The 57022-nt window shown below is 37.2% G+C and overlaps 1 protein-coding gene across 1 annotated transcript; it reads right to left on the bottom strand.

Annotated features, from left to right (window-relative positions):
* Positions 1 to 3665: 3665 nt before the first annotated feature.
* On the bottom strand, positions 3666 to 47188 carry ERAP2 (endoplasmic reticulum aminopeptidase 2). The gene is made up of 18 exons (XM_063086836.1): positions 46513 to 47188; positions 42189 to 42327; positions 38519 to 38653; positions 35700 to 35820; positions 34456 to 34610; positions 31401 to 31514; positions 30295 to 30426; positions 29928 to 30059; positions 27118 to 27183; positions 25948 to 26123; positions 17365 to 17444; positions 16150 to 16333; positions 12138 to 12294; positions 11480 to 11664; positions 8808 to 8969; positions 8149 to 8289; positions 6113 to 6194; positions 3666 to 5373 (listed from the first exon to the last, which is right to left on the bottom strand). Exons 1-18 carry the CDS (start codon positions 47067 to 47069, stop codon positions 5230 to 5232), a joined length of 2862 nt encoding a protein of 953 aa, XP_062942906.1. The 5' UTR covers positions 47070 to 47188; the 3' UTR covers positions 3666 to 5229.
* Between the last annotated feature and the right edge of the window lie 9834 nt (positions 47189 to 57022).

The raw sequence follows: 57022 nt of genomic DNA, 5'->3' as shown, positions 1-57022 counted from the left end.
TTTTAAGGTGCTTACAATCTATTGGGCCAATTAGGATGTGCACGCAGGATATATACATAATGTATAATACATGACACAGACATATATGACCAGACCATGTTCTAGCAGAATCAGCCAGAGGCAAAACTGCTTGGTAAGCTTGTCTCTGAGTTCTCCTTGGTCCCAAGTTCTATTTTCCTTTCTCACTTTCAGGTACTGCTTTACAGTCAACAAATATTTAACAACTGACATCTGTCTATAACATCTTGAGTAAGTGAAAGATACTGCCCTTCCAACCTTCCTAACCAATCAGTACTTTCTGCGCTATTGCCCACATTCCAGAATCCAACCCCCAAGCCACTCTTCCAGTTTCAGGGTTCTCTTTTTCTCCTCAGCATTCTTTTCTCAGTTAGTTGTAAAGAAATAAGGATTAACAAACAAACAAACACACACACACACAAAAAGGCACTAAAGCATGACTAATAGGTTATAATTCAATATTTTTACTTTTATTAGCCTAAAGGAGTGAAACCATAATGGTGAAATTATAAAAGAAAAGGCAACTGGATAAGGGGAAATGTATTTTGACAAAAGTCTATGAGGTTTCCTTTTTTTAGACAGTATTTTTTAGGTTCAGATTTGTAAGGCAAGCTCTGCTGGTATTATTTCTTTCTAGATCCTCACTGGCAGTGAGGAGCCAACAGTTGGTCTATTTTCCTTGGCCTTAAAATCCAAGCAGCTAGGCTTCCCAGAGGCACTGGAAGAATAATATGCTTTTCCTACCTGATAGTGACTTCTCTATAAGATAGACCATTTTTTTAAAAAACTGTGCTTTCATTAGTTGTGTTGTACCTATTATCTGTAGACACAATTTAAAACAATAATAAACAAATACAAATCTTTAAATGCTATCTGACCTCGCTCATTCACCGACAACTTATTTATTGTTGCTTAAGTAACCCTAATTCAGTACCTAAGTGTGAGTTGAATTAACTCGTCCAGGACTGAAGGTCTGACTGTGTGTTCTGTCTGGTTCAGATACATTGTGCACAGTTGTTTCAGACCAGACCTTTTCTTCTATCCCTTTGAGCTCAGTCTTATTACCTGTTTACCCATAACAGCTAAAAAGCCTTTTTAAAAAGATTCCTGCTTTTAGTCTTTGGCTCTACATCTGGAGGGATGAATAGGAAAAAAATAAAATTATATGCCAGCAGCTTTATGCCATGGAGACAATTGTTTACCATTTAGAAAAAGTTTCCCCACCCCCATCCTGGCCTCTTTTCACTTTTAAATTTTAAAAGAGCATTCTATTTATTCTTTTCCCACCTCCAACTGAAAATATTAGAGATGTTAGAATTTCAAAATTCAGTTTATTAGAAAACAGTTTTTAAAGGGGAATACAGTTTTAAAACTGATAAATAATGTCCTGTGTATCTTTTAAGTCTTTTCTTAGACAATTTATTCTGCCTACTTTAAAATGAGATTTGTAATTTTAACCAAGGTATTGTTTGAATGAGTAGAGGGACATTCCAGGTGGCATTAATATGGGAATTCCTTGCAGAGGAATGAACCTGAAATGTCGTATTGAATAAAGTATGGCATAGTTTAACAGAAAACAGCACGAACTTCAAAGTGTGGAAAACCATGTGTATAAATTACTAAAGATGACAATTACTGAATCATGTACTGAGAATAGAAAACCAGACCTTATCTGCGAGCATAGTAGAAGTTTAGGACTTTTGGGAAAAAAAGAATGAAATAGCAAAAGATCTTGAACTTATGGTTGGGAAATAAACTTTGCAGAAGTGAGAAATAGAAACGTTTTTCTGTATTGATAGTTAAGTCTGCATTTCTCAGACTTTCTAACTATATCTCCCCATAAATATTAGAAAATTTCCTGATTGAAATCCTTAACAAATGATGTGTTTATATTGCCAGCTTCCTAAGTATGATACAGTATTAGGCATCCCACAACCTTATTTATGAGAAATCAACACTACATATTCAAGACTACAAACCAATCTCCATCCTAAGGATCCTCTTATATAAAAGTGTTAGGTATTTGCATATTGGAAAATAAATCATTATGGTTTCCGGGAATATTCTAGACTAGGTAGCCTTCTTGCTAAAAATAACTGTAGAATAAAATTATTTAAAAATTGTTTTAATGCATTGACAACCTGGAAAGTTAGCAAGAAGTACTCATGTATAAAAAATTAAGTGAAGGCAGGGACCCCGAAGGATAAGACAAAGGCTGAGGCCAACTTTCATGTTGAAGGCATCTGAAACTTCTGCTTTTTATGCCTTTGAGAATGCTGGGGTCCGATGACAAATCCCAGAGCCTACCCAAATTGAGGAGCATAATAGGAAAAACAAAATTCAGGTATAGTCTGTTTACAAAAGGCTCATCTAAAACTAAAAGATACAGAAAGATTCAAAGAAACTACAGACGTGGCATAGCTATGTAAATCTCAGGAGAAACGGTACTTTATAGTGGTAAGTATTACTAGGGATAGATTAACATCTGATACTGACAAGTACAGAATATAGGGGTAAGAAGAAAGTGAATTAACCACCTGTCTCAGGAAAATAATCCAGCACGAACTATTAAAATATAAGATTATATAAATACACATACACTTTCATCCAGCAAAGCCACTTCTTTCACATCCTTTTCATCCTTTCTTCCTTATGATTTGGAGACATAGTTTTGCTGAGATTAAGATTCTGGAAGCAGACAGCCTAATACATGATTGGTTTAAGGTCTGTAAACCTAAAAGTTGTAAACCATTATACACTGAAATGAGAAACAGTTATACATGGTTAAATGGAAGAAAGAGGGTTAATAATGAATACAAGACAAGGAAAGTTGCAGAGTAAAAATGTGGCCATTTTAAACCCGCTTGTGTTTGGTAGACAGTGTTCAGGTGGAAAACTAGCCCCCATGCAGTTTGAGGGGTGGAATAAAACACAAAATAGAAAATAAAAAACCAAAAAATCCCAGGAACTTTCCTCAGAAAATCAGGATCCCTTGTAGTAGTTTCTGGCCAGATTTGCTGCTGCTTCTCTGGAACTTCCAAAAGTCTCAATGACACAGCAAAGAATGAAATGCAGAAGTATGTATATGACGTAGGACAAGAAATTCCTTATCATGGTGGTAAGTTGGACTCTTAGCTGACGTGCCCTCTGCCCCACACAAAGCCTGCAAGAGAGCAAGGCATTGGTTCTGGGCTCCCATGATCTGGAAGATTTGTCAGTCTCAGTGGGCTCCTGAAACCTCAAAATTCTCACTGAGTCTTGTGAAGAGTGAGAAAGGACTGGAGGAGTCGTTTCTGCTCACCCCATATATTTCATGATCATATGTAACATTCACACCTTATTTGTTCATTCCAGGTAAAAGAAAGTAAAACTCACTTTATCCAAGTATGAGTTGGCGTTGGTGGCCTGACATCGACCAAAAATCTTCTGAAATTCCACACTAATAAATACAATATATTTATTTTTTAAAAACGATTTATTCGTCAAGACATTATTGGCACAGTAATTTTCATATTCTCATCAAATTAAAAAATTGCTATTTTGTGTATTCAGTTTTTAAGAAGCCTAGAAATTGCAAATGTATTCAATATTGTATTACATAAGAACCTAAAAAGAAGGGAATTAAAAACCTGAAAATTTATGGTAGGTATGTTACTATACAAAATAAAGAACTTTGCGCATTTATGAAAACATTGTTGATGGCACAGTTCTACCAAAACTCATACACATTTTACTCCTTAATTTACGTATTGTCTTAGTGGAAAAAAAACAGTATTCTTTACTCTTTCAACTCTCTTATGCTAAAATACATATAACTCTGAAGGGATATCACTTAGGTGTTATAAAAACCAAGGTGGGTACATGACCAGGTCAAATTCAGAGTCAAAGATGCTTCAGAGATTTCAAGAAAAGATTTGGAAACAAACTTAAACCATGTATGGAGCACGCTCATAGACCACCAAACTGTATCTTTTCTCTGTGGTACCAGAGAAAGGCCTATGGAAGCTATAATTGACCTTCATGATATCACTACAAAGGAATTGGATAACACCCCCTTCTCCACCCCTGTATCCCCAGCTTTCCTTAATAATCCAAATAGATCAGTCATCTATGTACTAATTCAAGTCTTTCTAAAACTTATTTATATTTTTGTACTGACTATTATGTGGGATCACAAATTAAGTTTACTACTTGCGTGTAGAGTGTGTTTTCTTCCTTTATTGCAAATTACTGTACTCAAATAATTAACAGAAGCATCTAGCAGGGTATTTCAGAGATTAAGAGGTTCCCTTAAAATACAAAGAAATGCTAAAACTGGGTTACAAAATGTGGTGATATATTTACATATTTACATTAAGCCATGATTAAACCCAAAATATACAATGCAACCTAATTCTGCAACTTTCAAAAGATTTATTAAAGATATGATGGTGTATGGATTAAAGTGGTATGGTGAGTATCTTCTTTCTCTCCTGTACATCTGTGACTATAGATTCAACTTCAGTTGGGGATTAGCTCAAAAGTCTACCCTTAAGTCTCTTCATGAATGTGAAGCTCAAGCCAAAAGGCCCTCCTGGCTTCCTTGATAAACCCTGACATCTAGTTTCTAATAATCGGAGATTTGGTGACAAAGTTTCTGGTTGCCTGATTTTTACCCTTCATAATTTGTATCATATTTTCCATGAATGGTAAAAATTAAATAAACTCTTTAGTTCAGGTTGAGTTGAAGGTGGGGGAGAATGAAGACTTGGAAGAATGCAAATGAAAGATAGATTTTTTGTTTTTATGGACTGGCTATTTTTCCTTGGAGGTAAACTGGTTGGGCAAACTCCAGGATACTAAGCAAGGTTAAAAAAGAGCATTAATGAAGCAAAACAGCAGCACAGTATGAGGCAATGGAGAAGACAGCATTGAGGATAAAAGATTACAGCTATATCTATATATCTACGTCTGTATCTTCATATGTATCCATAATTCAAGAAGTATACTTTTAAATAGGCTACGGAACTGAACTTTCCCCCCTGCCCCAGCATCGTATATTTGTCAGCTAGAGATGATAGCTGAGAGCAGGCCGCTGCACTGGCTGGTTCCTGGAGGCTTCACACTAGTTAGACAAAATATCCAGAACCCTGCCATGAGCTTTGCTATCGTTACTCTCCTTGATCGTATGCAGACATAGCCCATGTCTGATGCATTCTTTCTGTTGACCATTTAAATATTAGCCAGTAGCCAAGTCCTCAGAGAGGGAAGATTCTTCTCCAGCCACTTAATATTTTTGGTTATGGTTTCCAGAACAATTTGAAAAATATCCAGATGTAATCCTTGGGCCTTAAGAGATTCAAAGAATAATTTCACCTGAAAAATACGCAAGAAAAAAATTACTGACATGGTTCATAAAATGTTTTCTCTTCCAAAGGATTTCAAAACAGCTTGCAAATTACACACACAGGTGCAAGAATCTCTTGGCCAACCTCTAAAAGGTTATTTTCTTCTTTTTGCATAATTGTTATTTCACTTTATCTTCAAACAATAGATAATGTAAGACAGGAATTACGAATCCTCATCTTCCAAGTGAGCACGCTGTGGGTAAAGAAGTTAAGTGGTTTACCTAAGTCGTAGAGTAAAGGGTGAGCCGGGATTTAAGTTTAGGAATTCCGAATTTGCTTAAAGGGTAAATAAATACAAGATTTATCATGAAAAAAGATGTAAATCACTAGAACATGAAAAGATATAAAATATTAGAATGCTTAAAAAAAAGACAACTAGAATTACCAACAATAGTAGTTTTGTTAAAAAGACCTTTAAGTACACTTCCAAACTTTAATATAATCACTCTTGAGTCATGATAAAATATGAATGAAATAACACAAAGGACCCATCTCGCAAGTGTATTTTCATTTTGAATGCTGTGAACACATGTATTTTTGAGTCAGGTTATAACTCTGGCCCTTCCATTTACTTCCTATGTGACATTGGACAAATAACTTTTTTTTCCCCTCATAAAATGAGAACTTCAAACCGCCTTGCAAGCTTACTTTCAATTCTACAACTTGAACATTTATTTTGAAATTGGTAGCAATAGAAAATTACAAACCTCTTGCAACTCATCCTTGGAAGAAAAGTGAGATGTTGTGCCAGAGATGATGGTTCTCATAGCAAATGAACCCAAGTCAAATCTGAAAATAAAAAGGAATGCCACAGATTTAAGTAATACAAATACTGGCCTTATGTTTATTATATCATATATTTTAAATATATAATGTCAAAAACTATATTATAAGCTAGTACATTATAATAGATACTACAAGGGCACTTCAAAAAGTTTGTGGAAAAATAGAATTAAAAGATAATACAAATCTTTCCATAAACTTTTTGAAGTACCCTTGTATTAGTTACCATAAGAATAATTCATATGTATCTAGCACAATTCTGAAGCTATGAAATTTTTCAAATTTGATCATAAAATTTAAATGTAGATAAAGCTGCTCTGGGAAATATGGTTAGGTTATTCAGCAATACTTATGTTTAAATTTATGTTTATGTCTAAAGCAGTGTTCTCTATATTTTTAAAAATTATGTACCCCTATTAGTAAAGTTTTTTGAGCAGGAACTTCCCAATATACATATTTTTATTTATGAATTATATGCATTTATTATGGTATAGTAAAAAAAATTTAAAGCATGAGATAAGAGAGAATATGAACAATATAATTTTTATATATTATGTATTATTTATGTTTATAAATTTATAATAATATAAAATTTAAAACATGAGATAAGAAATATATGTAGTAGCATTTTCTTCTTGCACTGTAATACATTGTCTTGCACACTTCCCAATCCCATTTTGGACACCACTGTTTTTAAACATTGTGTTTATTGGGACAATGTTACTTGGTGGAACTCTCATTCACAGCCACAGAATGTATCCTTCACCCCAATGTTTTATATGTAGAGAACTTGTACACAAGTCAAAGGATTCATGCTGAGAAAGCAGAACACAGATACAGCTATGAAAATGGTTCTAATTAGGCCCTGCACATAATTGAAGAGGAGCATAATTTCTAGTTACAAAGGAAATCCATAGCACTGTAAAAAAGTCTGATCATTTCAAGAGGAAATTGACAATCATACAAATAGCCAAATCAATGGTTGCACTAGGGTGTTAAAGAAAATACAAATTTTTTAAGAAAAGCTGTTTCTAACTCTTTGGTCTCATATGGACGTTAACTTCTTGAAGGTGTGGAAGAGGAGTGGAAATGTTCTTTTTGCTTTCACGAAGCTATCTATAAGGACTGTGAATCTTCCATAGCTAAGAAATAAGAGGGAAGGAACTGAGAATGATTGACACTAAGATAAACAAAGCAAATCACACAGCTCTCTGATTCAGAATATTGCCCATATAGCTCATAAGTGACATTGTGGATTTGGATGAGGAATGGCTGAATGCCTTCATAGGGATTTTTGTTTTGTTTTGTTTGTGAGAGAAAGCAATACCATTCTGTACATTCCAATGAAATCTAATCATTATTGGTTCTTTCCGAGGGATATTTTATGCCCAGGAATGTGCTGGAGTGAGCTCTAGTTCTCCCCAAAGTTGAAATCCCCCAAAAGACTCAGAACCAACCCAACTTTAGAGGGGGTTTCCAAAAACACTTCCGACTGGGTTTCTTTCAGCTGCTCCAAGGTCTCCACTGTAGCACCTCCAAAGGAGAACTGGTGTTGGGGATTAGTTCTCATCAAAATTCCTGAGGTCTTTTCCCCCAGATTAAAATTGCATTAACAAAGCACGCCAAATATGTTTGATGCACTACATAAGGCTTCATTGGATTCTTCTGGGCTGAGAAGAGAGGCAGGAGGAGGTGGTGGGATGGGGCTGATGACTAGATTTAATTCAACTCATATTTGCTCCTAGCAATTCTTTGCCTGGGCTGGATGAGAGAAGTCAGTTTTTCATTCCCTTACTCCTATTCTCTCTCCCTTACACCTGGAGAGGATAATTTGGGCTTGAACTCTTTGTGTAAAAATAGCATTATTTATACGCTATAAGGGACACTTGATTACTCTTGGTTTTAAGCAACTCAGATATCTTTGTGGAAGAACACACATTGGAAGTAAACAAATACTAACCTTTTTAGGAGACGGTTCCAATTTTCTTTTACGAAATTCCAGGCCAATTGCTGCCCCTTTGGATTTCTGGCAATCGCATGAAGAAGAGCTGCCAAGTCCTGTGTTTTGATAACCTCTCCTTCCATTCCTAGTTCAATTAATCTGAAGAGATGAAAACCATTTGTTTTTCATAGTAAATATATACATGGAAATTAACTCAGGCTACCACTATATTGAAAGAGTAGGACAGAAAGATGGATGATAAAAGTATAATTTACCAAAAACAATAATATCCTACTGGCTAATATTTTTAATGTTCCCGTTGAACTTTTACTTTTTTCTAGCAGTAATTTTATTTGCTTTTATTATTTCAAAGAACTTTGACTGGCATCATACACACATACTAATACAGAAGAATGTGTTTTTATAACAACAATTTTTCTCCAAGGTTCTAAAAGTAAAATATAGCTATTTGTCTAGTATCAATCACATGATTAATAACTAGGGAATATCTGTTTTCATATCTACATTTTGTTAATATATTTTTTCTGAAAGTAAAGTTAAAGCCACACAAATTTTGATTCAATCATTTTATACATTTAAAATTGGTAGCTGAAATTTTAGTGACTTCACTGAATTTTAGCTTACTTTTAACAATTTAGTTAAATTAATGAACTTACTTCACCAAATTTTCTTGATGCTTGCTTGTTGACAATGCATACAGAATTTTGTTTTTTTCAGCACCTGACACTGACCGTTCATATTGCTCTAAAAGATAATTCCATCCTGCTGTTCTCTGAGCACCCACAGTACAAACAATCTTTAAAACATCGGTTGGAATACTGTAATATTAAGCACAAACACGAAGAAAAAAGTGTCATAAAAGAAAAAAAAAACTATTTTCTCTTATTATAATTTTAGGTTGCCATAACAGAATCACCCCTGAATTATTTTCAGTACTCAGTGTATTAAACCTTTTTCACTGCCAAACTTTTATGAAAATATTCCATGTAATTTTATGTTGCAAATTGTGTTTTTTCTCCTACAACGATGATAAAATGTTAGCAAGCAGAACATGTATAACATTTTTAACCTACTCTGAGATGAAGATAGAAAGTTGATTAAATTAATAAATAAAAGAGATGATTTCTAAAACATAAAAGTACTCATTTATACAAATTCTATCATTAAATAATCTCCACTGGCATGCTATATGATTTTTAAAAAAATTATTACTTGATACTTTAATCTCATGACAAGAGCATTTTCCAAGGCCTATCTAAGGGTCATCTGACTCCCTAGGTCTAGAGAATTATAATTTAGCACAATTGATTAAGGTCCAGTCATTTTACAATTCTGTAAAACTGATAAGATGCAATGATACTATTTTCTGTCCTAAGCAAAACACCATGATTTTGGTTTTTTGTTTTTGTTTTTTTCTTTTGCTTTGTAGGACACTAACCAGTTTTTATTCTAAATTGGTATATAATTTTTAATCCCAAATATTGATAGATCAACAATAACTGATATTCACATTGATGGCTCAGGAAAACTACAACATAGAACAGTAGGGAGGGGGTCAGGAAATTAGCATTTGTCATGAAGTGACTATATGGTAGGGATTGTACTAGTCTCTCTACATCTTATTTAACTGTTCAGTTATCCTTATTTTTAAAAAGTGAAAATAAATCTCAGAAAGGTTAAGTAACTTGCATGAGGTGACATGCCATTCTGGAGAGGGATTTAAACCTATAATTCCAATGCTTGTGCTATTTCTATGATACTACATGTACTTAAATATCCCAAGTATACCACATGTACTTAAATATTTGGATCATAAAATAAAGATTAAGTAATTAAAATATAATCCATATTGTTTTGATTTTTAGTAGATTTTACTGTACAAATTCATGGAAACTGCTAACAAATACATTGTAAGTTCCTTGAAGGCAGGCCACATAGTTCTTTTGTTCACTGCTTTATCCTTACCTCCTACAACAGTGCCTAGCTCGCACAGAGGAGACATGCAAATCATTGTATTTTGAATTCATGAATGAGTGAAGTAATCAATTAACTCATTAAAATTTATACTAGCAGTCTTGGAGTTTGGGGGGAAATCTACAATATTTTATTATGTATTCTTGACTACAAGCATTAAGTGAGCTTTACCAGAATATTTTCATAGGTATATTCAACATGCAGATGGGTTACTGCAGGTTAAGATCACCCCTCTTATAACCAGCATAAAGACGGAATGATAATATTCTATTGTGTGATAGGGTAGCAGGATGTTTACATTTTAGCCTCACTCACACAACCATTCAGTCTGGCTGGTTAGCTCAATTGGTTAGAGCACAGTGTTAATAACAACAAGATAAAAGATATAAGGACTTTTTTCCAAAACTGATTTCAAGCTTAAATCCCAATGAGTACAAAAAGAAGAAAAATTACTTTTCTTTAAAAGAATTCAAGAAAGGATTTCAATAAGTTCATTGAGATTTAATTAAGGACAGAGAAGTTATGACAGCATATCACAGCAACTTGGCACAGGAAAAATCAACACCATTACATTCAATGATACCAAAACTATAAAATTTTTTCTTCTATTTTAAAAAACAAATTTTCCTTAATTCATATATGAGTTTGATTTCCAAAAACTTCCAAGTCTAGAGTCATATGTTTTAAAATAACAATATAAAATCATGTTGAATGGAAATCAAGGCATATACTGAATGATCATGGGGTCTATTAGTATTTATTGGTTGCAGTTGCTAAACTGAACTGGAACATAATCCATTTGATCACTGGCATCTTCCTGATTACATTCACCACTGGAATCAATTTTGCCACTGTACACATTCTTTAGATGGCCAAAATCATCAGTTTCCCATCAAAGATAAAACTTGGGGCCAAGGCTTGTCCTTTGGTAGTGGTTGATGAGGGAGAAAACACTTTTTTTTTAAAAAAGCACCCCCTTTTTATGAGCTTCATCAAATGATTACTAGTGTTTTAATTGTATGTATATTTCACATTGCTCTTCTAGTATCTTATATCTTTAAAAGGTATGCCTTTTGGAGATTGGGTTCCCCCTGCTTCTACTCCCTGGCTACCTTTCTATTACTATGCCAATGTTTACTAGCTCCCACAGGTACCTAAACCTTGCTTTCCACAAAATCTATTGAACACTTTCTGTGAGGAAGCACGAAATGGGGTATGTAATTCCTTGTGTGTGTATGTGCGTATGCGTGTGCCCTTCTATCTTCACTAAAAGGTTTTAGATCTATCTTGCTTGATCAAAGACCTTTACATCAAAGTGAAAAGAAGAAAGAATAGGACAGAAGTTTAGATCTACTTTAATTTTCCACCAGATTCCATCCACTGATTGAAGAGTTCAGCTGCCTTCTGTATGCAAGGACGATGGTTGAGGTCACAGGCCAGCTTCAAGAAAGTCGAGCGAAGCATCCTGTCCCAGACAGAGCCCTCGTCACTCCAGCTTTGTGTGTCAATCACTGGCTTAAAATACTGGAGAAGGTAATGCTGCAGAAAACACGAGGTAGTTTACAGAGAGGCTAAATTTAGTTCTTAACCCAGTTCTTATTCACCTATCTAAATGGATTAACTCTAAAGTTTCTACATGAGTCTTTCCCCAAATACAGAACTACTTCATATTTCTTTTCTCTTTTTCTGGTCCCCACCCACCACACTTAAGAAACAGAGTTTTTGCATCAAAAATGTGATTTAATTTCCTATCTGAGGGGAATATCAATTGATATCAGATAAAATCATCTTTAGAGATGCTGTGCTTATGATCCTGGGATCTAGCTCTCAGGATTGGTGCTCACAAAGAACAAGAGGCATTGAGCAGTAGGTACTGTAGTGCTGGCTGTGCTGTCAGCCAGTCTCCTCAGCTACTCTGTGATTTAACCTCAAGAAGTTCACACAAAACAGACCGAGCCTCATTGATCCTCCAGATACATTTACTTAATTAATTTTCTGAAAGTAACACAAACCTTGAGGCTGTCAGAGACATCTGAAATATTCCTTCTGTCCATCAGGCGATAAAACAGTTCTAAGTAAGTCAGACCTTTGAGAAGTGCAGGGCTGCTTGTTTCATGTCGGAGATAGCGAGTCAGGTCGAGGGCTTTGTCCAGGGTCAACCGTCCTGCGCTGAGGTATAAAAGAAATGTTGGTGGTTTGTGCATGTCTCACCATTCTCAATATTCTGAATGTTCAAACAAATATGAAATAGAAAGCCATACGGAAGTAGTTCATTATAACCAGACCATTTGGTTTAAATTCTAGCTTTGTCACTGACTAACTGTGATCTTGGACAAATTATCTAACCTCTCTGGATCTCAGTTGCCTTCCCTATATAATGAGGATAATAATAGTATCTTCCTCACAGTCTTGTTTTAAGGATTAAATAAGTTAGCTAACCTTTCTTTAAAAAGCACTTAGAATAATCCTAGCATGTAGTAAGAGATTAATAAGTGAAATATATATTAGCTGATATTAACATTTAGTGCCAAACAATATCAAAGTTTTTAAATAGCGTATCATTTTCTAATTGTTTCATGTGTGGATTTGACATATTCCTCCAAGTACATTTGACCTTTGAAGACAGGTGCCATGTCTTTTCTTGATGTTTGTCCTTAATCCTAGCAAAGAAGCAGTGATCTTGTGAATAGAACTAGACAAGTATTTTCATCTTGTTTAGATTCTAAGGTTATATGCATTCTTTACATTTTCTTTTTAATGAGAAGACCAAACAACAGAACTATTATTCTGAGTACCAAAATGCTCAGGTATCTTTTGCAGAGGAAATAAACCATTGTAGCCTCACTTGTATAAAGTGGTTCTCATAGGTGTATCTGGGAGGCTGTGTTTACACAGGGTCTATAAGGCATTCTTGCAAGCATCCAACTCCCAGACTAAGCACAACTATGTGACGTGAAAACAGATTTCAGAGCCAAGGATGTCTGTTGAATTTTTTATTAACAATGCCCTACCTCTTTTGAGTCTTTAAAACTTTTAATTCTTATCTAAAAAGAGGGAACTGAAACTGGAAGGAAGTAAAAAGAAAAAGAACCCATTGTGTTATGCCTTTACTATTCTAGATCATAATCATATCTTACTTTAAAACAGACTTAAGGAAATTTTTCCAAAAATTTCATCTGAAGACAGAGGGCTGAACCATATGTTCTATAATTTTGTGGTCTGCTGTATTTTTTAAGAAACAATTCCACAAAATGTCACTACTCCTTCCCACATGTGTATGTATTATAATATAAGGAGCAGTTGATATCTTAGTATGAGCAACAGGAGAAAATGGTATTCTATGGTCCCAATTTTAAAAAGAACGTTTAACATATTAGAAACTACTTTATATTTTCTTTTCAGCCTGGCCTAATTGATTTCTTACTAAAATCAATGTCATTATCAGAAATCTTTACTGTCACAATTGCCTACTTTATTTTAAAATTTTTATTTATATTTATTTTTGTGGGGTACAGTGTACTGTTTCAATACATGCATACAGTGCACAATGATTCACTTAGGGTAGATAGCATAGTTTCTTACCTGTTAGTCCACCGCTTCTCCACCTTCTCCACCCTCTCCTTAATATTTATTCGTAAGGGACCCCTTTTCTTTTTATACAGTTACCGTATTGTTTAATAAAAATCCAGGTTCCTATCACCTGCCCTATGCTTCAATCAATGCACAGAAAGTTATCTGAATGTTTGTTTAGCTTAAAGAATAAATACACATATAAGCATATACTTCAGCCCAATAGCAAAAATCTACATTTACTTATTTGTATATAATTTCAGCTAGATGGTACCTTTGTGAAATAAAACCATATTCTTGAAGAGCCAATTTGGGGTTCCTTTTAAAAGTGTGGGACTAAGAAAAACAAATACAGCTTTTCTGTAAGAAATTAAAGTTGTCACTTTAATTCCACTGAACTCAGTCAAAGCCCATCTTTAAATTACATTTAGAAAGTATGAAAACCTAACTAAAATAAGTATCGATTCCTGGGTCTAACTCTGTCTCCAAACTAAATGTGATCACTAGTTACTTCCTTTAACTCCTAAATATATGTTTCATAAAGCAGGGAGGGAGAGGCACATGAGTATAATACTGAGGGAGAATAGCAAGTAAAAATATTTAAAACTTATTATGAGAGTTTTAAATTGTTTTCTTATATGATTACTTTTATAATAAAAGTAATAAAACAAACTATAATATAAATGGAAATTGGAGAAGGGGGAAGACACAATTTTACTTCCCTATACATTCACTAAGAGCATTTTGGAATAATTCCTTTGGGCTTTTGTTTCCTTTTTTTCACTTATATTTCTCCTATGTAGTTGCAAACATAATAGTACACAAATTTACATTCTACTTTTTTCAAATTCACATTATTTGAAATATACATTTCTATGTTGTCACCTACTCTTCCTACTCAACACATGATGTTTTAATCACATGATGTTAACAGCTGATATTTATCGAGAAGGGACTCTTATCCTCAAAACAACCCTGTATCTTAGGTATTATTATTACTAGAGTTTGAAAGACTAGAAAATTTAGGCTTCAAAATGTTGAATAACTTGTCCAAGCTCAAACAATTAATAAGTGAAGAGGTGGTACTTAAACTCTCCTGTTTTAATTCAAAACTCATACTCAACTTCATTAATCTGTCTACCTAGTGAAGAAAAGATTGTTTTTCCACTGATGCATCAGTAATTGTATGGCCCCTCCTGATAAATTTAGACTACCCACAAATTTATAGGCTAGAAACAGCAAAAACACTATCCAACTACTTGGAAGATTGGATTTCATTTGCTGAGTTGTCAGTATTCATCATTGTTCCTAGTCTTAAATTTTTAATCTACCTTCTCTGCAGTGTGTTCAGAGCTTCTTTGAACAGATAAACCTTCTTCAGCTAACAATAGCCAACTTCTTAGCTAGCTTATTATGCATCTGTTCATATGTAGGATGGCGGTTTTCCTAATCTTGGCCTCCAACGTGCTATCCCACCATGATGTTCCTGAGACCTACACGGCTTGTCCTCTCTGATTCTAACTAAGGAATTCTGTTGTACTGAGAAGCATTGCCTGAGAGATGTCCTGCTGGTTACTTTCACTCAACTTGACCTAAATAAGCACCTGAAAGGAAGTAATATGTCACACTGCATAAAGTGAGTACACTGCAATAATTCTCAGAACAGAAAAAGCTTACAATGCCCAATACTTCACCTGATTCTCAATTTTTTTCCCCATTGGCGATCTTGTGACCTGATTTATTCTACATATTACTCTGTTGATGATAAATGGAAAAGGAAAGAAAATACTTTGTCTTTCCAGGAAAGTCTGAAGAGGAATAAATATAAACAGTCAATTCTTACTTCATTTTCCCACCAATTTCATATTGATTTCTCAATGTCAGTAAAGTAGTGAACAGATTGTGTACTAGGCTAATAACTTATTTAAAATCGTAAAGGTTAAGACTACATTTACACTTTTTGTTTAAGAGATTACACAAGTATTTGCTATAACAGCTACTAGCATAAATAGATTTCAAACCTGGGGTCAAAAGCTCAAATCTCTAGAAAGTCTAGCGTAAGTGAGTGAAACAAGCCTTACGTGCCACTCGGGGCTTCGGTGCATAGGAGACTGCAGACTGGTCTAAAGGGGAACCAGCCCATTGCACCCTCCTCTACAGTTGTCCTGTGAGAATGAAGGCCCATGGTTGCCTCATCTCATTTTTTAAAAAGGTTCCAGAAGTCAGGATTTTTATATGAAATTCTCCACATTTAAAAATGTTGGATTAAATTTATAAACACTGTGTGGTCAAAATACCTTACAACTGTGTAGGTTTGGGCCTAGTGGCAAGTGTTTGACCTTCATTCAGATCCATATCATATGAATGATCAATACTGAACATTTGATTTTGAAATCTAGCATATCTGGTTCTGGATCAGTTATTTCTGTGAAATCAGATGAAATGTGGTATTACCTAACCAGCTGAAATGCATCGTGAATCAGACCTATTCTGTCCTTAGGTCTGAGAAGAGTGTGGTTCTGATTCAGCTGTGCAATGAGTTGGTCCCATCCATTCCCCTCATAGTGAACGATGTAGTAGCCATTTGAGTCCATATTGAATTTCACCCAGCTGGTCTTTTCAGGCAAATCCAGAGTATCTAAGAGGAGAAAATTGGCATAGGCATTTCATTATCAACGTACACATCAGAAATATCTCCAAAACTATTAATTTTAATACTATTACTAATAAATCAATGGGAAGACAAAGTTTTGGAAGAGTCATGATAATATTGATTTTCATAGACAGACAGTGGTTACTCTTGGGGAAGATGTTGTACTCAACTAATAAATAAGTTAATTCATAGGAATAGAACTGCTGAATTTGTTCTCAAAATAATCTATGCAGGTCTAAGAGGCATGCAGTGGCCCAGTGAGCCAGCTGATGAGCATAACTAAAATTTGGCTTAATTTACTGTTGCCCTTGTTTCAAGGTTTAGTTACTGGTCATTAAAATATGTATATATAAATAGGTGACTGATTTGTCTACTCCTTATTTCAATGAAAAGAGGACTCCAGGTTGAACACGACTTCATGATGGAAAAGCTCTCAAATTTTAGTGTAGCATTTAGAGGAAAATTAAAATTATTTTATGTATTCTTAATATGGTATACATTATACTCAGTGGTAAAATTACAATATTCTCTCAACCACTCTGTGAGGACTAGCCCTTATGCAAAATAAGATGAGAAAATTGAAGCTCAGGAGGAGTTGAGAAATTTTCTTAAGGTCACACATCTAATAAGTGACAGAGTGAGGATTTGAAGCCAGGACCAATTAATTTCAAAGTGTATGCTTTTTCCCACTAAACATTTTTGCCTCATATATAAACCATAAAAATAAATTAGTAGGTATAAAAGGACATCAGACAGGATTCCATCATTTCTTCATACAAATACAAACCTATCCTTAAATGTTAAAAGCACAAGAGAATTTCCCACTGACTGAAAAATTCAGACTTTCTAGGTGAAGAGTTCTTTTAGTTAGCAATATATGAATAAATGAGAACTTCCCCCAAACATCAATATTTTATTCTAAGATTTACTAATAGTATCTTTCCTCCAAGTAGCTAAAAAGATATTTAATTTCAGCATTGAAATTAATTAGCCTGTTTGGTTAATTAATTCATTACCTGTCTTTGATTTTAGAATGTGTCTGTAAGTTGCATTAGAGGAGCTTGTGGAGTAGGTCAATGGGATATGCCACAGGTACCTATGTTAGAAAGTAAAAATGGTTACAGACTGAATGAATGGTCATTTCAAATTTCACAATGTCAGACTCAGATAGGTTGTAAAAGGCATCTAAATAGTCATCCTTCACACTATAAATGACCTTATAAATGTTATGGGCTAGGGAGAGGAGGCAGGGTAAGATGGTGGACTAGAGGTGCTCAACACAGAAAGGGAACAGAGCAAGGAATAGACAGCTACATATGGGGGATTGTTTCAGTGGGAGAGCATGGGAGAACAGAGGAAACCCTGGTGACGATCTTGTGCTTTTCCTCTTGAGAAGGAAAAGGCACACAGCTTCAGCTGCCTGTGCATCTCCCAAACCAGGGTTGGCCAGGAGGAATTCTCCCTTGCCATGGAAAGAATCTTTCTGCTGTGAGCACTTCCCAGTGGTAACTCTCCTCCTGTTCCTGCCCCAGCCTGACCCCACCATCACTTCAGTTGCCTATGCCATTGTCTAGTCCTAGAGCTGTGGCCCTTCCTCCCCCACACACAAGAGTTCATTTGCACAGAGCACCCCACCAGGTGGTTCACAGCTCCAGTGATCCAGCCGCTTGTGCGACTCCAGCTTTTCAGCCCCATGCATGGCTCCAGATTTTCAACTCCCTGCACAGCTCCAGCCTCCTAAACACCTAAGCAGCCCCAGCTGCCCACGTGACCCCAACCTCTGGCCACCAGCCCAGCCCTACACACCCTCTTGGGCACAGCCATCCAGCCACACATGTGGCCCCATCCACCTGTGTGGGCTCAGTCATCTAGCTGCCCTTGTAGCCCCAACCACTTGGCCACCCATGTGGCTCCACCCACCCATGTGACCCCAACTGCCCAGCAGCCCATGTGCCCCACCCTCCCATGTGGGCCTTGCCTTCTGGCCTCCTGTGAAGCCCCATCCACCCACTTAGGCCCAGCCATCAAGCCACCTGCATGATCCCAGCTGCCCCAGCCACCTGTGTGGCCCCAGACATCCAGTCACCTGCGTGGTTCCAGCCACCAGTGTGGCCCCACCCACACACCTGGGTCCAGCCATCCAGCTTCCTGCACAGCCCCAAACACCCCTGCTGCCCCTATGGCCCCTGCCCACCTGCATAGGCCCAGCCATGTGTGCATCCCCAGATACAGATGTAGCTGCTGGCATCCCCTGGAAATACTGAGTCTACCCAGAACTACTGAGTCTGCCTGGAACAACTGAGTCTGCCTGGAACTACTGAAACTACTGAGTCTACCTAGAACCAAAACTAAAACACCCCATTCAATGGGCAATATATAATGAATCTATGGGGGAGAGTCTGTCTCCTCAAAAGCCACCACAGAGTAACAGAAGAAGCAACCACTAGATGACTAAGCATCAACATAGACATACTAGAAATATGAAAAAAATAAGAATATATGACACCACCAAAAGAATACTATAATTCTTAAATACCAGACCTCATACAACAAGAAACGCTTGATATGTCTGAAAGGGGATTCCAAGTAACAATCTTAAAGAAACTCAGTGAGACATAAAAAGACTCAGCTAGACAACACAACAAAATGAGAAAATCAATCCAGGACATGAAGGAGGAAATTTACAGAGATAAACATCACAAAAAAGAATGTAGGAGAACTCCTTGAACTGAAAGCTTTGTTCAACAAAATAAAAACTACAATTGGGAGTGTAAGCAGCAGGCTAAAACAAGTGGAGGAAAGAATTTCTGATCTTAAAGACAGTCTTTTCAAAATAACCCAAGCAACAATAAAAAAAGAAAAATTAATCTGAAAAAATGAAGAAAATCTAAGACAGCTAGCAGACCACCTTAAATGTACAAACATCCAAATCATGGGAGTTCAGGAAGGAGAGAAAAAAGGAAAAGGCATTGAAAATATATTCAATGAAATAATAGAAGACAACTTCCCAGGTATTCATAGAGACATGAAATTCCAGATCCAAGAGGCTCAAGGGTCCCCAAACAGAATCAATCCAAAAAGGTCCTCTCTGAGACACATTGTAATCAAACTGTCAAAAGTCAAAGACAAAGAGAGAATCCTAAAAGCAGCAACAGAAAAGCATCAGGTCACCTGTACAGTAGTCCACATTAGACTAACAGCAGACTTCACAGCAGAAACCCTATAGGCCAGAAGAGAATGGGATAATATATTCGATGTACTAAAAGAAAAAAACTGTTGGCCAAGAATACTATACCCAGCAAGGCTATCCTTCAGAAATGAAGGGGAAATAGTGTATTTCCCAGACACCCAACAGCTGTGGTAGTTTACCACCACACGACCAGCTCTAGAAGAAATCCTTAAGGGAATCCTGCAACTGGAACCCCCAAAACAATAATCACCACCATAAATACACAAGAACCAACAAACACCACCAGTAGAGCAGAAATGCAAATGAGAAAGAGAAAGACTTACCATACCACCTCAAGAAACCAATGAACACTGAAGACAAACAATAACAGGGAAAAAAAGGAACAAATATATTTAAGTTAACCCTAAAAAAATGAATTAAATGTCAGGAGTGAGACAATACCTTTCAATAGCAACACTAAATGTAAAAGAATTAAATTCCCCTCTCAAAGGACACATTCTAGCTGATCGGATTAAAACACTAGACCCAACTATATGCTGTCTACAAGAGACTCACCTCACCTGTAAAGACACACACAGATAGTGAAGGGATGGAAAAAGATATACTATGCAAATGGAATAAAAAACAAGCAGGAATAGCTATTCCTGTATGGGATAAAATAGTCTTTAAACCAAAAACCATAAAAGAGACAAAGAAGGCCATTATATAATGATAAAGGGGTCTATCCGGCAAGAAGGCATAACAATCATAAATATATATGTACCCAACACCAGAGTACCCAGACATATAAAGCAAATACTATTAGTCATAAAGAAAGAGAGAAACTCCAATACAATAATAGTTGGGGACCTGAACCCCACTCTCTCAACATTAAAGAGACCATTTAGTCAACAAATCAACAGAGAAACACAGGATTTAAACCACACTGTAGACCAATAGTTCTTGCCAGATATATACAGAACACATCATCCAACAACTGCAGAATATACATTCTTCTCATCAGCACATGGAACATTCTCCAGGATAGACCACATGTTAGGTCACACATCAAGTCTCAACAAGTTTTAAACAATTAAATCAGTCCCAGTATCTTTTCAGACCACAATGGATTAAAACTAGAAATCAATAAGAAGCAAAACTCCAGAAATAATACAAACACATGGAAATTAAACAACATGCTCCTGAATGATCTATGGGTCCAAGGAGAAATTAAGCAGGAAATCAAAAAATTTCTTGAGATTAATGAAAATAAAGATTCATCATACTGAAACCTTGAGATACTGCAAAAGCAGTACTAAGAGGGAAGTTTATTGCCATAAATGCTTATATCAAAAGAATAGAAAGATTTCAAATAAATGACCTATTGCTACACCTCAAAGAACTAGAAAATCTAATCCAAAAACTAGTAGACAAAAAGAAATAATTAAGATAATTAAGAAAAAGAGACCCCCAAATGATACAAAAGATCAATGAAACAAAAAGTTGGTTTTTCGAGGAGATAAACAAAATAGACAAATCGTTAGCTAGGGTAACAAAAAAAAGAAGAGAGAAGACCCAAATGACAAAAATCAGAAATGAAGAAGGAGACATTACAGCTGATAACACAGAAATACAAAGAATCATTAGAAACTATTATAAACTATACACCAACAAATTTGAAAACTTGAAGAAATGGATAAATTTCTGGACACATACAAACTACCAAGACTAAACCAGAAAGACACAGAAAATCTGAACAGACCAATAACAAGCAACCAGTTTGAAGCAGGAATCAGCAGTTTACCAATGAAGAAAAGCCCAGGACCAGATGGCTTTACTGGTGAATTTTACCAAACATTTAAAGAGGAATTAGTAAAAATTCTCTTCAAACTATTCCAAAAAATTGAAACAGAAGCCACTCTCCTAAACTCATTCGATGAGGCCAGCATTACCCTGATGCCAAACCTGGACAAAGTACAAGAAAAGAAAACCACAGGCCAATATCTTTGATGAACATAGCTCCAAAAATCCTCAATAAAATATTAGCAAACAGAATACAGCAACACATCAAAAAAATTATACACCACTATCAAGTCGGATTCATCCCAGGGATGCAAGGATGGTTCAACATATGCAAGTAAATGAATGTGATACACCACATCAACAAAATCAAGGACAAAAAAAATCATGATTATCTCAATAGATGCAGCAAAAGTATTTGACAAAATTCAGCATCCCTTATGATAAAGACTCTCAGCAAATTAGGTATAGAAGGATATTACCTCAACACAATAAAAGCCATATATGACAAACCCACCACCAATATCATCCTGAATGGAGAAAAGCTAAAAGTAAGAGCTTTCCCCTTAAGAACGAGAACAAGACAAGGATGCCCACTTTCACCACTCCTATTTAACATAGTATTGGAAGTACTAACTAGAGCAATCAGGCAAGAGAAAGACAAAAAAGGCATCTAGATTAGAAAAGACAAAGTCAAACTGTCCCTGTTTTCAGATGACATGATCCTATAGAGAAACTTAAAGACTCTACCAAAAAACTCTTAGAGCTGATAATTTCAGTGAAGTTGCAGGATACAAGATCAACATGCAAAAATCAGTAGTACATTTATACTCCAACAAGAAGCAGCAGAAAAAGAAATCAAGAAAGCTAACCCATTTACAATAGTCACACACACATAAAAAAAACACAAAGAAAACAAAACACTAGGAATCAATTTAACCAATGAGGTGAAAAATCTCTGCAATGAGAACTACAAATCACTATTGAAAGAAATTAAAGAAGACACAAAAAGATAGAAAAATATTCCATGCTCTTGGACTGGAAGAATTAACATTGTGAAAATGTCCACACTACCCAAAGCAATCTACAGGTTCAGTGCAATCCCATCAAAATACCAATGACATTCTTCACAGAAATGGAAAGAACAATCCTAACATTCATATGGAAAACAAAAGACTCCAAATAGCTAAAGCAATCCTGAGCAAAAAAGTAAAGCCGGAGGCATAACACTACCTGTTTCAAATTATACTACAAAACCGTATAAAAACAGATACTCAGACCAGTGGAACAGAATGGAGAATCCAGAAACCAACCTACACACTTAGCCAAATGATCTTTGACAAAGATACCAAGGACATACATTGCGGAAAGGATGCCTCTTTAATAAATGGTGCTGGGAAAACTGGACACCCACATGTAGAAGAATGATACTAGACTTGTACCTCTTACTATATACCAAAACCAACTGAAGATGGATTAAAGACTTAAATATAAGACCTGAAACTGTAAAAATACTAAAAGAAAACATAGATGAAACACTTCAGGAAGTAGGACTGGGCAAAGACTTTATGAATATGGCCCCCAAAGCACAGGCAAACAAAAGGAAAAATAAACAAATGGGATTATATTAAACTAAAAAGCTTCTGCACAGCAAAAGAAACAATTAACAGAGAGAAACGACAACCTTCAGAGTGGGAGGAAATATTTGCAAACTATGCATCTGACAAAGGATTAATATCTAGAATATACAAGGAACTCAAACAACGGTAAAAAAAACCCCAAATAATCCAATTAAAAAATGGGCAAAGGAGCTGAGAATGCATTTCTCAAAGGAAGGTATACAAATAGCCAATAGGCACAATTAAAAATGTTCAATATCACTCAGCACCAGAGAAATGCAAATCAAAACCACATTGAGATATCATCTCACCCCAGTTAGACTGGCAATTATCAAAAAGACAGTGAAAAACAAATGCTAGCAAGGATGAGGAACCCTACTACACTGTTGGTGGGACCATAAAGTGGTGTGGCCGTTATATGAAACAGTATGGAGATTCCACAAACAACTACACGTAGAAGTGCCATACGATCCAGCAATCTCACTGCCGTGTGTATACCCAAAGGAATGGAAATTGTCATTTTGAAAGGATAACTGCAATCCTATATTTATCCCAGCTCTATTTGTAATAGCCAAGAGTGGGAAACAACAAACTAAATGTCCACTGTTGGATATCTGAATAAGGAAACTGTGGTATATTTATGCAGTAGAATAGTACTCTGCCATTAAAAAGACTGAAATTCTGCCATTCACAGCAACATGCATAAACTTAGAGAAATTTTTTAAGTGAAATAAGCCAGGCACAGAAAGAGAAATACCGCATGTTCTCACTCATAAGTCGGATCTAAAAATAAATAAATAAATAATAAATTTTTTTAAAAAGAAAGAAAAATACAACAATCGCAGGTTACCATAGGGGAGAAACGGGGAGAGGGTGGGCCACGAAACATGGTAACATTGTACAATATCGAACATACTAGTTATCCTGATTTGAGCATCACATATTGCACACAGGAATTGATATGCAACTCTGTACCCCACAGACATGTACAATCAATTATGTTTCAATAAAAAAAATGTGTAGGCTAAGACCAGCATATCCTTGAGTATTCAAAAATTTCTTCCAAGATGAATATAAACAGCAATACACACCCAGTTGAACTCTGCCACAAATACCTGTCATTTGCTGTTAAGATCTCATACCATAACAAATTCTGCTGTTTGTGAGAGAAAAAAAATCCGATCCTCCTTTCTTGTTTCCAAATCCCTATCAGCCTGATGTTGATTCAAATAGCAAAACCAAAGCTGTAGGGAAAGGCTTAAGAGGTAAAGAACTCACTCCAGTATGATATTTTACTTATGCTTTTGTTCAACAGAACTACTCACATCCAACTTCCCAAATGCTGAATGACTATAAGTAAGTAGTTAACAATGCTTCAGCGTAGGATTTGCAGGAGAGCTAAACCTAGAGAGCAGAAAAGCAGAATGGATTGGAGGAAAGGTTTCAGTTACTTTTCAATGGCCCTATTATAGTAAATAACAGAAATTGGCTATATTTTTTTCTAACTTCATAGCAGCTTCTAGAATTCATTTCCTGTACTAACTTAAGCCAACTTAGCTACAGTAGTCCTACACATGTCAAATCATGTACTTGATAACATCAACAGGTGCAAAACAGAAAGAAGAGTAACTGAGGAAACACCCAATAGTCCTTAGAAAAATATGAAACGATAAAGGAAACGACATACGAGTCCATCTAGTAAAGCTTCAGAAGAAATAATCTACATGCTAACCTACAAAGTACAGATAATTGACAAGCAAACTTGAAATCTTTACTCAAAAACACAAAAACACAAAAACGAACACATAGATATTGCCAAAGACTTAATGGACTGGGATTTGTGGGTGGATCTTGGCTCTAGAAGAAATAGGATATTTCCAGATAATCATGTATCATAGTGGTGAGAGGGAGAGTAGCACTTTATGGTTTGGATAGCCATGGGTCAGATGTTAATCATTTTATGAGTTGTCTCAACTCTTCCCCCAAAAGAGGAAAAATATCAATTACTGTAGTAGATGTTTGTTATTTTGGGTCATCCACAGTTTTGGACTCTTTCCTGACATTTTGATAGGTTACAAAATTGTGAGTCCTGCTTTCCCAATAATGAATCAGACATTAAAATTTCCAGACGGTGTTGCCAAGCTACAAGTTGTCCAAGCTCTCTGAAATTCAGATTTCAGAAGAACACACAGAAAAATGGAAAGATGTGTACATGGAGAAGTGTCCCAGAATTGCCACTGGATTGGAAATAGGCAATTGATGAAACCAAAAAGGGAAACAGTATATCCTATGTATTAAAGACCTCGAATTTATTTTCGATTCTCAGAAAAATTCTAGAATTGATTTTAGCCTTAGAAAAAGAAACGATAATCATAAGAGCCAGAACAGGTTCACTTTAGTTATTTCATTTTAAATTAACCTCATACGTCTCATTAATAGGGCTAACGGATCAGAGAAATGTGAACAGTGTTGTGTTTCTTGTTCTCAATAAAGCCTTTAAAAAGTCTTCTCAAGATAGGCTAGTGAACCAGATAACAGTGTGGTTAGTTGGATTTGTTTTCATTATTATGAAGAACATCATATGTTTTTAGACATATTTATAGTCTATTGTTGAAAAGTGAAAGGCAACAGGAGGTCTTAGCATCTAATTTATCACATAGGGAATACCTTTTCTCTGATGACAAGAAGCATAGCTGTCATAATACTTACTAGGTGTAGGCCAGTCACACAATTTATTATGGCACTGAAATTGGTATATTATAATAGAAATATAACCAACCCCCCTCTGCATCAGAACTGAGGTTCTAAAGGCTGCATGGGATTTCTCAGAATGGGGCTGCTGAACAAAGCACTCTGGGCCACCTGAAGCTCTTTAAATGCTAGTTTAGGCCTTTGAATCCTTTGTAGAAATAGCATCCTACAAAGTTGCCAGAGAAGCTGAAAGAAAGCTGATGACAAAGTGAGCAAACTGAGATGAGGTAAATTAGACCAAAAAAAAGAAAAGCAGCTACCCTTCCTGCAGAGCCCTCCATTCAGGGTCTTCTTTGAAAACCCCCTTCAGGAAGCGTTCCTGTTGTAGTCTGAGTGAATGCCCATCTTGTTTAACCACCACGAGGGGAATTCCTTTCTGGAGAGTCCACGTAGTCATCATTTCTTTGATCTCCATGTTTTCCCCCAGAAAGGCAAGCTGAAATGACAAGTGACTTTGGTAACTCAAGAGAGAGGAGAGAATCCAGAGGGAGATCAGAAATTTCCATCTCCTTAAATGCCAGAAAGAAGGCTTGGGGAGTGGAGGACTCATGCTGGTATCTCAGGGCAGAGCAATCCAGGCAATTGGATTGAGACTGGCTACACCATGGCTGCTCTCTGCAAATCGCCTGAATAAGGCAAACATGGGAGTTTGTAGGGTTAACTCACATCAGGAAATGCCAGCGAGTAAGAGGTTGAGACTGGAACCTCCGCCCTGCTCCCTTTCAAAGAAACAAAAACAAAAAAAACCCCTCTATTATAATGGTAAGTCACCAGGAGGGGTGACTTAGGAGGGAAATAGCTGTCTTTAGGGAAGCTATAAATATTTCAACAGAACAATTTTATATCAGTAGAAGTATATTGAATGGAGAACAAACCTCTAGCTTCTGAGCTTCTATAGCATGGATTTTTGATCACTGTCTGAATGCTGAATCTTCCTTTAGAAACTGTAATTTATGGAATTACAATGACTCTTTTTAAAAAAGTTTGCCTTTTTCCTCATGATTACTTTCTTCTCTCCCTCCTGTAGGGCTTCTATACGTTCCCAAAGGTAAGGAAAAATATAAGGCCTCAAGAAGCCGTACACTCTATTTTCAAGCCTAACAACATACTTGTTTGGGCATTTTTTAGAGCCTAAGAGATGCCAATGCAGTAGTAACCTCTCAAAAGAATTTGAGCTCAGATATTTTTAGCTAGCAGTGGGGTTCTGGGAAAGCTGAATTATAACAACAAAAATATAGTAGTAATAGCATCATCTCCCTAAATGCCCCGAATATTCCTCCTTCAGCCAGATTTATTTCAAGGAAAATTGTGGAGTCTCTCTTCCTCTCTGGTTATTTAAAGGGATAGGTGAGCTGCTCTACATGTTATCCTTACTCCAGGTCCCGTGATTGGCCAGATCTCTTCTCCTCTATAACTCTCTTTATACTTACTGTGTTACTTGTCATGGAATCAGAATAACAAACTTCACCAGATGTAAAGTCACCTTCTAAACAACTCTGTAAAACAAGAATAAAAGGACACTGCTATTTAGGCACCAATAGTTGGCTGAATATGCATATTAGACATGAATGTTGACGTTAATTAGCATAGCTATATGAAAATATAATTCATCTAGACACAATGATGAACATGAAAATGAAAAGGCATCTTTGCAGAGACCATAGGACAGAAAAACACAAAAGTTATTTTCTGTGTGTTTTATATGTGTCTGTGTGCATATGAAGTTTCCTAAAGTTCCATGTGGTCGATAACTATTTTAAGGAAGAATCAATTTGTTGAATTTTCCTTTCATTTCTTCCCTTTCTGCTAGGAAAGTTCCTATTTTATTCTTTCCTTGTGCATGTTCCTCATGCCCCTATTTAGCATTTGGGCATCTCTGTCCAGTATTAATTTTCTTATGTCGCATTCCTTGACAGGAGGAGACACACCTTTGCTTACCTGGGTATTCCTACAGTAGCTACAACAGTACCATGTAGTAAGTGCATAATACATTTTGAACTGAATGGGAATGAAATGAGACCTAGGAAAACCACCAACTTGGCAATCAACCCTTGAATAACCAGCAGTTAATGCTTTAAGGGAAACTACAAATAAGAAAAAATAAATATACACTCAGGTTCTCTAAATGCTGTTAAATGCTCTTATGCAATAAAACAGCAGATAATTCCTCTGATTCTCAAGCTACTACTAACATGTATTAGAACTGATTTTATGTGACACATGGTGAGTAAGATATTTTTAGGAATTTATTGCTTTTATACCACATTATCATTTGGCATCAGCAGGGTCAGTTAGAATCTAGGATTTTTAGTGGAAGGTTAATGGGGACTTCTCTAATAACTAGGAAGTAGCTGTGATGTAATTGAAAGAATGAATTTGAGTCAGAAGACAAATTTTAAGTACTGACTCCCTCAGTGAATTGATGGCCTTGGGCAAATCTCTTCCTTAGTATTATTTTATCATTATAAAAATGGGGTAAGAATGCCTACTTTATCTTGAGATGGTTATAAGCATGATGTGACAAAGATTAACACAGTATTGTTCACAGCTGGCCTTAGATAATTCTGTAATTGCTGGCCAAATTTCCCCTTTAATCCCCTCCACCCTTAATATGCACATCAAATGACAGACTCTTCCTTGTTGGAGAGAGGCTAGGTTGATATCTACATGCACACACGCACGCGCACACACAGGCACACACGCACGCACGCACGCACACACACGCGCGCGCACACACGCACATACACACACGCGCACGCACACACGCATAGCAAAGAAGAGGGAGAAGTAGAGGGATGGGAGAGAAAAGCAACATGAGGCTTGGTGTTGAGAAGTTTAGGAGGAATCGGGGAGAAAGAGCATGTGGATCACTGGCAGGGGTGATGGAAATGGACGGCAAAGAACTTTTTAATAAATTTTACGATGGACTGTGTATTTCAACCATTTTATGATTTTCAAGAAATGCAAGTAAAATATTTGAGCTATTTTGAAATAATTTTTGACTGTTGAACTTTGTTTCTTTGACCACATAATCACACTTAAGTTGGACCATAAGGGTGCTTTATTAGGGCACAAAAACATCAAATGAGATAATGCACACGAAAGTGTTTTTTAAACTGTAAAGTGCTATACAAGTACTGAACAATCGAAGGATACATTTTAAAAGTTCATGGAAAAATGGAATTAAAAGATAATATGAATCTTTCCATGAACTTTTTGAAGACCCTTGCATTATTACGATCCCTAGGACAGACGTGCTCATAAAAAAGGGAGGACCTCTCCTGTCTCCAACAACTTAGGGTTCTTGTACCTATCGGTACAAATTCTCCCACTCCAATCATTTTATAAAAGATTATTTTATTTGCAGTTAAAAATTGAAAAATAATTTAATAATTATTTAAATCTTCTGAGTTGACAGTGTTTTCTGTTTTGTCTTTTCTATCATACTACATGAATTTCAAAGACAAAGAGGCTATGGGTTCTTTAACCAATCATTAACTGTTTATTAATCACTATTTTAGTATCAACAGTATGGTAGGTGCCATAGCATTTCATATATATATAAAGAATAGACACAGTTCTTGTTCTTAAGCAAATTATTATTATTATTACTATTGAACCAATAGAAACTAATGAAAGAGAGTATTGTGTGGAGCAGAACATAAGTGGACTTTTAAGCATTTAGCAGAGAGGCAAACCAATGAGGGCTGGAGCCTATAAGCACGAGGTGAAATCTCACCTGGACCTTGAAAGATGAATAGCATTTGAATTGGTGGAAAGAAGAAAGGGCCTTTCAGGTAGCAAGGGCACTAGGGACAAAGGTATGCATGTAGGGACTGAGCAGGATTTCACTGAACAAAACACCCATGTCGGGAAATAACGTTGAGCATGTAGAGTTCAACCTTAAAACTTGGCAAGAAGATTAGGTGTCACATGGTTGGAATCACAAAATTAAAGATTTTTGAATGAAGGAAGATAAAAATGGAGGACTAGCCATAGAAGGGAAACAAAAGACAAGAAGGTCAGATAGTGAACCCCTGTGGCCACCTCAGTGTGGCATCCTGGGGTGGTGTGGTGCCTGAGGAAAAAGAGAGGTGCTGCCTTCTAGAGACCCTGACAACCCAGCAAGTGGAATGAATATTGTTGACTGACAATAGAACTATTCATAAACCTTCCTAATTATCCTGTCACTTTTTAGGCTTAACACACAACAGTCTACTGTTACCAGCTTATGACTTACATTTGACAGACTGCCCCACAAATCATCATTCTTAGCATTTTTATAGCTGAACTTCTTTAAGTAGCGAATTATTCCTTTCTGGAATTTCTCCTCACTCACAAAATCCTTGAGCATATTCAAAATACAAGCTCCCTAAAAAAAATAACAAAGAAAAGGAAAGGAAAAATATACAGGAAAAGGTCATATGATATATTTTTAAATGAAGCTTACATTTTATGGAACATGTGTAAAGTCTGAAAATGAACAGCAAGTAAGAGTTGAAACAGGTAGCAGCAATCTGGCACCAACAACTTAAACTGTTGATTTTACAGTCATCACTGTATTTCTCCTGAAGGCAGAGCTTCCACCTGCACACGGCATTTACTACCTTGTTATAGGAAACTGTATCAAACATTTCCTGTATTTCAGTAGGAGTTTCTGCTGGTTTGGAGATAGGGCGGGATGAATTCAATGAATCTCTTGTAATTACTTCAAAACACACATCCAAAAAGCAGTCATCCTAAATAGGGGAGAAAAAGTTTTAGTTTCTATTTTTGATACTCAAAAAGTAATAGAATTCTTGCTAGGCTTAGTAAGACGTTCTTAGAGGTAAGAATTCAATTAATACTTCTTGCAGGAGGTTTCCTTCTCTTTATATATTTGCCTTTAGCCAATTATCTACTTTAAAAAGGTATGAATCTGACATTCCCTCAGACATTGCCTGAATGTTTGCAATATGCCAAGCCCTTGAGAACAGAAATAAAAATAATGGTTTCCATTTAGTGACTACTTGCTATGTGCTAGGATCCATCATCTGCAATCCTTTCAACACCTCTGCAAGGGAAATGGATTATATCCATTTTACAAGTGAGAATATATGATGCTTTGAAATTAAGCCACAGATCTAACACATAAAATAACAAGAAGATCCTGACTTTGAATCCATGTCTGTATGTACTGTAGTGGACTAAAATGTCTACACCAGAGAACTAATTGACCATTACTAACCACCTCAATAGGCAGGTTTGGGAAATGTTCAGATCACTACAGTCTTAAAAAAAGACCTACTTGAAGAAATCCCTTCACACATTTTGGGAAAGCTGACTGGCCCTTTGGAAATTCTAGAGGCATGTGCCCCCAATCTTGCTCAATTCAGGTTGCATGCCAAGAACTCTGCCAGTTCCTAGCAGCCTTGGGTGTTGCCATCTGAATGTATATGGACAGTGATATTCTTTCCTCTCACCCCATATGCACAGCTGTGTATTTGTGCTAGTTTGCTCTTTCTGTCCACAAACTTTTGAATGAGAAATTTATGTTGATTGCTTTCTAACACCCTCCACCTCGCATCCAGTTGTGTTTTGTATATGAAACAGAACACTATGTTCACAAAACACAATGCTATATAGTTTTCTTATTAACATTCACTCAAAATTTTAATAGCAAATCTATGATTCACTAAGGCATATGGTATGACACACAAAATTGTGAACTTACAAATTGCAGCTCTGGATATGTAGCATTAACAGAGACAAGTTCCATGTAATTTGCAAAACCCTCATTAAGCCAAATATCATTCCACCATTCCATTGTAACCAGGTTGCCAAACCACTAGGAGGTAAAAACTCAATGTTATTAGAAGTTAAACAAATATAAAATATTATTAACTGCAGCAAAAAAGTAATGGTTGATAATTTATTTTTTTAATTAGTTAAGGCCTTCCCTCCATCTTTGCTGTCCTTTTCTCTCCACACAATTTCCTTCTATGGATTTCCCTGCCTTCTCATTCTCGCCACCACATTTTTGCTTGTTGCTCTTTTCTTTCTTTTGTGTCCTTAATGCCCCTAACTGTACAACTTTCATTCTACCAACATTTCCTCACTATTAGATTTAATATTAAGGAAGAAAATAAAACATTTTGTGGGGTAGTTTTTCTTTCTTGCATAATAAAAATAATCTCATCTTGTCCTTGATATATGATAATGACCTAAAGAGAAACAAAACCAAAATGTCTTTAGTAAAGTCACCTTTTTATATTAAATAGTAGGTGCTTAAAAGAATCAGAAGAATTCATTTAGGGCTCTCAGATCATTACATAATATTACTGATGAGTAAATTTAGTTGTTAACCTCTGCTTCTGAGTTACTTGCAAGGACTAACTTAGTCAATTAAATGTATAAAGATCTAAGATTTAAAATATGTACAAATAAAATTAAAAGGATAAATAAGGGTAATTTAAAATAGAGGTTTACCCTTGGCCTATATTTAATCTGCACCACACATTTTAAATATTACTATTCTTTCATGTGCTTTGGCATTATATTTATTTATTTAGCTATATGCCCAATACTGTGCATCTAGTTTATGTATTTTAGGGTTGCAAGCTGCAGAAGGATCAGAAGCTTAAACAACAAGATTCTAAGATTCAGAAGTGCCTCTTTATAGTCATAGAACAGAAAACTCTAGGTCTGTATCTTCTAGAAACTAGTTAAGCACTATTCCTCTTCTGACAACCCTCAGATCATTTTGCAAGCAGGCACCAATTTTCCCAAGGACTTCCATGGGAAGAATAGGAGGTGTTTTCTTAATTTGAAAATTGATGAATATAAGCACTGAAGTTGAACTGATTCTGGTCACGTCACCAGTTAGTGAGAGTGGTTTATTCATTCATTCAATAAATATCTGTTGAGAACCTACTATGTTTCTGGCACCATACTGTGTGTTAGAAATTTTTAACATTTATGTTAAAAATTACAAAGATTTATGTAATATAACCAGTGCTTCAATACAAATGATGGAGGTCAATCAGTTGACAAATAAAAGCAGTATAGCATTATAGGCACTAAGATCAATGTCTCTGCCAGGGGCAGAGGGGATTCCAGGAAGAAATAATCAGTTCTGCTGGGAAAGTGTGTAGGACACTTAGGAAATGATTTATATCGTGAGCCTTACAAGTGGTCCTCAGGTATGCTGAGGTAGCAGGTAGCAGGAGCAAAGGCATAGAGCGGTAACACACTTGACATGTTCAGGAAATGGCAGGTAGTCTGTGATGGCTAAAGCTTAGGGTGGAGGTAAGATATGAAGCTGGAGAGATGGAGAGGGCTGGGTCACAGGGGCCTTGATGCCATGCTGAGGACCCTTGGCTCATCCGCTTGGCATTGAGGAGTCCTTGCCAGAGTTATACACAGAAGAGTACATGGTCACATGGACATCAATTGGGAGATAAACTAGTCAAGGCCAAAATTCCAAAGCTAACTGCTATTTCAGTCTTCAACTCTGTGTCTCCATGGAAGAGAAGCTATTAGAGAAAGCCCCAGAGGGAGCGTGGAGCCTCAGAGGTAGAACTCTCAGATCATTGGGCAGAAGGATTAGGAATCCCCAGACTCAGTTAAGTGCTTTAGAGCTCCTGGTGACTAATGATCTAAACACCTAAAATGGGTCAGTGGGGAGATTCTGAAGCAGAGGAAGCAGCCCATCTGGTCTCAAAGTACAGTGCCGAGCATGGCTCCCTATGTAATTGAGTACTCAGTTCACTACTTCAAACAAAAATAAGCCAACTTATTATTATGGTGATGATAAAGGATAAAGTTAAAAAATTTAAAATTAGAGATTTTACTAACTTCTGCAATGGAATGCTATTTGCCCGCATGGTGAAAGGGAAATTTCCAGTGCCTTTAATAATTTGCTACATTACTTAGAGTTTTCAGAAATGAAATAGAGTGGAAATAGTCTCTGATTATCTGTAGACCTAGTTTTACAGTTCCATATTTGTATGCAGTTTGTATATTTTTGGTTTTGTTTGTATATTTATATTTTTGTATATTTGTTAACATAGTGTTCATAAATGGCCATTGGATATCTTATTCTGCAGAAAATGGTAGCAGTAGTAGAAGTGACCACTGTTGTCATCATTAGTAACTAACACTTATCAAGTGCTTACTACTCGTATATGGCAGGCACAGACACTTTCCTTACATGTAATCCTCACAACAGTTTTATGAAGCAGAAACTATTATTAACTTCATTTTATAGATGGGGACACTAAACTTCTGAGACTTGGTAATTTGCCCAGAGTCAGCAGACCATGAGTATAGCACTCGATTTGCAATACTTCAGTATGGCCATGTAATCACAGGCTCCGAATGAAGGGAGACTGATTTTGCCCCAGATTGGAATGCCAGGGTACTGGGAGGTGGGGAGACGGGGAAAGTGGTATAGAAATCTCAATTTGTAAGGTTTCCAATTCTGTGCTCGACAGTTCTGCATAGTCCCCACCCTCCTTTTCCAAAAGATGTTTGAAGGCTTTGCTTTGAAGGGTTTTAGAGGATAAATTTAGCAGCCATTTCTCTTGTGATAAAATTCCATTATGAGTCCTATAGTCTAGAGACTGAGTCCTCTGCTACTTGACATATTATTATGCTAGGTTTAATAATCCCTAAATTCCTCTCTAGAGGTCAAATGATATGATGTTATGTTGTTTAAGGAAGACTCATAATGTTCTGTATAATGCTCTTTTGGACTGATATCAAACAATGTCATGAGCGTCACATACCTGATGTGCTAGTTCATGGGCTATGACTTTGGTGACCCACAGTTTATCAGAAGCAGAAGAGGTTTGGGGGTCAAAGAGCAGTGACGTCTCTCTATATGTAATGAGGCCCCAATTTTCCATGGCCCCCGGCTCAAAGTCAGGAATAGCAATTAGATCTAAGAAATTTAAAAAAAACACACTTAATTATTATGGCTTCCAGACCAGAAGTAGGATTTGCTCCCTGCTTGAATATGTTGTTATCATTTCCATATGTATAACCAGACTTTCTGAAAACATCAAGAATATCTTGGTAGGTAGAAGGGCTGTAAATTGAACTAAATCACCCATAACAGCCAATGATTTAATTAATCTTGCCTATGTAATGAAACCTTTATTAAAACACCCTAAGCTATGGGGCTTGATGAGCTTCTGAGCTGGTGAATACATCCATGTGGTAGGAGGGTGATACACCCCAACTCCACAGGGACAGGGGCTTCTGCACTCAGGACCCTTCTGGACCTTGCCCTATGTACCTCTTCATTTGGCTGTTCTTTTGTATCCTTTATATTAAACTATAACAGTGAGTTTAACAACAACAAAAAATATCTTAACATTGACATAGTGTCTTGTAGTTGCACTGAAAATAATCAGTCACTGTCAGAAACTCTAAGAACTAATCTATATAAATTATGAAACTTAAGTCACAGTTTTTATATGCTCTGCAACATTATAAAACTTACCTTTTATTTTTTAAGATACAAAATTAAAACCAAGATAGACTGTATCATTTCATATAAAGGCCTACTACCACACCCAAATTAAATGATCTGTTTCCTCCACATTTTTTTTTTTTAAATCTGTGCCACAGTAATATCTTCCAACCTGAATAGCCAATATAGATAACAGAGGAAGGGGCAGTTTTTAGTTCTCCAATGACATAAGCCTTTGACATCTTTTATTAAAGATTGCTGGTCTTATATAAATATGGTATACAGATCGCTCCAGAAAATTCATCCAATTCTAATACGTAATGCAGATATTTTAACATTAAACCTGATAAAAGAATAGAGAAATGATACACAATACTTGGGCTTCTCAACAAATACTTTATTTTTTTCATTCAAAGACCATCTCCAAAGAACAAATTATTCCTTCCTGGGCTAAATGAATCACTTCACTGCTCATTTAAATCACATAAAAAGAGAAAAAATCAAAGCAAGTTCTAGGAGTAGAAATAAAGGTGATCATGTGAAATTTAAACATACCCAGTTTGGGGAGTGGATAGCTGATATCAAAGTACTTTTCATAAAAATCGAGTAGCTTCAGTGATGACTGCAAAGCATAATGTGTTTGATTCCATTTCTCTGGAGATGCATAGATGGACACCTGGGAAATGTGGATCAGAAAAAGTGGTTTTTGAATGACAGTTCCTCGGTATAATACCATTCCTGACAGCCCTCACCCACAGAAAAGCAGACTGAATTGTTCAAGAAAATTCTGAGAAATCATTAAGCACATTAGGGGACAAGAGTTTAGGGGATGAGGTTCTGTGAAGTATAGAAAAGTATAATCAACTCTAGATCTTCTGTTATAATCCATTGCCAAAGTGCTAATCTCGAACTACAAAATTGTAAATTTCAAGCTATATAAACCCATTTTACCATGAATTTATCACTATGATGTATTTCAGCACTTGAGAACTAACCTTCCAAAATTATGACCATAAACACAATTCAAATAAAACATACAGGTCCCTAGACCTATGTGGGAAATCTCTCAAGGATTTATTAGATCCCCCCCCTGTCAAGTTTGCTTTAAACTCAAATAAGTTTAAGTATGTTCAATGACTCCCCCAAACTAACTAGCTATTAAGTGGAAAACATAAAATTATATTCCAATTTTCTTGGCTTCCAAGTATTAGCCTACTTTCATTTCATGACCCGTTTTCATATTCTGAATCAAGAAAAGCCCCTCAGAACTTTTATGCAGAGGATATACAAATGGCCACTATTTTTTGACAGCTTACAGGACACTGTGCTGAATGCTTGCATGTAAAATCTAATTTAATACTCACACCTATATTATGAAGTAGGTGCTATTCTCTTTATTCTACAGATGAAGGAACAGAAACACATGGAGATTAAGTAGCTTCCTCCAAATTGGCCACACAGTAAGTTGTAGAGCTGGGATGTGAATCCAAGGAAGCTGACAGGAGCCTGTCCTCTGAAGTAAAGTGCCATGCCGCCTCCCACACATCTATGTCTATGCACATGTTTATCTCTGTGCAGTGATGCCATGGTATGTATATAGACACGCAATTCATAGCATATATCTACATATCCATAAGTATAACATGTATGTAAATGGTAATAGCCATTTTAGACCCATTTTTTATGGGTCTTTGAAGATGTTTTTATGTCTATAATTTGGTTCCTCAGGGTAAGGAGTAATTTTTTGTTTCTTCGATGTCTCCACTGATGTTTGTAAAATTTTCACTACATGATAATCACTGGGTAATGTAAAATTTTTGCAAACAATGAGGACTCTAGAAATTATAAAGTCTTTCTTTCACTGAGGACAAAAAGTTATAGAAAACAATTGAAAACAATATTAATGTTCTAAAATAAGATGCTGATTAAAAATCCTTCTGGGATGGGATTATGTCAAACTAAAAAGATTCTGCACAGCAAAAGAAACAATCAACAGAGTAAAAAGACAACCAACAGAGTGGGAGAAAATATTTGCAAAATGTACATCTGACAAAGGATTAATATCCAGAATATATAAGGAACTCAAACAACTTTACAGCAAAAAACCAAATAACCCAATTAAAAAATGGGCAAAGGAGCTGAATACGCATTTCTCAAAGGAAGATATACAATTGGCTTACAGATACATGAAAAAATGCTCAACTTCACTCAGCATCCGGGAAATGCAAATCAAGACCACTTTGAGATACCATCTCACTCCAGTTAGGATGGCTAATATCTAATAGACTGAGAATGATAAGTGCTGCAGAGGTTGCGGTGAAAAAGGAACTGTCATACACTGTTGGTGGGGCTGCAAAATGGTGCAGCCTCTATGGAAAATGGTATGGAGGTTCCTCAAACAATTACAGGTAGATCTACCATATGACCCAGCTATCCCACTCTTGTGAATATACCCAGAGGAATGGAAATCATCATGCTGAAGGGATATCTGTACTCCAATGTTTATTGCAGCTCTATTTACAATGTCCATCATCTGATGACTGGATAAGGAAACTGTGGTGTATCTACACAATGGAATTCTACTCTGCTATAAAAAAGAATGCAATACTACCATTCACAACAACATGTATGGACTTAGAGAAAATTATATTAAGTGAAAAAAGTCAGGTACGGAAAGAGAAATACCATGTGCTCTCACTTATTTGTGGGAGCTAAAAATAAATAAATAAATAAGCACACAAACAAATCAAGGGTGTGGGAGGGAAGAAGACAGAATAACCACAAAAATTCCTTGAACTGTTTAAGTCAAGTGAACAGATATGATGTCAGGGGGAAGAGGGGGTGGAGAGGAACAGGTAAAGGTGCATGAAAATCAACTACAATGTATATTGGGAAGTAAAATTTTTAAAAAATATTAAAAAAAATCCTTCTGGGGCCTCTATGCAATTATTATAATATTATAAAAAACATTTAATGGCATTCAATTTTTATAGCATATTATAGTGAAAATTGGGTTAAAAAGTCATAATACAGTATTTTGCAAAAAGTATACATAGATACTTTGAAAACATAAATATATATATATACAAATATAAAGAATATACTATTACTATGTACACCAAATATAGTAATATACATATAGAAAATATTTGGAAGGCCTACATCATATTATCAATAGTTATATCTTGGTAATGGGATTACCATTAATTTTTAATTTAATTTAACTTAATTTTTTTTTTGCCTATCTCTATTCTATAAAATGAGTGTAGTGTAATATTTTGATAATAAGAATAAAAACTTAAGAAAATAAAGATAAGTTCTTTGCTCTCAGGACACTATTCTGTACTGTGTGGGAAATTAGAACTCAATCTCACCTTGACCCCTGATGAGGTTGTGCCGCTCACAGAGTTGAAATCACAAACGATGTAGGCTACAAGGTAGGTACTCATTTTTACAGTAGTTCCAAAGTGATCTTCCAAGAGGCCTCCTTCGACTTCAGTTGTCTTAATCTACAGGAAGGGAAAGGAATCAATGTTTGAAAACTGAAGTGTTTTACAACCATGCCTATGGCTTATGACAGGTGAGTTAGAGGGAAGCCTGACACGCTGAGGAAACTTGATGTCCTTTTAGAAGAACAACGTCCTCATAACATTCTGTAGACTCTCTTAGCTCTATTTCTTTTGTTAGTACCTGAACTCTCTCAAAGACACAATGAGCTGCCAAAATGATGCCAAGTCTTATTTTGTGGCTTGAAAGCACAAAAACATCTTAGATGCTTCTACTTTCTGAAAATGTGATCCTGTCCAACACTGGCATGAATTCAAGTTCTGGGCTTCTAAGCAAAAATGCCAGAGAACAGTCCCTTTCCCTTTGCTTGTTATATGATAAAAACAAAACCCTCGGTGGTAGAAGGAAACAGGAAGCAAAACTGCACTAGATGCTTTACATTATCTTTTAATCTATTTATTATGTGGATGTGAAGCAGGTGTTATTTCACAGGTGAGCAGAGACTCAGAAATGTTAACTGGACAGCCCCAGATGTTCCACAGCAGGACCAAGATGTGGATATGGCCATGTGATTCCAAAGACGTTGCTCATTCTTAACTCACTGTATGACACCTTGAGTCATACTCTTATTTTATCTTTGCTTCATTGATTCAGCAATGAAAGCAGTCAGGCCATGAAGGTCATTAGTAATTGAAGCTTCTGCCCATCTACTGAGGAAGCAGAAAGTTGCCAGCCTATTGTCTGGTTGGCTGCATCCATCAAATTCACTGGGTAATTACTGAATTCTATCTTCATTTGGTCTGGGTAGCTTGTCCCAATAATGGCCTTCACCATGTACAACACTCGAAAATACTGAATAGGTACAGATCCAATAATCTGAAAACACCACTTTCTTCAAATTGGTCACAATTCTTTGACTAACTCTCCTTGACTCCCTACCGCCATGCCCCATCCCCTTTCAAGGAGTCAGGCTGTGACAGCGCTGACCAGGGCTTAATGAGCATGTTTTATGTGTTGGATAAGATTACAGTTGGCTTTGGTGAGAGAAAGTAGCTTAAAGCATCACCACAAACTGCCTAGCTTACTTTAATGGCAAATGTTTGTGCTATTAAATTCTACAAAATTTATTTCTACAGAGTTCTATTAAAAAATCCATGACTAAGTTCCAATAAAGCAGAAGACATTGACCAAATACTCTACGAAAGGCAGAAGTACATATAAGGATGAAATTTTTAACTTAATCCAGCAAATTAATTTTGCCCAAAAACAATCTCTTTTTTTTTTAGGAATCTAATTCAACCAGAGTTCTATGGATACACAGTCCCAGCAGAGGAGAAGCTGTCTTATGACGGGGGATAGGGGGATGGGGTTATGACTGTGGTCTTCTGGCCACACTCAGTAGCCAAACCATTTAGTCGAGTATGTGGAGGGATGAGGGGAGGAGAGTTAAGGCTGTGGGACTGCGGGGAATGAGAGCCTGGGACACAAAAGCTGGTGGCAGAAATGATTAGGAGACATGGGCATTTGCTCTGATTTCTACCCAAGATGAAGACGTAGTCCATGGAAGCTAAATTTTGTCCAGCAACCTCGAGTGACCTGCATTGATCAATGTTGCCTTAAATGGAAGTGTATGACATATTAGTGTAACTTCTTCCAGGATGGGTGATGTAAGCTCCAAGTATAAAATGCTTGGTGCTGGATCTAACTGTTTTTCAAGGATTTAGCTGTTTTCTCAAGGCCAGCAGGACACTATTTGCATACCGAGTGTCACTAGCAGGTGTGTGTTTCCTTAAGGGATGAAGGGGACAAAGAAATGCCCCCAAAATATGCTGCCTCTACTACTGCTTGAGTGGCCCCCTCATTTCCCTTAAATTCTGTCTTCTCAATTACATAAATTGAGAACTTAGTGTGTTTCTTCTTCCCACCAATCCATAACACATCTTATATGCTATCACTGTTATGCAGAGAGTGTGACTGTAGTATAACTTCCATTCCAATCATGAAAGCTTGGGTTAAGCACGTCAATGACAAGTAGAAGGTTGAACTAGCACAAGCGTACTTCAAAAAGTTCATATTGTCTTTCAATTCTATTTTCCATGAGCTTTTTGAGACACCCTTGTATTTGCTGAAAAGGGCATGAACCAGAGAGTGGCTCCAGTCAATTGAGGTAATGCAGAGATTCAAGGATTGTATAAAACATTTTCAAAATGTTTGTTTATTTTTTGTAAACATGAGAAGTTACTGAAGGCTTCTGAAGATAGGAATTTTAAATTCTAATATAATAATAATGGCAATTTATGTTTGCATCATATTTTAATTAAAAGGCCTACTAACTGTATTTTTTAATTTACCCTCTATGGTTATTTATATGAAAAATTATGTTAATAAAAAAGCTTCCAGGAAAGAGACTTAAGTGATAAACTGCCCTTAAGTGAACATGCAGCTGGAAAAAAGACTTGGAGATAAGGTAGCAGCTCATCGTTACCTGAAAATGAGAGAATTACATACAATGCTGTCTGTTTGATCATGGGAAAACTATGAGATATGGGTCCTGGAGAGAGTTGTCACTTTTTCCCTTGGTCTGCTCTGCCAGTATTTTAGATCAAATGTCTTCTCCAGCATTAAACAGAAATCTGGGGGAATGCAGTGTCTAGATTACAGCTTCATTTCTCTCCTGCATCTGTGGAGGCTAGTCCCTGTGTTGGGCAGAGAGGAAAATGGGTGTAGTTGCTGCTGACTGGCTGCTTTCTGTGCCGCTCAGCTTTCTAAAGCACTGTCAGAAGAGCCTATATTTTTGTCCCACTTTTCAAGCAGTGATGGAGCAATATTTTATATTTTGTTCAACAATATAATGGCAAGCATATCATTAGTGAGGAAATATCAAATGAGACAAAATTTCTACTGTGCCTTTCAGAGTATTTGCATTTTAAATACTAATATGAGCCACATAAGTGTTCCAAGGTGTCTTTCAATTAAAAAATTATATAACCACAATAAATAACATCCATAAATAATTTTAAGAACTACCTGAGGAGCTTAAATTTAAAAAGGATGTATTTCTAAGTTCCATCACAGACTGCTAGGTCAGAATTTCCTGGGGAGGGTCCTGGCAGGGTTCTTTAGGTCCCTGCCACAGCAAATGGGATCCCTGGACCACCAGCAGCAGCAGCAACTGACAGCCTGTTAGAAAGGCCAAATTTTGAGCTTCACCCCAAGACCTATTGAATCAGAATCTGAAATGTAACAGGATCCTTAGGTGATTCATCTGAACACTAACGTTTGAGAAATGCTACTCAATATGAACACAAAAAAATATAAATCACTTTAGGGGAAAAAAAAGAAAACTTCTTGTGTAGCAATGCTCCAAAGAGAATGATGTGAAAGTCTAGAAAGACTGGGTAATTATATAATACATAGGTGGATAAAAACAAATTAATGGTTTAGTTCCCAAAAGCAAAGGAAATTAAAAAATAAAATAAAACAAAGACTAGGGCTTAACTTGATAACAATTCCCAAAGTTTCTGAAAGTAGCAATACCTTTGGCATGTTGGATAGAGCGATGTGTCTGCTCTCTCTTCTAATCTTGATTGAAAAGTTGGCTTTGAATGATGGCTCATCAAAGCATGGGAAAGCCATACGTGCCTGGGTTGGCTCAAAATCTGTTACTGCAATTATTCTGTGAAAAGACGCACCCCAGGACAGAATTCACAAATGAAACCAAGAAGAGAAATGAATTTATACCTTCAGCAAACAGCTAATCAAACCTGGAGTGATTTCTATAACTACAATCTTTGTGAAGCCTGGTTTTCTGAAGAAAATGAGGGTAAAATCTTATTTTGTGACTTCCAATCATGAGCAATGCACTGGGTACTCTAATTACATTGTATTCTTTATACTCATATCAGATAAAGATATTGAAGCTCAGAAAATTTGGGTGACCTTCCCAGGATCCTTAACTAGTTAATGACCGAGATAAGACTCAGGCCGGGTCAACTTGACTTCAAACTTGACCAAGAAATTAACAGTTCAGGGGGCCTCAATTAGACATTTGAATGATTGAATATATAAAATGAGGCCTTAGGTTGTGTTCCCAGGAAGCAGACATAATTTCTTAAGCACATGCTGCCAAGAGAAATAGATAAGGAAGTCAGTGAAGCAGAACAGGAAAGAGGGACAAGCCAGGTGAAGGTGCAGTATCAAGCCAAGTCCCAGCTTCAGCCTGATCCCCAGGGAGCTCTGGAATAGGAAACTATACCTTCAAGTTGCCCTAATGGAGGCAAAGGGCTGGGCTTTCATATTTCTGCACCATCATTGGCTAAAGGTCTCTGTCAGGAAAATAGAATAGTTAGGTCAGGGCCCTCACCTCGGGTCCAGTTGAGCGTGGTTTTAGCACATCCATCGTAAGCAAATTGTGTGTGTGTGTGTGTGTGTGTGTGTGTGTGTGTGTGTGTGTGTGTGTGTGTGTGGAGTTAGTGCACGTGCACGCCAATGTATCTTTTGAGTTTTGTTGCTATTCTTGTGTTCTTCAGAGAGAGAGAGAGAGAGAGAGTTAGAGTTAGAGAGGTAGAGAGGAGTTTTAGTAAAGCAGGCGGGCGGATGTCTGCCTCCAGCGTCTGCCTCGGGCGTCTGCCCAGATGCTGGAGCAGCCATGCTTTCCAACCTGCAGCTTCCAAGGACCTTTTGGCCAGTTACCTAGCTCATAGACCTGCGTGTAAGGAGTCTGGTAAACCAGCCTGGAGTGTGTGGGGTCTGGTGACCCAGCCTGGCATATGAAGTGTTTGTAACCCAGTCTGTGAATGGGCTTGAGGGATCTGGGAGATCCAGACCCAGCCCTTGCTCGACAATTGGCCCAGTCAGTACAGGATTACGGGCAGGTAGAAGAGCCCGCCAACTAGTGTGGTTGTGTAGCTAGACAATTGCTGTCACGAACAGGAGTAAGAGCACTACAATTGGCAATGTCAACAGGGTTCCAGACATTAGCCATGGCACGGCAGTCTCCATGTGACTGCAAAACTCCCAGCCCCTTCTAGCTCTCTCTTCTTGTCAGCAAAGCAGCTCCAGTCATCAGACAGTGACAGGGAGATAGATACTCTGACAAATCTCTAAATCACAACACCGCAATAGTGCCTGAAAAAATGTTTAATTACAGATTTATTCTTTGAGCTTTAAGCTTCAATTAGGAAGCAAACCTGTGGAGCAGATTTTGATTGGAGAAACAGGATAGAATAGAAAATCTCAAGTGTTACATAAAGGTTGAGAGGGACCAGGAAGGAAAAAAAGAGGGACTGTCAGGATATTTTACCTCAGCTGACTTTATCTTATGATGCAGACAGGGAACACTAAGCTTTAAGTGATTTACTCATGGCCTTGGGGTTTTATTTTGATTTGGCAGTAGGTGCTGCAAATGTAAAGGAATTTCAAGTACCCAGAATAATTTTCACTAGTGTGCAATTTTGGTTGTAATAAGTTTACACTGGAAAAGCAAAAACTTGAAACTTCTCTTTGCTACTTAACATGATGAATTTTAACTCTACGTGCAAAGTAGTAACTTCCTGCTTCTCAAAAGCACTATTATCAACTGAATTATTTGTGTATTTTAGATGAAGAGGTATCTGTGAGAGAGAGGGAGAGAGATCCATAAGATTCAATTGACATTGTGCAGCACATTTCCCTACATGTTAGAAATACTAGGTGACTGAATTTGAACAGAACTGACAAATTAATGTAAGAAGAGTCAGAAATAGCCTGTAATCAATGATGGGAGGTACACTGGAAAGTCCTCTAGCTTTTAATCCAAATATCTTCCCCTCTAATCTCCCACAGCTCCCCAAATTTTATCCCTAAAATGTATAACCTTATGATGGAGCTTTTGTTGCTTGAAAAAATGAAAAAAGCCATTACCATCCACATGGTGCCTTAGTAAGAAGGAGTTGATACATTTTCTATCCAATACTATGCTGGGCCTGAGAACTGAGGCTGCAAGGGAAGGAGGGAAGTGATGGGCCTGGGGAAGAGCTGTCCTAAGTGGACTTCTGAGAGCTGTAGGGTAGGTACTTGAGGCCCCAGGGGACAGTGAGTACCCAAGGTGGGGAAGGGAAAAGCAGGCATGTGGTAGACACTGCTAGTCATCTACCCAATATCCATCCCCCTTCTTCAGTTCTAATCAAATCCCAATTTTATTCAGAAAGGCAATGTGTCCAGATGAGAAGTTACTTCTTCAGGCTCCCTTTCAACATGGTGCAGCATATGATTCCTGGCATAGCTGATGTCGTTGGATGGGAAAACTTTGTAAAGGGAGTCAGACTCCTCTGTCATGTTTCTTTTGCCTTTTTCTCTTCCTTATTTCCCCCTTCTTTCTGCCTGGAATGTGGACTTGATGCCTAGAGATTCAGCAATCATCTTGTGAGTGTTAGGAAGAAAGACATAGGCCAAGGATGGCTGAGCAGAAAGACAGAAGGAGCCTGGGTCCTGGGTAACACTGAGGAGTACTATAGCAAACCTGAGATGCTTTAATTCTGGACTTTTTATTGCATGAGAAATATAGCCCCCATGTGGTTAAGCCATTGTCTTTGGGTTTCTCTAAGCAGCAGTTGAACACACAGTGGGAAAGCACTGAGCCAGACTCCTCTTATCTCCCAGATGGACCCTGGCCCTAGAGAACTAAGCCATCTAGCTTCAAAGCATCCTTGATTCTTCACCTCCTCTCACCTCACATAACAAATATGCCAGGCGTCTCTTTTGTTTTGCCCTCCAAAATAAATGCCAAGTGCAATTACTTTACTCCATAAGCACTGCCACTAACTGGCCCAAATTGTCATCGTTTTCTACCTGAACTACTTCAATGACTTCCCAAATGATCATTCTGTTCTACTTTTTCCATTCTATAACATACCCTCAGCATACACTTGATCTTTATAAAGTATAATCCGATCAGAAACTTTTAATGACTACCCATTGCATGTGAGTAAAAGTCTGAACTCCTGACAAAAGGCTCTAGATTCTTCATGATCTGGTTCCTTTCTCTCCCTTGTTCACTCTCCTCAACCCACACTGGCCTTCTTTTCTCATCAATCCCACCTTACAGCCTTTGCACTTGCTCCAAGATGCTCTCATGATTGTCTCAAAAAAAAAGTCAAGTCTTAGTTTAAATACACCTCCTTGGCAAAAGCTTTCCTGCTCACTCATCTAAATTAGTCCCAGTCTTCAGCTACACTTTCTCTCTATTACAGTGCCTTTTTTTATTTCTTTCATAGTACATGTCACTTACCTTGCCCATTTCATTTATTTTCTTGTCCTGGTTGTCTCTTCCACCATATCTCATCACTATACATTGAGTGCCTAGAGTGGTGCCTGGCACACAGCTTGTGCTCAGTGAATGTGAGTTGACCAAATAGACTGTATTTCTCAGTTCTTCAAATAGACCTGTTCCTTGTTCCTACCTCCTGGATTTGAGTCATGCCATTTTCTGGGCAATGTATACTCCTATTTTCTCTCTCCCAAACCAAATCTCATGTTTCCTGCTGGTCCCAGATCAAGACTCATCTCCTTTGAAGGCCTTCCCTAGTTCAGCCCTCTCTGCTCTGAACATCCCTTCCCATAGCACATAAACATGTCTGTTTTATCACAGTCATATACTGGCCTCTCCTCTTAGTTATTCTCCCTCCAGCTGTTTATTTCTCTGTCTCATGTTTTCCCATCTCTACTGCAATTTCCTTAAGGAATGGCAAAACAGCTCCTTCTTCCAAGTTCCCCACACTTTATTGGATTCCTCATAAGTACTTGCTGAAGCATGCTCCTGGCAAGATGTAACCCATAAGGAAAGTATCAGAAGAGACTGTAAACAACGTGAGCAAGATCTTACCTTGTTTCACCACCAAGAGTTCTGTACCTGCTTTTGTAAAACCCTTCAAAGCCATCAGCTAACTTGGCCTGGAAGTCAATAGCCACATAGTATCTCAGGTCAGTCATAAGTTTCTCTGGAACCAGGAGTGCAATTTGTTGATGAGCAGGATAACTCAAAACATTCAGCTTTTTCCCTGGCTTCTTATATCTCAAATCTTCCTCTGACTGAAGGGTGGCATTCATGATATCAAGATCTTTGCTGTGCAAAATGATAAATTGGGTAGCTTCTCTGACCAAGATCTCAATTTTCTCAGATGCAACAAAGTCCAGAGAGGTGAGATTTGGGTGGATGAAAAGGTCATAGTGGAGGGGAATGACCACTTTGGGGAGCCTTAGCTTCTGCCAAGGAAATGGTTCTCCATTGGTGGCCACTGGGAAAGCCCCAGGATCCTTACTGAACTGATAACTAGATGGCACTGAGAACTGAGAACAAATACATATTTTGGGTGAGATGACTGCTAAGCAGTAAAATCCTACATAAATATTAAATATTGGTTTTCTGTGTGAATTAAGCATTGCAAAAGAATGGAATGCCAAATCTCTTCTCCAGAAGATGGTTAAAATCTAGGCTAGATCTCACAGTTCTTCATAGCATTGCGTTGGCTCCAGTTACGTCACACAGGATCTGAACGATATGCTTGAATAAATGGATTTACTCTGGAAGGAAAAAAAAGCCGTTTATAGCATGAAGACAAAGGTTTCAATTCACAAATAAAATGTTAAAAATATGAAGAGATATGTGCAAATGGGGTAAAATTGCTCTCTGTCAGAATCTGGCCAAATATTCACAAAATAAAGTAAAAAGTAAACTGTTGTTTGGTTAATACAAATAAAAATCCTTTAGAGCTCAAATAAAAGATCCTACCTTAAAATTGCATGTAATGAGATCCCTCTGCTTTCATGTACAATGAGCAGAGGGAAGGTGTGTAAATTCATTGCATGTTGAGTGTTTTAAACATTTGGTTAACATCATTTTAAGAGCATACCTGAATGCCTGAAGGTAAACTGTGAAACATGTCTCTATTTTGTCTTAGTAAGTCACAAAGAACTCTATAGTATTTGGATACCAGATATTATTACTATTATTATTAATGGCATTAAAGTTCATCTCTTTCAATAAATAGCATCATCTGAATCACCTTATTCTGTGGCTGTTCTTGTAAAGGATATTGGTTAAGCCAGGTGTTTATCCTTGGTTTATTTCCAATATATCAAAAAAAAAAAAAAAAAGGAAATAAAATTTGAGTATATAATATTCTAACTGTGAATATTTAAAAGCACTGTTTTGGTCCCTTCACCTTACACTACCTTTGAAAATGCAATTAAATCAAACTGAATTCATTGCCTCTGTAAATAGAACTAAAGTAGTTTCTTCCTATTAGAAGGGTAAAGCTACAAAACACAGAACATTAGGACAAACAGTGTAGTTAATTTAGGTGATTCAACTCTGTCTCCCACCCACCACCTGCTCTGCTTACCTCTCCCTGCTCCAAATTAAACTCCTGAACAGTTTTCGTATCTTTTTTTTTTATCATTAACAAGTTCTTCAGAATTAATTATCCAAACAATTATTTTGATTTTCCAACTTTCAATACTAATGTAAATCAACAGTTATCATTAAAGGAAAAAAAGAAAGAAAATAATGGTTAAATAATGACACTTCTCCCTCCTTTTTAAGACAAGCATTAAATTAGTGCTACCAAATCTCAATGTTCCAAGGACCTCTGATAAATAAAATCATAATTGGTCTATTAGCTTGAATTCCTGAGGGTTTAAAAAAATGGAATGGCTTTGGAATCAGAGTGCCCAGATTCCAACTCTAGCCTCACCAAACTTACCTGTATGATCTTGGCAAATTTTCTGATTTTTTGAACTTTAGTTTCCTTACCTATGAAACAGTGTAATAATTATTCCTCATGTAGGGAGGATTAAATGAAATAACACGTGAAGAATTTGGCACAGCACAGCAACCAACATATAGGAAGCAGGTATTGAATGTTAGACATTAAATTGTTATTGTGAGTACATTGTACTTTCAGAGAGAACAGAACTGTGGTTATTAGAAGTGGAAAGGAGGGGGAGAGGGGTTAATGAGAAATTGGTTCGTAGACACAAAGAATGTTTACGTATTGTAATGACGAATAAGCTAACTATCCTGATTTGATCACCACATATTGCACACAAGTATTGACAGTCAACTATGTACCCCACAAATTTTTTTTAAAAAATTATTATTGTGGTTATTATAACCTGCATTCCCTGGCCTAAAGGAGTAGATCTGCCTTGACTTGTAACAGACACTTCCACAGAAGAGTGTATTTTACTGATAAGAGTGGAGAAAAAGGCTTTGATGTTTACTCATACAGTCTTTAACTTTAGAACTGGCAAGGATTTTAAAGGCCAGCTAGTACAAGTGCTTAGTATCCAATTAAACTAAGGGTAAGTGACTATTCCAAATTCAAACAGGAAATTTGAAGCAGCATCAGCACTAAAATTGATCTAATAGACTTTCCATTATTCAGCACTATATCTTAAATAGCATCCTGGGATTGAAGACACAAGAATTGCAACAAATATTTGGGAAAGGCTAAAAGATCCTTAAAAGAGAATGAATCAGTTAAGCAGAAAGAGTCTTAGGTCAAGTCCCTCTCTCAACTGCACACACTTTCAACATAGCAATTCCGGGTTCTTCTGCTTTCCCCAGAGCCTCCCCTTAGATTACGGAACCTCCTCAATACAGCAGACCTATACCCTCAGTTCAGGCTATGATTCCCATCGCAAAATTCTGATTTTAAGACAAACCCAAGAGAAATGTTAGTGTGTTACCTTATTCCACGCTGTTGCAGATTTGAATAAAAGGGAATTTATTTTTGCTTTCACTTTCTGTCTTAAGATTCAGGACGCTGCATACTTCCTGATTAAGTAAGTACACCCTTCCTAATCAGTACTAGCTGCTTCATTATCATTCAGTGATATTCAATGAATGTGGCCTAGGACAAAAGCTTTATTCCAAACAGCACAAGAAACTTTCTGCAGAATGCACCAGTAAGTGGCTGTAATTGGCAAAGAAACAGAAGTCACTCATATTAAGTCAGGATATGGAGATGTTTGGCCATGTTTGTGGCTTGAACAATGTTCATGTTTGCCTATGTTCAGACCTGAATACGGAGTTGGCTTGTGTTTGTCTTGGTTCATCAGAATCACAAAGAGGTTTTATCTGATGATGCTCCGTGAAATTGTTTATGCTCAACAGGAGAACAGCGAGACCTGGCTGTGCCGGCTCAGCTCGTGGATGTCGGGGACTGCTTACCTTATTACTCTCAGTAGGTCTTGGACTTAGCTTTTGCACCCCCTGGTCCTATGAGGCTGTAAAAAGCTTAGTTGGCCTCTGAGTGTCTAAACTGCAAACGCTTCTGGAGCATCCTGAAATTCCTGGTTCACCTCTTGGATTTCCATCCTCTCTTGAATCCTGGCTCATCAGTTCTTTACTATATTTTTAGTCTTTGATCTTCTAAGGAAGATGTTTTTCTGTTCTGTCAGTGTTTATAGTTATCTCGAATGGGAGACATTTCGTCGTGTGCCATTATTGTGTGCCATTTCATAGAAGCACCCTCCTCCAGTCCCTGCCCCGCCTATAGAATTCCCTGAGACTCTGAGAAGGGTCTTCTGGGCCTTTTGCCCAGGAACCCACCCTCATTTACCAGAACTGTTTCCATCTGGCTATGTGTCTGATCTCCTTCCAGTACCTCCACAGGGTTAATGGTCAGATTAGGTAGTTTCTACCACACTTAGTGTCAGCCTTCCCGAACCCAGCACTCTCATCTCCTTTGGCTCTCTCTCTAAGCTCACCAGTCATCTTGTTGGAGTAAGCGAGACTGAAGCCATGTGTGACCCAAAATTTCAGGGGCTTCAGAAAAAAGGGGAAAAAAAAGACATTTTTTTTTTCTTAGCATGCATTTCTCTGAGTTCCCTCTTTCCCCATGGATATTTGATATTTTGAACCTTGGTTACAGGGCAAGATGACATTATTTACATAAATGTAAAGTTGTTTTCCATCAGCCTGGAACTTCAGACTTGCCATGAGACACATACTATCCAGACCTTAAAAACCAAGGAAGACATCAATAAAGCCATGGTGATTCTGAGTTAGGATGGGGCTGGCAGGGGAGACTCCATTTTCTCGTTTGCACCAAGAACCCAGCAATAGTCTATGTGCTGGAAACGCAGTAGAGACCCCAGGGGCAACAGACCACATCTTGTTCCAGGAAACACCAGGGAGGACAGAAGTTAAATATAAGCCTAAAGACTCTGGTGTGTTCCCTTTCTACAAACATGTCATTACCCAAGGTTGCTTAACCCCCTTGTGTAAGCATTTCTTCGCAGACCTCTAGAGAACAATTGGTCCTTGGCAAAGAAGGATAAACATCTGCCCCTACCTGCTAAAGCTGAAAATAGAATGCCTCGTGACCAACTGAGGAAGACCCCAATTGTGAGAACAGAGATCTCGCCATCATTCCCAAGCCCTCTACCCAGCTCTTTTGCCTTAAAAACCCCTCACACTGAACACTCAGAGAGCAACATTTCTCTTTCATATGGACTCCCTTGTGCATGGGCTATGTCTCAATAAACCTCACTTGCTCAACTGTATACTGGTTTCAGTGTTCATTCCCATGGCTCTGAGTCCCGAGTACCTGGCATATCTGATCTGGTAACAATTTGATATGCAAATACAGCTACAAAACAAGCCCATGGGTGAGTTCCTTCTTCCAGCCAAATCGCTGCTCCTATCACCCTCATCTATAGAAATTCTGGACCCACCTGAATCCTCTAACAAATCTGTAAACTAAATAAGTGTGGGTGTGCTAATGGTTATACTTTTGGAAATATGTTGAGTACACTAATTCCCAACTTTTATCTAGGAGGAACAGAGGTTTTCTCCTTGCACTGGTGTCCTTTGTGTCTCACTGAAGCCAATACTTGGTATAAAACTAGTTAGTGTAGGGTAGGGGGAGATGGGCACATCACTATCTATCTATCATCTATCTATCTCTATATGGGTTTTAAAATAAAGAAGTCATGGATTATAGCCGTAAGGCCATTTATCTGCACTTTAACACCTACCTTTCTAAATTATTCTGAAATTAACAAGATAAGACTGTTCCCCTTACCATCAGAGCAAAGCAAATTCAAGTAACCCAAATTATGAATTTTAAATTCCAGTCAACGTCATCTAGTAGCCAACCAACAAATTCTCTTGAGAGAAGAAAGCAAAAGCAGCAGAAGCTTCTCCTAGTGGTAACAAGTGTGACTGCAGGGAATCATTTCTTAAAGATCTAACCCTTCATGCAAACATACGCAGGTACTTCAAAAAAATCATGGAAAGTTCATATTATCTTTCAACTATATATTCTTTTTTCATGAATTTTGAAGTTTTCTTGTACATCCTGTGGCAACACACACAATCCAAAAAGCAATCAGATCCACTGTCTAATGTACAAACCAGACTTAAGACAATCAGATTTATAAGTAGGCTTGGATTTCTGATATGTGAAGTTGAGGACTGGGCTCAGAACGCTTATGAGTCCATTACTAAACAATCTGGATACTTGAATAACTATGCTTTAGAAGTATAGCCTAGGACAGCAGTTCTCAAAGTGTCCAGCCCCCCAACCCCGTCAGCAGAACCTGAGTTTGTTAGAAATACAAATTCTCAGTCCATTTCAAACTTAATTAACCAGAAACTCTGGGGTGGAACCTAGAAATCTATGTTTGTACAAGCCCTCCAAGAGCTTCTGATATACACTGAAATTTGGGAACCACTAGCCTAGGGTTAGGAGTCCAGGATCTTAAATAAAACTGCCTCTTTATATCCCAACTCAATTCCTTAATGGCTGGGTAGTCTTGGGAAAGACAATTTTTTCTCTGTTTCAAGTTCCCTGTCTATCAAATATAGTAAAAATAGTATAAACCTCATAGGGTTGTTGTGAGAATTAAAAGAGATACCTGTGCTGCCTTAGTCAAAGTTCACCCCAGAAGAGAATGTAAGGTAAAGTTTAGGTGTTAGAGTTTACTGAAGGGTGTGGCAGGTTATATTTTCCAGAGATGGCCACACTGATATATAGCCCATCCTACATGCTCTTGTTGTTTCCTCCCCTTGAATCTGGGCAGACCTTTGTAACTGTTTTCAGTAATATGCAGCAGAGGTGACATTGTATTCTGCAGCTAGGTCTTAGAAGGGAGATGGCTTCTGTGCCAGTGGAGTCCTGGAGCTGACTTATTAGGGAGAATTGATTGCATGCATCTCTTCCCAACCTTGGGTCCAGTGACTTCAGGTTGGTAGCCTGAAATCTGCCACAGGGAGTATTAACACCAGGGTATTATGCAAAGTAGTATCTTTTTTTCCCATCAGGAGAGCTCATTAAACATTTTCCCAGAATTACTACTTCTGCCCTTCTCTCTCTCTCTTTCTCTCTCTTTAATGGTCCTTGAAACCAGCCATGGTGCTGTGAGGAAGCCCAGACCAATAAGGAGAGACCACATGTTGGCATTCTGGAGGAAAACCCCAACTAGGTACTTGCAGGTGACAGCCAGCATCCACAACCAGGCAAGTGAGTGAATAAGTCTCAGATAATTCCAGCCACACCCTTCAAGAATTCCAGCTAAGACCCCAGACATTGTGGAGCAGAGACAAGTCATCTCCACTGCGCCCTGTCTGAATTCCCAACCTATAGAAAACATGACAAATAATAAATGACTATTGTCGTTTTAAGCCACTAAATTTTGTGTGAATTTGATATGCAACAATAGTAACTGAAACGTGGGGTGTAATCTCAGGGAAGCAAAAGAGGGAAAAGGGAAAGTGAGGCAGAGGAGAGAGATAAACACAAGTTGATGTACCAATGAGCTAGATGGTCACATGTCAAGAAAATGCAGCTGGTTGCTTGGTCCTGTGGGACATCCCCAGAGAGCCTGTATGGAACCACTGGGTCTCCGAAGAGTCTATTCATGAATAAAGGGAGGGGGGAGGATAAATGAACTGCAGGCTCCTTCCCATCTCCTGTCTGTCAATAGTCAGGCGGCTCCACAGTGCATTAGCTTCCCAGCTCTTCCGGGTTGTGTTAACAGGTCCCTCAGGGAAGCTGCTGGGGAAGCCAGAGCCCCTGAGCCTCTAGGCTGGGTAGACTGCATGTGTGAGGTCTCTTCTGTAGAAGATGCTCTGTGATGGCTCCTAAGTTTCTTGTGGCCGTAGTGGTAACAACTAGGGGCTTTATAGCTACAGGAATGGCACTGGCTATTACTAGGTTAACTCCAGCCAGCAAGCAAGACGAGCAACTGAGGCCCTCCTGGGGAGGTGGGACTAAGTAATGCTGCGGGTGGCATATAAACTGGGTTGGGTACTAAATAAATATTCTTAAACATTCAAAAAACATTCTTAATAAATTTTAGTTACAATTATTACTGTTAATACTATACATTACAAACACAGATAACTGTCTGCTGTTTTTTTCCCCCACAGAGATGTGCTTTTATTTTGAAATTTATGTGAATATTGAAGGATGTAAGGATTCACCTAAAAGTTTGCTTTACTAGGCAAGAGTCACAGGCCAAAATAAGGGACATGTTAAGTATGAACAACCGGTGCACACATTCATCACAGAGTTCAGGTCATGGTGACGCGTAGGAGGGGGAAGAGAATTCAGAGAATATGATCCCTTGGCCAAAGGAGGAAGTACAGGCTTGGCACAGTGGGAGAACAGGGCATGTGGACAACACCACTAAGCTTTATTCATCTTCTAAGCTAATAGCCATATTTTATTTTCTAGTGGAATACACAGACAACTAAGGTTACAAATATATGTAAGCAGTTACTATTGATATGAATATTTATTAAAATGAGACTTATTTTAGTCATCTTTTCTGCACAAAAAAATTAGTTTATAGGAGGCACACACAGTAAATACGCATAACTAGCTTTTTACCAGTCTTGGTGCAATGTCTTTGCAAAAGAAAAGTTCTTGGCAAAGCCTATTAAAAGCAATGGGGTTTGGAAAACAGGGAGCCCCATATATTGTATGCCCATATGTAAATGAGGTCATTCATGCATTCAGAAACTGTTAATTGAGTAGGTTTGGGAGCTAGATTAGGAGGAGTGGTGTGGTAGGTGGTAATGAAATTAAATTTTAAAAATAAAGAAACTTTAAAATACTGATGTGGCATAATTAAAGCCTAAGGTAAAAAAATACAAAAATAGGATAGTGTTACCTGGGTTTTTTGTAGATTTAAAAACACTTGAAGATTATCTGAAAATTTTATTCATTTGTCACTACTGATGACCAACTTAAGAAACAAAACCTCAGATTATATTGCTTATAGAGAACAAGTAATTATTTACCAAATATTCCCATCTGGTTATTTTGACACCATTTCTGTAGCTTGCTAACTTTAAGCAGATCTTCCATTTCCTAATTTTTTAGAATTAGTCTGTACTTTGAAAACAAGTAGGACTTTCATAGACACGTGTTTTCAATGCGAACAAGAACAAAAGCCAACAGGTTTATTATATCAGTGGGGACATTAGAAATGGACCCACTTCCAAACCTGTCATGGTTGAATTCTTTAAAGTTAATCACATTTTTTAAATAGAAAATTTTCCACAATATGCAGGTCTTGAGTGATTTTTCTGTGACCGTAAGAATATTCAGGGACGTTTCGTGTGATTTGGATTAGAATTTCACTCGTTTAAAAAATGTAGGGAGGGTTGAGTAGTTCACGTATCAGCTAAAGGGGAATGAACCCAGCATTCTGTTAGGGACCAGACGCAGTTGTACCTATTCATTATTGGCCGAAAGACCACAGAAAGAGTTCTAGAAAGAGCACACAAAAAAGTAAAGAACCAAAATAAAATATTGGCCTAATCTAGGATTTGTTTTAATGTTTTTAGCTCTCTGCTCAATTCTCAAATGTCTTTCAAATTACTAGTTCAGATTTGCATATTACTATCAATAAGATTCTCATTGAACATACACCTTCCTATAAATTGGACCTCTGATAAAATTTTTATAGTTTTAACTTACACATACGTAAGCGACTTTGAAAAAAAAATGGTATTGTTCCCTTGTTCTACCTATCAGATCTTTCCAATATTCTGAGGAAATTACTATTGAACTTGCATCTTCAAGAGACCCAAATCCAATCGATATGATACCGATGACTGAAAAGCAGAATTCCTTTTCAAAGCATTGTATCCCTCCAGGGGATTACATAAATCTCTTGTGTAATCATCAGTTGACTCAATGTTTTGCTTTACAATTTTATTTTGTGAAAAATAATCTCAAAACCTTCTACTACAGCTGAAATATGAATTCTGTTTACTATCTGTGCAATTTGTACCAAACTGATGCATATAAAAGGTAGCAATGTAAATTTGAGACTTTTTTTACTGTCATCTTTTCAGCACTGAGAAATGTCATTTTCAATGTATATTCAATTTCCCTGAGGTGCTCAGAACATTGAGTGTTACTTCTAGAGAATAAAGAGCAACTGAATGCCAATCTAAGGAAAAACACAAAAATACATGGGTTTGACATATTTGGCATAAATTAATTAACTTTCAGCTCAACTATTGTATTAATAAGGTGATCTTATTGCTTTGGAAGGTAACAAAGTCAAATCATCACTAAACCTCACTTAAATACAGGAGAGAGTGGCAACATTATTCATTTAACAGATTTTTTTGTGTATACATTATTGGCAAAGTGCCATATTAGGTGCTTCCGGGGAGTCAAACAACTCTTGCCCCTGCTTGAAGCATCTCGAGTTCATGCAAATGTGAATGTGTGTATGGATGTACCCACCCTTAAAAAGTCACAATAATATGTGCACATCGTAAAAATAAAATAGTAGAAAAGTTATAATAAAGAGCAACAGAACATCTCCCCTACCCTTTCTACTTCCACTTGCACTTCTCAGAAACAACCATTTGTAAGCTTTGTTTCTTTGTTTTCTGATGGCTATTTCTCTAATTCTAAACAATATTTTGGACCACTGTATCTTTAGAAAGGTTCTATTGATGCCCTGCTTTGAAATATGAAGATTTAGTTCATTTCTACTTTCCTCAATTCCCCCTCCTGTTACAGGTTTCTAATTGCTTGTATTTTTAGTTCCTCTCTTACCTTTATATCTTTATGCAATACATGTAAACCTTGGTCTATGATCTCATCAAATTTAGTGTATCTTTATGCTTGAATATGTAAAATAATGACAGCTAAAATTTATTGGGTATTTGCTATGTGCCAGACGCTGTTTTAGACATTTTGTATGAATTGTTTAATCTTTATAGCAACCCTATGAGGTACCATCCCTAATTTACAGAGGAGAAAACTAAGGTTTGGAGGATGAGAGATGACTTGCCTAAGGTCACAAGCCAACTAAGGTGACCGAGGGCTTTGAGACCAGTCAGTCTGAATCTA

The sequence above is a fragment of the Cynocephalus volans genome, chromosome 2, assembly GCF_027409185.1.
Source record: "Cynocephalus volans isolate mCynVol1 chromosome 2, mCynVol1.pri, whole genome shotgun sequence".
NCBI classification, from domain to species: Eukaryota; Metazoa; Chordata; class Mammalia; order Dermoptera; family Cynocephalidae; genus Cynocephalus; species Cynocephalus volans.
This window is presented reverse-complemented; position numbering and strand designations above follow the sequence as displayed.

Coding starts and splice junctions, on each gene's coding strand:
- ERAP2 (XM_063086836.1), bottom strand. CDS start 47,069: ATGCTTAATTCACACAGAAAACCAATATTTAATATTTATGTAGGATTT. Junction 16,334..17,364: donor CATTCTAAAATCAAAGACAG/GTAATGAATTAA, acceptor TTCTCCTCTTAG/ATACTCTGGATTTGCCTGAA. Junction 11,665..12,137: donor ATGTCTCTGACAGCCTCAAG/GTTTGTGTTACT, acceptor TGTTTTCTGCAG/CATTACCTTCTCCAGTATTT.